Here is a 72,089-nt window from a genome sequence, read left to right on the forward strand (position 1 = left end):
GCCTGATCCTGAATCTGTTCCTGTACACGCAGGCACAGGGAACGCCACCTAGACACATAGGTCCTGCTTATTCCCTCCTCTCCCTCCTTCGCTTCGTGGACATGTATAGCCAAAAGTCGTCTACTGCTGCAATTCGCCATTCTGCGAACTCACGAACCGGCAAATGATTGCAGCTTACTAGGAACCTGCAGACCTGAATATTTAGACAAAAAGCGCAACACGCTTTCCAGAAAATCAGTTTTGAGAAAGATTGGGGAAAGTTTCGCGCTTTATTTCCAAGTTTTCCCATTTGGTACGCGGGGACGTACAATCATCACTCGCAGAAGACGGTGGTTCGTCTTCATGGCCAGGACAGGTGAAAGCACGTTCGTGATTGGCTGCCGCCGTTGAAAACAGGATCCTGATTGGCTGACTATTAGTTGTTTCGTCCAGGGTGTCGGAGCGAACCGAAAACCGAAAAAAAAAACACGCTAATTTGGTGCGAACCGGAACGGAATCGAAACCTAATACGTTTTTTTTTTTTCGCTCAGGAGGGAAACCGAAAAATTTATTTAACGGTTTTCGGTCCAAGAAGAAACTTCGCCAGTTTGGACTACGAGGAGGAGGAGGGGGGGAGGAGGAGGAGTGTCGTTGGGAGGAACCCGAGAGGTCTGCCTGCCTGATTAGGCGGCATGTTTCTCGAGAAGGGAAAGGTGGTGGAGAGGAGGAGAGGAAAGGGTGAAGTGGAAGACCGAGCGGAATCCGTTCGGGGGGAGGATAGCTGCGTCCATGGGCCGACTTCAGGGGAACTGTGCCGGCATACGCCTATTACACAACTGAGGGAAACCCAGGAAAAACCCCAGACGGCACAGCCGGCCCGCGGATTCGAACCGCGGACCTCCCAGTCTCCAAGCGCACGCGTTACCACTGCGCCACCGGAGCTGGTTTTGGACTACGAATAGACGATTGACGAGCGTTCTGAAGTCATGTCATGGATACTTTACGAGGGCTACGGCTACGATGGAATGTATGTTGGTATACTATGTCCCTTAGGCTCCCTTTTTAACGTTTTATCGTTCGCGCACATAGACTTAGAGGTACATGTTACCGGTTGTGACTCTCTACCAATGTGCCGTAGTGTTCGTTTTAATTTCATCCGCCCAAAACTCTCATCAACGAAACAGCGACCCATGGGGGCTGCGTAACTGCTTCTCTATCAGTAATGTCGCGCAACACGTCCCTTGTTTGGGAGCAGCGGAGTTGAATACATTTACGTATCCGCGAGGGCAAGCGCGTGCGAAGTGGCGCCTCTTTTGTGGACAGGACACGGAGAAAAGAAAACTGAGCCGTCGAGCGCGTTTTTGAGTGAAGGTGTTCCTCGATTTGCGTCGTACTCGTGCGGTGGTGCTTGCTGGCTAGGCAGCAGCAACAGACATTCGGATGGGACGCTATCGCACCAATCCAGCAAGAGAGTACTTTACGTATGACATCAAAACAAACAAGTCCGTCTGTATCATGCGCTTCTAGAAAGGAGAAGGCGTATTTGAACATATAGTCACCTACAGGAACCAGGAGCTACCAATTTCACAGCTGCCTATTAATATTAAATACCATGTATGCGGAATAGACGGGTTTACATTTAGCAACATAGATTTTTTTTTTTTGTGGGAATGAATATGCCCACCAGAAGCGGAACCGGTTAAAACCGGTATGAACCGTTCTTTTTTTGCTCCGGAGCGGAACCGGTACCGGACCGTTTATGATATAACCGAAAGGAAAAACGTTTCGGTTCGACACCCTGGTTACGTCACGTCAACGAGTAAGCAGGCTTTCGCTATCTAGGTAATGACGGCACAGGGGTGCCCTACAATACATTCGACCGATAGAGATAGCGTGCTGGTCGACGCCATCTTATCGTGGCCTGAAAACATGGCGGCATCCATGGTCGGCGATCAAGCCAGCTGTAAACAACGCGGTTTTTGCCTCTTCCTGTCATTTTATAATTACGTTTGCCTTTGGTGGCTTTTCGTAATTAGCTTACATCATACTGGAAGCACATCAAGTGCGGGAGGACAACCGTATGTTTCCTTACAGTTCGTAAATCATGAGACGCTCAACCAAAATAAACAGTCATTTTCTGGGGATGCTGATTTTTTCTTCGCGCGGTCACTTCTGTTGTTTACGAGAGTTGCTAATTCAAGGCATCAAAAACATGATCATTGATCAATAACACCAACAAGGACACGCTTTCCGGCTTTGAATGGTACAACGAAATTCAGACAAGGTTGACTGCTGGAATAGAGGAAAATGCACAAAACCAGTCTAAACTGCAAATAAATAAAGAAGGGTCTCTAAAAAAATGGACAAGGTGTAAACGGTAGAACGAAATGAACATAACACGGAACTGCGGTAGTGTTGTTTGCGCAGTGAGACAACTACATCTGACTAAACATAACTTCACTATTTAGACAGCATGATTGGCATACAGGGTGTCCCAGAAAACGTGTAACTGAATTATAATAAAAAAAACTACACCGCCTAGAGTCATGCGGTCAATGGCATTTGTTCTTACTGGGTTTTTGCCACCTCCTCATGTGAATGTCGTGTAACGTAAGTTTCATTATGTAAATTTATGCGAGCTTAAGTCGGACATTTGCCTAGTAACGGTCACTTTTTTACCCCACCAATGTGAAGAGCGTGTCTAATTTAGTTAAATTAATGATAATTGACAGGGATATTCAGGAGGTGTAACTAACGTGCAAGTTCAAAATCAATACCTCAATTTCGAGCATTATACAGTGAATGCTCTTTCAGTCAAACGTCACATTAGCGGAAACTTATGGTCAACTCAAACACACCATGGTGCACAGGGATATTTACTCTGTTGTAGAGTGCAGTCCACTAGTCGAATTACTGCTTTGCTCAAACAAGAAGTGCTGGATACTGGCTGTTGCAGTTACTAAATGTTTACTGTAGCACACAGTAAAGTGCACCTAAGAAACACGTATTACAATGAATAAGCAAATACTGAAAACTCTTTAGTTGTACTGTGGTACAAAGCTTTACTATTAATGCTTGGCCCCACATTCTGGCGATACCTTCTTCTGAAGGTGATGAAGCGCTTTCACCTGTTTCATGTAATTCCAGAGCAGATGACCGCAGTGCCCACAGACTGTGAAATTAGGATTTAAAAAAATGTGAAAATGAGAGAGCGCAAACAAATTTGAAAACAGTAATTGTAACAGTATTGTATTGTAATTGTAACAGTATTGTAAAGGGGCTCGTTATTTTATTCCCCCCATTCCACCAAGCACTGGGGTAGAGTATCGCCTGTTGCGATGAAACTCCCCACTCTCCAAGGCCGATAATAAAGTTGTTGTTGTTGTTGAAAACAGTCTCTACATGCATATACGTGCGGTGAAATTCCTTCAAGTCAAAATGAATTGAGCAAAACTCTGTTTTCGTTAATCACATTGTTATGAACAATGTAGCATAACTCCACCATAAAGTCCACTACATAGCTCAAGAACATCTATTGGACCACTACAGCTCTGAGCCCGAATATGTCATCTCACTGGTGAAAGTGATCATGAAGCGGTTCCTGCTGTTGAGGCTGCACGAACTGTCCCGCAAGATAACAGAGAAATCCCAGAAGGCCTATATCATGAGCAAGCTGAGAAAACAAGTGCTCTTCATGAACCAGTGAGGCGGAGGTCACGACAAGACCAATAAACGAATTCAAGCAGTCATGTTCGTTACATGTACAAATTCTCCTTTAAAGGGACTCTGACCAGAAGTTCGACAAATATTTCGTTTGCATCTATTACGAAGGTATAATATGCCTCCAAGCCACACGCGAAATATTTTGGCTGTGCGCGGAGCCAAAGTTTGCCAAACAGGGAGCTGAAAACCGGCTTCGCTTTTCCCCCTGAACTCGCGCAATCGGGGCCGAAATCTAGCCTCTTTGCAGTGGACATCCGCCAATTTCCGTGTGCGTGACGAAGTCACGAGGGCCACGTTTCATTGGGCGCCCGGACCGGAAGTTCTGTTGTTAGTGAGTCTGTGAGAGCGCCGGCATCCGTCCGGAAAGCGATCTTCAATATGGACGTCGAAGGCAGAAATGCGGAGACTTCGAGCCCGGAACTTCTTTCTGACCTTTCTGCGATCGAGACATCGAGAAGAAAATTCTGCGTGCTGAACAGCTCGGTAGGCTTTCGAAACGTCGCCGATGCCGCGAATGCGAGACGAAGTTAGAGCTCTACGAACATCAGTTACAGATGAAGCAAACAGCATGAGTCGCCTGTCTTCAGGTAAGCGATGAGCTTTTTAACGCACACTGTGATCGAACATGTAAACGTTCGCAGAAATTTCGTGTTCTGATATCTAATGCGCACTTGCTGTTCATGGTGCCGGTGTGGCTGGTGTGTCATAATGCCGAAGGAGATCGAATGCTTGTGCTGCAAGGAGCTCGAAAACACTGCCGAATGACTGCAGTATGAGTGCATTACAACCCACAAAGATTTCCAACTTCTATTCTTCAATATGACTGTCCTGAAGGTCGCATATTGAACTCCGTGGGCACGCGAACCTATGAGCGACTGTATTCACAAGTAAGTCACATGTGTCCTTGTCGAACGATGTTAAAATTTAGGCGCCCAAAACTGGTTTGGTCCTGCAATAGAGTCGTTAAAAACTCCAGTACAGTGCGCAGCACATAAAAAGGCTATACAGTACACGACTCTGAAATGGAGAAAACCAATATAGGCAATTTTGTAATTGTCAGTGTGCTGTGTCCTGAGTCACGTTTTTATGTATTGCCCTGTGCATAAGGTTTTAGCGTAGGTTTTTAGCGATATTGAGTGTTCTTGATTGTCGATTCAGTGAAAAGTAAAAGAATTTTGGGTTCTAAAAGAACACAGCATGTGTAGTAATGTACAAGGTGTGGGCAGGTAAACTGCAGTTACTCTCAGCTACATGTAGAAATGACAATGCACACACACTGTACTGTAACCGGTTACCTATTTGCCTAAACTATATTTTATGTACATCTGTGTAGACGATGCAGATACACTGCGTATCGCCAGTTTGCAAGGTGAGTATGGCACAAGCTTGGAAAAAACAAGATCATGGTCATCCCAGCCTGTGCAGTGAAGAGGGTCTGGCAAGCCTTTCCCACAGAAAATGCCACAGGCTTCAAGTACCCAAGATCCTAACTGGGGGTACCTCTTCGCACAGCTCGTCTATCACATTTAAAATAATTCAGCATCTGTATTTAGGATGATCTATAGCTCTCAGGATGATGCATGGTTCATGAGTTCAACATGTTGTGTTGAAACATAACACTAGTCCTTTTTAATGAGTCTTGCGGAATGATAGATGAGCACTCCTTTCGTGACATTGTGTACCATTGCTACAGTGAACAATTTCTTGAGCAAGACTGATGAACGAACAAAAAATAGTCTTGTCTTCCAAATATGTATGTTCCTTGTAACTTCCGTATTTGTTAAGTGACCCATGTTGATGTCCCCTCTCATGTAATGCCTGCAATGGCCTTTGAGATATATTCATAAATAAATAAATATCAAAACCGGAAAAAGATGTAACACGTATCCTCTCTTTGTGTGAATGATACATAGACATTCTCAGAAGATTTGTACATAGTCACACTTTGCCTCATTTTGCATAAAGCCTAGTTCCACCTCTTATATCATCTCCGCATCTTCAATCTTCAAAGCAGTACAAAGCTAAAGTAATCAGTTACTACATAAAAAGAAGGAGGGGAGGAAAACAAATGCTGGCACATCTAAAATTCGAAGAAACCCTGGTACTTTCACGGGGCTACTCAAGGCTCAGTGCTGGATCAGATCCCGATGGAAAACAGCTTTTCTGAGCCTCAGTGATAGATTCCCTTGATTGCACTGACTGTGAGGCACATCTCATTGGCTTGGTGGCAAGTGGGCTTGCGTCTGATAGTAAGATTTGGAAGAAAGGGAGCAAGGAACATCTCTCTACGGTCTTAAGAAGGATATCAACGTTACCTGTCAAGGTACAGCATTTCATGTTGCTTTCAGTAAGTACAACACTCCTCATAGCAGTTACCATTCGTGTTGGGAAAGCATGCTGAAGTTAGCTCAGGCAGTGCATCCAGAACTGTGAATCGGGTTCATAGAGAACACCTGGTGAGAGGGACAGCAACAGTGTCCAGTAAAGACTCTCCAGGAATTTTGTGCAGGTTTGGGAGTCACACCTTTTAATAGTGTTGATGGAAAGCAGGGTGTGTGAAACACTGACTTCTGGTAGATGAATTCTTGTTATTTATTACCAGGTACCCATGTTCTAGTAATCTAGAAAAAGCCTTGGCTCTCTTGGAGGAAATTGCTAATGAATCTGAGTGTCTTTTGTGGAAACAGGTCGTAACTGCCTTTCTATCCACCCTTCTTAGTTGCCCTAGCAAAAGCAAATATGTAATGCTGTGCACCATATCTGATGCTAGCACACTAATTGCTTTGAGTGTTCTCAGGCTTCTGAAATGGAGCTACCTCGTACATACGCTGTGCCATGTCGGCAAGAACATAAATCAGACTGCCTTTACTTTTTAAATTGGCCCTTCAGTGCTTCATGTGACTGCAAGAATGGCACCCCCAAAACAATAGGCAACAAGAATGATTTCTGCAATGTATTGAGCTTTGTAAAACAACAACTTTATTTGAAAATATATTCCAAAAGCCGGGTGACAACCTCATAATGTAGCATCCTTTACTGCAAACACCGCCCAACACAACGAATAAAAGCAGAGCGTAAACGTTTTGTCGCCATATCCGGGTGGCATCATCAGTACAACAGAGGCGAAAGATGAGCACATCAGCCTATCTAAGAGGGAATCTTACACATCCAATAGGGGGCCACGGTATGTATTACAGGCTGAAGCATCACGCCTGATAAAGCAGGATTCTAAGAACTTTCTAGGGCCCCATCGCTAGTCATGAGCAAAGGTTACTGCACCATCAAAATATATGTCCCTTAGGACAGCAGTGGTAGGCTGATTCGGTCCTGTTTAGTTAAGCTAAACATTAGTAGCCCTGGCAACTGGCTCTTTTAGTCTTGTCCCACGTCTTTTGTCTATCTCGCCAATGTAGGTTGCATCACATTCTATGCACTCAACTTGATATGCACAGTCAAAATGCCTGATGGGCACAGTGCCCTCCAAATAGCGTATGAAATACAGTGGATGAAAGGAATGCGGACCACCGATTTGACTCCTTTGATGTTGTTTTTGATTGTTCTCTGTTGGAGGGATGATGCCACCTGGATAGGCAATTAAACGTTTACTCTCTTTATTCTTAATTGTTGTGTTAAGCCAGTGTTCTGAGTAAAGCATTTTACATTATGAACTTTGTTTGAATGATGATTAGTGGCGAGCTCAATACCCTGGGCCACTACTCTAACAATTGCTTGTGGTAGTGTGGCGAAATGGAATAACGAGCCTTGTAGACAATTTACTTGGCAATATATTTATTTCTCTCTCATGGGTTGAAGAACCCAGTGTGGTGTTACATAACGGAGGGGCACGTAATCATACAAGACCGATCACCAAAAGGCCTTGCTTTTGACTAGATTAAAATGTGAAGCGATTGTAACATAACAAATGCTGCATGGTGACGATATGATAGGTTCTCCTCACGAGTTGTCGCCACGGTTACGGTTAGTTGAGAAACTGCATATCCAGGTAGCAGGATCAAATTTTAATTAGGCTACTTTGGCCAACACGCGAGCATAGAGCACAGTGTCAAAAGCCATTACAAAATAAAAAGAATACTACATCTACGTGGACCCAGAAATCAAGACAGTTTGAAATGCTGTGAACGAGAATTCCACTACGTTAGTTTTGCCTGAATACCCTTTTCTAAAGCCATGCTGGAATTTAAAAAAAGAAATCGACAGACTCAGCTTGGTTGACAACGTGGTAGTACATGATGTGCTCCATTAGTTTACAAGGAACCCTAAAAAGTGGAGCTGGTTAATAGATAGAAGGAGCATAGTTGTCACCTCTTCTGAAGACAGGAATAAGCTTGAGACCTATGTCCTCGACTCGCACACATGCTAAGAACCTTTGACACAGATTAACGTATCTTCATTCCAGCTCTTTCACTTTCAGATGTTCATCTCTGTTGAGTGGTCTGTCATTCTTGTAATACAGATTCGAATTGAAATGCAGGTGCATAAGGGATGCTCTGAAAGAAAAGTGTTTGGTTTTAGTCCTCTTAATGTTTCTGAAAACGAAAACAAACTTCACGGTGACTATTCTTCTGAAATGAGCAATTCCAGGATGACAGCAAAAAAATATATCTTGCCATATCATTATATCCACCTGGCACTTCAATTGAATACTGGCAGTTGAAGATGACGATGATTCAATTTAATGACGCATAAGCAACTCGGGCTATAGTGCGCCAAAACCATGGTAAAACTGTGACTTGTTAAATATCAGACGATTATACTAAAATAATATACTCTGTTGGTTGGTAAATTGAGATATAGACAAAAACATGATATGATAAAAATAAGCAATTGAAGAAAAGGCAATTGTTGGCTTTGTGTGACTGATGTCGAGTTTGCCACACTACGTGTTGAATAATAATGTACGCTGATACGCTGTAGCATATAAAGTACAATCATACACACGCTCAATATGTGGTGGATATGTGAAACCAATATACACATACTTACATTTCAAACTTTCTTGAAAAAGGCAGTCCAAGTCTGTCGGATTTGCCAGACTCTATACAAAGCCAGTAAGCACAGTGTGGAATGACTGATTCATCTTTCGAAGGCAGAGGTGCAGCTACCACGACGCTTCGCCATCTCAATGCTTCGGAGCGGCATAGCCTAGTAAGAAGCCATCAGAAGGATCTCATAACGATAACTTGGTCGAAAAAGTGGAGGGTTCTGTGGGATATGTAAGAAAGCATACGCGTTACACAACAGCTACGAGAATGATCGACTGCACCTGCATGGTTTTCAGTACGTAGACTTGGAACTGAAAAATAAATGTGCTAACCTTGTTGATACTACTTTTCCGTCAGGACCACACGAGAGCACATTTGGTTTTTTTAGTTGAAGGTATCATCAGGTCCCCATGCTCCTTTGAGATGCAGCAGACAGAAGTTCGCTGAGGCGAGTGACTGCCGTTGCGGTTCGTCGCTTCGCAGCAGATCAAGAACAGTACACCGCAACGATAGGTGAAACGTTCAGAATATGGTGACCAACTCCAACACCAACCCAATGACCCGAACAAAGAGGATGAACCGGGAGTCACACAAGTTCGCAGTTCGCAAGCTCGGCATACGGTATCCATTACAGCTGACCGGATACGGAAGCATATATCGAACTCCGTGTACAGATTGAAAAGAAAATCGTAGAAACTGTTGCAGGTGATAAATGTAGGGTATATTTTTCCTTTTGAGTCTCTGTAACAAAAACATATTAACGTAGAAATGCTATTTCATGAAGGAAATTGACAGATATTGCGTGACCACGTGACGCGTTTGAGCCAATTGTGGGTGTTGCGAGTGGCCCCCGTGTTTACGTCATCCTGATGGTGGGCCGGGGTGGATATTCTATATAAACGTATGTGTTCTCGGTTTGACGCTAGGCGTGCTGCACTCGGATGAAGTCGAATGTTTAAAATTCGAGTTTAGAGAAACCGTGGGGTTTTAATGCGTGAATTTTCGCATGGAGAGTCCTTGTTGGGTGCTTTATCGACTACCAGTACGAAAGAGCTCCCACAGTTTCTGGTCAGAGTCCCTTTAATATTTAGGCGCCAAGCGTCCTACGTTTACTCAAAATTTATGCTACAACTATGACAGCACGTATCACCTTTAAGGCCTCCCATTTTCCTGTGTCTGTGTGTCTGCCTAGTGAAGAACGCCGAGCTCAATGGAGGTCACATATCAACCCAGATCCCCGTTTATGCATTTTTCAATGCATCCCCGTAAGAAATTACGGAGCGTACACGTTTACGGACATTATTTGTTATGCTAGCACAACCTGCGGTTGAAACAGGTATACGAGACCTGACATAAAAGCCTAGCATGACGTTGCAGCGTACAATAATTGGAGAGGCACATTCGGGAGGCAGAAAATGGTTGAAATGATCCGGAACTGGTGGGCGATGTTTGCGATTGGCTTTCTCCGTGACACATGAATTCCTGGGGAACTCGTGAAAATTTCGACGCGTTCCATATCTTGCCATCCGACAGCCGAAAGGTGTTTGGACCTTTGGAGCTCACAGTTTTGAGTGATTTTGAATACCGTAGTTGACCCTTTGTTCGGGTTCCGGGGAGCTTCACGCGGACATGTTCTCCGATCCTGAAGTGCTGATCTCTTGCCCCTCTTTTCGCATCAGTGTACCGTTTTGCACGTTCTTGATGTTCTTCCATGCGCTGCCGCAGACGCTGAAGTCCTTTTGATGGCTCTGAGAAGAGCGCAGTCGCAGGCAATCCCACTACGTCAAGGCGGCTGCGCATGTTCCTTCCGTGTAAGTGGAAAGAGGGAGGAAATCCCGTCACACGGTGAGGAGTCGCTCTATACACTGCACGGTACTCCATTGCCCGTTTCCTTCACTGGGCGGGCCTCTAATGTTGCCATCTGTACAATGTATTTCAAGACGCGGTTAAAATGCTCTACCATCAGATTCACTTGTGGGTGATAAATGGATCACAATACGTGGCGGATGCCCCGTTCCTTGAGGAAGTCCTTAAGAGGGGATACCACCTCCGGCGGCCCCATGTATTTTCTATGGGACAAACTTTGCAGTCTCTTTCGGTAAATATTGAACCGATTTTCACGAAACTGGTCTTGTTTGATAGTATTCGGAAATGCGCTTTGTCGCTTCAGGAAAAATATTGCTTTTCTCAAGACATTTTTCTAAACGCGTTATTGAAGTACAAAAAATTACCAAAATTGGATACACAAGCTTTGACACGCTCTGATAAAAAAACTAAGAGACCTATGCGGAAATTTTCCTGGAGCGGCAAAGCAAAAATCTTTCTAGAGCATTTTAACACGGGGATCATCCACATCCGATTATCTGTTCTCTCGATATATGATAAAATGTGAAGGTTGGTAACGCGCTGCATTTTGCGCCTTCCTGTGGCGCCATATCGCGGGCTAAAGGGGTACAAAGAATCCCTCCGCCACACAGCAGCGTAAATCCAACACCCTATCCTAGATTCCCTTTCCTGAAAGGTTCCATTCCCTCTTATGAAGTCTTTGAAACAGCTCTTTATGGGAGATTAGGTAAGTGAATGACAAAAGCGTCTGCTGTTTGGGATTGTTGGAGATAGTATGTGTGTCGCAATCTCCCAGTCTGTTCCCTGCCTAGGGTTTTTCCGACCTAATCGGTATGGCAATGCAAGTTTTCCGGCAGGCAAGTCTGCAGCTATGTCGATCACCCTTGTTTGTTTTCTGTGCACAGTGGCCGCCAATTTTTCGGTGAAAGGACCATGTATCCTACTCTTATATGGTGCTGTCTTTGAAAGCATACAGGTTTTTAATTGCACTGAGTATGAAAATCGGCACTGCTTTTGTTATTAGTTGCTCCGGTGCAGGGTTTTAGGAAAAAATGCCCCCACCCCCCAAATAATCAAAATGCCACTGAAAAAATTATCAGCTGGAAGAAATGTGCACACAAAAAATGTCCCCTGAGGGACATCCAATATTGATGCGCCTGGGATTGTTCACTTTGGACGTCGGCTTTTTGCTACAGTGTGAATAAACACGGGGGGGGATATGAAGATGAATTAAAGAAAAAGGGAAAAAAGGAAAGGTCAACCGAAGCGAGTAGTCGTATATTCTGTTTGAATTCCGAATCAAACATGCAATTCAACGTTCGAATTCCTAATCGCATCGATGTTTCTTCCAAACACATTTCAATAATTGATTGATTGATTATTTAAAAGAAAACCAGGGAGAAACATTTCAATAATGTCGAAGCTGCACACGTTAGACTAGAGGGCATAAAATAATGTGAGCGCTGCTCCAGCATGGAAAGCAACGGAGGACACGAAACGTCTAGGTAAATTGTAGCAAGATAAGCTAAGTTGATAAGGAAATTTAAAGATTACGTCCGTTTCATGCTGAATAATGATTTCGCATGTGGTGGATACCATGCGTACGGGTGTAGAAAAAAATGGTCGACAAAAAATGGCCCCTCAAGCAGTCTTGTGCCCGTTACTCGACAAAAGTAATTGATTACCGGTCCCGTTACTTCTACGCAAAAGCTAATTGATTACCGTTACCAATTACTCGACTCCAAATGTGATTGAGTAACGAGTAGAAAAGTAATGCGTTACTCCGGTCGTTACTCTACATTCACGCAAATTATACCCGTCCTTGTGTGCCTCAATAAAAAAAAAAGAAAAAGAAGAAAAGAAAGAAAAGAAAAAGCTGTTGAACAGCGGAACAGCTGAAGAACATCAAAAAACGCAAACGCGTGGAAGAGGTAGATCTGTACGGCTACTGTATTTATGGCCCCGGAAGCCATTGACCCGATTGTGGGAGAACATTGCGTGGAACTTCCCCATGACTGACTAAACCCCAAAAGCTTCATGTACCACACCTCTGGTGTAGGAAGGGATTTGGGAGAGCGACCCTGAGATTCCAGAACGTTATTACAATGACCTCCGCTTGCTAGTAGAACTAGAGTCACTAAAAAAGAAGAACGGCCCAACTAAGGCTGAATGAACGTCGAATGAACGTTTCATCAAACGCAGATTCACCGAAACCGAAAATCGAAAAAGTCATTATTTTTCGTTGTACCATGGCGAAATTATCTTCGTAGCACCCGCAGATTTCGGGTAGCTTACGCGCACATATCGCTATCCCATTTCAGATCTTTCCCTACCAATGAAAAAGGAGCCCAGAAAATGTAGAGGTTGCTCCCAGCTTGGGGTCTTTTTTTTTTTTTTTTTTTTCAATATGTGTCCTACTGGTATGCGTGATTGTTCCGCACTGTTCTATTCCGCTGTGCTGTTCGTGAATGACAAAGATATGAAAATAACCAGTGGTCTCCCCTCTTCAGCTGAAAAACCAAACAAACAAACAAAAAAGAAGAAGAAAAATTTCGCATATTCGTTTCGAATACAGCTATTTACAATTCGTTTCGCATGTAGTGCCCCTGCGAATTAACTTCTATCGGAATGAAGTTCACCAGGGCGCCGACAATCGCTCATCGGACAAGAGCTCACCCAACGATATCGCTCACATATTTACCGACTGCGACTCTTTTACTGCCATGGCCTTTTCTTTTTCTTCTGTGGGTTCAAATGTCCCTGGACAAAATGTCCCCGGACAAAACGTCCCTGGACAAAACGTCCCTGGACAAAATGTCCCCGGACAAAATGTCCCCAGCTGCCGTCACTCAGCCGTCTGCCAGTCCTCAACTGCATTCTTGTTCGGCGGATTAAAAAATCAAATTATTCAGATTTTTTTCATTTAAATATGATGAATATTGATTAAATCACTGAGTTGATTTTTGTCTTCTAAGACAGAGCTTCACCTCATGGCTTCCGTGTGCCACCTCGTAGTAGCGAAATCACTTTTTGAGCACATACAAAGAAGGGCGTCTAGACTTCTAACAGTGCGGCTAACAGTTACTAGCTAATGCAAATGGAGATCTATTTGAAAACTATATATTATGAATTACACCGAATAGTAATAGGAAAAAGAAATAACTGGAAAAGTTCTACGCTCGTAGAATGACCACCCGCCATGTGTAACCAAATTGATTGCCAGTGTGCCAGAGAGCCACTGAAGGGGTCACGTGACGCTGTTTGTGCTAAAAGTCACTGAAGTATAATATATTTCAGGCTGTGGTTCATTTCCAGGCTCAGTCTCATCTTCCCCAGCGTCTCCAGTTTTATGTTACTATTCGAATTCAAACATAACATAAGGGAGGTGATTTAAATCTTGATTAATATTCATGACTTAAATCGCGATTAAAATCGGTGATTTAAATCAATCAACCCTGCACATGGTAGCATGAAAAACATTGGTCACATTTGAGGTACCAACGGCTGTGCAACCGGACGGCATCTGGGGACATTTCGTCCGGGGACCATTTCGTCCGGGGACGTTTTGTCCGGATCCCGAGACTCGTAAACATCAAGCATAGACATGAAAGAACTAAGATGTGGGTTCGAGTCCTACAGCTGGCTAACCTTTTCAGTGACTTTCTCCTTTCATCGTTAATCAAGCATAGGTTCGCTTGCGTGTGTGTTTTGCAGATTGGAGAAATTCTATATGGTAATGTAATCAATCAATCAATCAATGCACCACATTTTTTTTCTGTGAATACACAGCACTTGGCTTTACGAAAGCCTAGCTTCTATCTGCGAAATGTTTTGCAACTCCCAGCCAAAGAAACATCAGCAGGTCAATATAATTTTAAAGAAATAAGCGCGGCGAACGAAACGTAACACTTCGACTTTGCGTGCTGGTGTCGAAGAACTCAGACATGGAAAGCTTAGGAAAGCTAAGATAACATCAACCCCAGAAGTCAGGAGTTGCTGTCCACAAAGAGACAATGAAGAAGAATTCGCCTTGGTCGGACCTGTCTTTTTTCCTTTAGCTCAGTTGACCTTGGCAACCCACACAAGACGGGAGATCCCTGCACCTCAATAGTCAAGGAGGTCACACGTGTTTATGGAACTACACAATCCCGCGGAGGAGAAACTCGTAACAGGGGTATTCATTAGAGCTTTCACCTTGATGAGACCCGGATGTTTCTGTGGCGCCATCTACATGCGACAAAGTCGTGAATCGGAGATGGCTCCTCGGTGATATCCCCTCTTAAACTCTCGCGATATGAATTGCGGACTGCGGCCGGTTCCTATCTCCACTGGGTAACCTTCCCTGGCGGAGACAGTTCGTAGGAACTGTATCATGACTGCCGTGGTAGTAGCTTGCATAAATGCTATCTCGGGCCAACGGCTGTAATAGTCGATAAGTAATAGTCGATAAATGTCACCACGAAACGACATGATGACGGCCCGTTTTCAAAGGGTCCCACGATGTGCAAACATAGCTTCTTCAATGGCCCCTTTGGCAGAGGCACGGGTGTGAGCGGCGTTGCGAAGGATCTAGCAGACTTGTCCGCAGTCTAGCAGATTTCACATTTGTGCACCACCTGCTGAACTTGAGAGTCAATCTTTGGACACCAATACAATAGCCGAAGTCTTCGCTTCGTCTTGATAATTCCAAGATGGGTCTCATGTGCTAGGTCTATGATCTTCTCTGTAAGAACAGACGGAACAACAATCCGGGAACCTCGTAGCAAAAGTCCATGCACTTTCGAAATTTCATCACGTAGCCTTGAGAAAGGAAGAATGTCAGCAGATATCCCTTGTTGAGACGGCCAACCCTCTTTCAGATAGCGCATTACATTTTGCAGTATTTCATCCGAGTCTGTTGTATCCTTGAACTCTTTTTCGGTAACACAGTCTGTTATCAAACATATGACCTCCTCGTTTGGCTCATGGGTCTCCACTGCTGGCGCAGGCAATCGCGACAGCGCGTACGCGATCACATTATCTTCTCCTCGTTTGTATTGCACAGTGCAGGTATAGTTCACCAAATGAGTGCACCAACGAGAGGTGCGGAGTGGGCGATGTCGTGACCCCCGAGACGTCAACAGTGTAACCAGAGCTAGATGGTCGGTCTGTAGCACAAATCGGCGACCCCGCAGGTAGGTATGCCATTTCTCGACAGCGAAGACACATGCAAGCGCTTCACGCTCTGAAGCTGAGTATGTCCTTTCCTGCGCAGAAAGTGTCCGAGATGCGAATGCAACTGTTCTGAGGTCTTTCCCATGAAACTGATGCAGGACTGCTCCTAGCCCATACCCGGAAGCATCCGTAGTAACTACAGTTGGCAAACTGCTATCGAACATGGCAAACGCTGGGCAATCCGCAATAGGTGCTTGATATGCTCGAAACATTTTTGACCCAGAGATGTCCATTCAAACAGCTTCTCCCCTCGCAGCAGCTCTCTTAGAGGTTCTACTTCAGTGGCAAAATTGGGTATAAATTTTGCGTAGAACCCAATCATCCCAAAGAAGGAACGTAAGGTGCGACGGTCAGTGGGGGCTGGCGCTTGCAGTAGCGCAGACACGTTCGACTGAAGATGGTGGAGTCCCTCTGCCGTTATTTGGTATCCCAAGTCCACCTCGTTAGCACGGAATGTGCACTTCTCATTCAGTTTCAAACCACTTGTGGATATCTGACGGAGCACTTGATGCAAGTTGTGGTCACGCTCCTTCATGTTTCTGCCAAAGACCACGACGTCGTCGAGGTAGCAAACTACCCCTTTGCAGTCCTTTAGAACTGTAGACATTAACTTTTGGAATGCTGAAGGAGCTGATGCCAGTCCAAACGGGATACGTTTATAGCGAAACACTCCTCGCTGTGTGATAAACCCTGTCATGTTATTGCTGTCTTCATGAAGCATCACCTGGTGGTATGCGGATCTCAAATCGAGTTTGGAGAAGTAAACTGCACCGGCCATTGCGTCCACTAAGTTTGCCGTGTTTGGTAAGGGAAAACAGTCCGCGGCAATTGCAGCACTTGCATGGCGCAAGTCAACACACAGTCGGATTGAACCGCTTCTTTTCCGCGCTGCAACAACATTAGATACGCATTCGGGAGCATCAACGGGTTCAATGACATCCATGTCAAGCAGGCGTTGTACCTCAGCATCAATTTCACTCTCGACTACTTCTGGCATTGGTCTGTACTTTGCTCTGACAGGGGTTGCATCCTCACGAACTGATACTATGCACAAATTCCTTAGTCAGACCCAGCCCAGGAGAGAAAACTTCTGGGAAATCCTTCTGTATGTCCTCACAGCTTGTAGTGGTCTCTTGGGTCTGAAAACACTGTAAAGTGGATCCCTCGATGGTCAGGTGTAAAGCCATAAGAACATCTAAGCCCCAAAGTGACGTTCCTTTTGCAACAACGTAGAAAACGATTGGGGCTTCTTTACCGTTGTAATGCACATTTTTCACCGTGCAGCCCAAAAGTTATATTTTGTTTCGTGAGTAGTCAAGCAAATTGACGTATGCTGATCTCAAGGATGTTGTATGCTCACTCATCGGAAGAAAGTCCTCAAGCTTAAGAATAGAAACTGATGACCCTGTGTCGATCAAAAAGTTTAGTTTGCTGCCTTCGACATCAACATCTACTTTGATTGTAGTCTTTCGTGGGGTGTCCACTTCCAGTACACACACAGTTTCGTCCTTTGTTGCCTGTGATTCCACCACTTCTCTGGTTTGAACGGATACAGCCTGGCTGCGACACATGGCAGCAAAATGGCCCAATAAAAAGTGTGAATGTGTGAGACACCCCTTTTTACACCTTCTTTACACTGTTCAGGTGCATATAAGAGTGTTGAAAAACGTGTTGCCAAAATGTTTATTTTCAAATATATGAACATGGAACAATCATTGTTTGCAAACTGTGTGAATGATGCTGGATATATGCGTAAAACTTGGCTGGCTTGAATAAGTGCTATAGTGCAAGATAATGCAGCAGACAATGCAAAATATCTATATATGGTCCCAAAGCTGTAACGGGAGTCTGGGAATTCTTACCACAAAGAATATTTTCAGGATGAGCAATTCGGGAATGAATGATCATGAAAAGCCACATGATAGATGCATTTCAAGGCACGGGAAGTGTTCCTTAAAGGGGCACTAAAATGCAAAAGAACTTGCTCTCAAATGAAAGTCGGTGTTTCAATCAGCATAATCCAAGTAAAATTAGTTTGCACAGCTCTACTGTTTAGAAGAAACAGAGCAGTATTTGGCGGCAACGAATGGGATCCCCAGGAAGCTAAGGTTGGCGGCATCCAATGAGACAGCAGGACAAGGGCGCGCTAACCTATCGTGGCCGTGTAAATTTGGAATGGGTCTGATCGTAGTGTTCCATATATGCGCAGCATGATGCCCACTGCTTCATTTTGTCAATACAGACTCACTGAATTGTAGCCTACAACAGTTCTCGCAAATGTTCCACTGACTGCATTTATTTTCACATCTTCTGGACAGCGACGCCGGTTGGCTTCACAGCGTGCACTATGTTTTTCACCGGGACTGCTGCATGGTGTGGCATGTGAGTGCACACGCAGCATGGACTAGAAACACTGATGCAAGAGCTGAAACGATGTTCACTGCTTAGTGCTAAAGCAAGAAAGAGCCCGTATATTTTTTATTGTAGCCTCGTAATGGAATCAAAGTTCTGAATTATGATAACAGGTACGAAGTTAACATAGCGTGGAACATGATTTGAAGTCAGCTTGTTTTTGCACGTTAGTGCCCCTTTAAGTAAATTTCCATATCAGCCCTTTGCAGTAAACGAAGAGCCGTAAAAAGAACAAAGAAAAGAAAAAGTATTTTCAAACTACTGCACATTAGTCTGCTACACCAAGGCCCGACGAGGATTAATTATGCACTTGTCACCCTTTCGTGTGGGAAAGAGAGGCTCTGTTGAGAGTGTCCAAATGTTCTTCAGTACAAAGGTTCTGTCACCACGTGTAATGACATAAAAATAGTAGTGCTCGTCGAATTCAACGGTCATCAGCTCACGCATTTGAAAAACTATCTGCTTATCGATAGAAAAGATGGCACATATCTCGTTGAACTTTGGCAAGTCAATATCACTGACTTCATGCAATAGGAACATCCCTGGTCCATACTCAATACTGTCAATCCGGACAGATTTCAACACTAAAACAGCTGGTGATACTATGTTTTTTTCCTGTGATGTAGCCCTTCACCACATCAGGCACATGTTCAAAGAGCACAGGCTGACTACCCATCACAGAAACAAGACTGTCGTTCAAAGTCTGTGACAGGAAATACGCTTGAAGGTATTGATGCCTGACAGATAACATTTGTGTGACATTCTTAAAGTTCCGTAACTTCCTGACCATGTCTTTAAAGTACTGATGTTTACTTTCAAAACGCATGGCCCAGATATTTACCAGTGGTCCATATTTATATACGAAGGAGGGATAGTGTGCCAAATAATGCATTTTACATGGCACAGCTGCTTCAGGAAAGAGGGCCCGAAAGTCAAGGCAGAAAAAGTTAATGATCCTGTGGAGGTATGGCACGTAAGACGTCGGGAGTTTTCGACACATCGCAATGTTAACGATTTCTCTTAGTTGAAGATACAGCTCCCAGGCACTGTGACCACATGGGACGCAGTCACCAACATACACAGCAAAGTGCCTGAAAAAACACCATATCTGCGATGCAGTGCCTTTCAAAGCTGCTTTGCCTTGCAGGAAATCGCGCGACAGTTTCCCTGGTTTATTTCTCAGGCCACATTGTTCATACTTGTAGCTTTGGATCTGCTGGTACAGTTGATCGAGGGAGAAAAATCCGCTGGATATTAACTGTCTGATTATGTGCTTCATAGCAAATGGCACCACCCCTTCCAGGAGATCATGCATCACGTCCGGTGGAAAATTATTAGTCGCATCAAAGCCACTGAAGTTTAACACACATGGCTCCCGGACACCATAAAGGGACACAGTAGAAATACCTTTCTTCAGCATGCTGAGATGGTGATTATGGCCTTGTGGCGTTCACATCACAAGGTCTGCTTCCTGCACAGTAAATCGGTTTACACCCTTAATCGCTCAAAATAAGTGTTTTTTGACAGAAACACCACTTTTTATACTACAGGGTGTAGTAAATGGTGTCAGAACAGTGTTAATAAAGGTGTAATGGCAAAATACACCACACGCTGTGCGACGTCGACATTTAATGGTGTAAATTTGCATGTCAAAAAGGGTGTTCACGTATTATACACCTGTTTTACACCATATTCTATCTCATTACATGGTGTTAAAAATGGTATGTCACTTGAACATACTTCTATCTATAATTGAGGTTATAAACATATAAAGGTATGAGCTAGAATAGGCTTGAATGATAATACACGCTGTAATGCAACTCTGAGAGAATTTTTTAATTAATGAATGGAATAATGTTTATTTAAAGCATTCAATAACAAAATAAATAATGTGTGACTGCACACTGTTCTGAGCCAAATCAATGTGGATTACCTATTATACTATAGTTAAAATTGAGGCGTGATCAGCTTCAAGGGACACTAGAAAATGTGTGTGCAGACCGCACAAAACCTTCAACAAGGAAGCTTGCAACAAAGTGCTTAAACCTGAATTGAGATGTAAACTTTTATATATCAGTAATGTTTTGTAATTATGTGGTACTGATACTATCATGCATTGTTCATAATGTAATGAATGCAAAAAAATCACGAAGGACCGATTAATGGGTAGAGTTCTTGCGTTAAAACCATGCAACTTTTCAATGGTCTCCCCAAGTGTGGTGTCATTGCAGACCAACTTCTTCATGGCTCACTGGAACTAACTGTAGGAAATAATAAGCAAACTAAAATGTGCGACAAACAATAGAGGATGGAAACACCACTCCGTTGTGGCGGCACATAGGCCAATGTGCCCAAGACGAAAGCTGGCGTTGCCCTAAAACTTTGGGAGATGGCTCGTATTTCTACATTGCAGTTGCAAATATTGACGATCCATTCATCATTGGGTCACTCATCATTTCCATGACCCGCTGAAATCAGAATGGCGTGTATTTGTACCAAATTGCTTAAAGTGAATTAGTACGACGTGGTAGTGATGCTGACATGTGGAGTTATTACAGCTCAAAAACGATTGTTATTGATTTACATTTTAATACAGGATCATGAAAGAGACAATGCAAGCATTACAAATACTTTTCGTATAGAACCTGTAATTACTTGAGTGAAAAGTGCTGAAGTAAAAACGAAACTGAGGCTGAGATAAAACATTCAGGTTCAGAGGAATGCTTAAGAGAAAAAGGGTGATAATGCACGTGGTTAAAACTTCTATGTATAACAAGCCACAGCGCATGGTTAGTAGTCTAATACGTATTCTGGAACATTACGTATTTCTCATGCTCAAGAATTTACAACAAAGAGCCACACTCTGGATAAAGGATGAAATGTGTATGACGTTGAAAAATCTACTATCTACAGTAATGCATAGTGGGCATTGATTACGTACTGATCTCCCCTTCTTGTTAGAAACATTGGTTCTTCTTGATTTGTTGCAACGTTACTTACAATGAAACAGTTATCACTGCGTGCAATACCGTAAACGTGGTAGTGCTTGTTGAATTCCAGTGTTTCAAGCTCACGCACTTCAAAAATAATTTCCTTGTTAACTGAAAAAATGTTGCAGATTTCAATGAATGTGGGACTGCCGTCACTGATATTATGCAACAAACACATCCCTGATACATAACGCACACTCTCAATCTGTACTGAGTTCAAAATGAATATGCTGGGTGCCTCTATGTTCTTCGCTACCACGTAGGAGTTCATAGCATTTGGCAGGTGTTCAAGTAAAATAGGTCGACTTCCTGTCACATGGATTGATGCTTCGTTCACGGCTCCGGACAGGATCCATGCTTGAAGAAACTGGTGTCTCAAAGCCAATGTACCGGTTATATTCTTAAAGTTGTGCAATTTACGTGCCATATCGTTGAAGTATTGATGCTTTGATTCAAATCGCATGGCCCAAATATTCACCAGGGGACCATACTTATAAATAAAAGACGGATAATGGACCAAGTAGTGCATTTTAGGTGGGACAGACGCCCGCGGAAACAAGGCTTGAAAGTCAAGGCAGAAAAAGTGCACAAGTCGATGTAGGTAGGGCACGTACTGGAGTGGTAGCTTTCGGCTCATTAGCAGGTCAACAATTTCACGCAGAAGAAGATACAGTCCCCATGTGTTGTTTTCTGAGGGTACACAGTCACCAATGTAGAGCGAAAAGTGCCTGAAGAAGCAAAGTATCTGCGATGCGATGCCCTTCATGCTGCTTTTGCCTTGAATAAATTCCCGGGCTATTTTCTCTGGCTTGTTTTTGGTGTCGCACTGTTCATACTGGTGGGCTGTGATTCGTTCATTCAGCTGGTCGATTGAAAAAAAAGCTGAGGAAATCAAGTTCTGTATTATATGCTTCATCGAAAATGGGATTACGCCTTCCAGAATATCGTGCATCAAGTCCGGTGGAAAATGCTCAGTAGGTTGGAAACCACTAAAGTTCAAAGCACATGGCTCCCGAACACCATACAATGGAACAGTGGCGATGCCACTTTGTGACATGTTGAGATGGTGCGCGTGTCCATCAGGTGTACGAAGGATGAAGTCACTCTCAAGGTGCTTGTATCCTATTTCGTGACGCAGCGCCATACAAAATCGACATATCCTGCCACTGCTAAAGCTACACTTAAATCCGGCAATTCTGTGGCTTGATAAATTGTCCCCTGTCATTATGAAGACAGTCCCCTTGATGTTTGTCCCGTTGATTGAGAGGCCGACTTCCTCCAGACGAGCGATGTCCCTCAGAAGTGGAGCAAAAACGTTTTTCAGGCCATAACCTGTGGCGTGCTTGTCATTCACTAGGAGCACCAGATGCATATGTGATAGGCTAGATCGTAGCCTTGATGGTAGATTCAAGATTGAAAAGTAAACGCCCAACAATTTATGCTTCCCTCTTTTACTTCCAAGAGGATCACACACTTCGAACTCATCTGCATAGAGTTGGATGCAGATCCTTGCGTTGTCACCTTTGAAATATGAGTGTGCTTGAAAGGCTGTGCCATCAAACACTGTGGAAGGGTATCCTTCTTCTTTCTGTGGGTGACATAGGTTACTGTACAGACTAGGTACCTCTAGCATGTTCTTCAAAACATCACATATGGGAATGTAGTGAAATTTATTGCAGTTTCCACGTTCATCATTTCCGAGGACAACCGTAACAGGTTCCACAAATGGCAAGTATGACTTCCAGTACTGAGTTCGACCTTTGTTTGTTGTGAGGCTCTCCAGTTGCTCACTTACTAATGACAGGAGTCCTGCATGCTCTTGTACTGGGGCTCTTTTCCAGTCATCCACCAGGCCCTGGATGTAGCATATGACATCATTCGCTATTTCGTTAAGGGTAGACTCAGGCAACCGTTTCCTTTCTTTCCACTTTAGTAGTAGCATTGCAAGTTGTCTCACGTGATCAGTCTCATTGGCAGGTGAACAAGGAGTAGGTGAGTCATCATCTTCTGAACTGTCTTGCGGATTATCGGTACCTGCAGCGTCTATGCGAGATGTAGACGGCATGTTTACTTCTGCATCCTCTGGGTCCTGAGTAGTCGCACTGTCGGCGGGTAAATTGCCAGATTCTTCCTCGAGTAGCTCCTGATGTTTGCGAGAAACGTGCTTCCGGTACGAAGGATAGTTAGTGAAAGAGCGCATACACCCACTCAAGCCGCATAGCCAGTTCCTCTCATGGCCGTGGGTCCTATGCAGATGTCGAAACAAACGCCTCAAAGAGAAGGCCCTCCAAGTGCATCTGGGGCAGCAGAAGTACCGCACCCCTGGCATCTGTGAAAAAAAAGTGCAGTGTTCAACACAGCTGTCTGCCATGTAAACGTCTGTAACACATCTTATAAGAAATATAGACAACAAGGGGGCGAGTGCACAGCTGAGCTGGTATATGTTGAGTGCAGGGGTAAATCGAGGCAAGGGCCAGGAGGGAGAATGTGTCCTGTCCTGCCCATCGTTCCTTCCCTCGGGTTACCTCTGCACTCAACGAATGTGCAGGCTTACATAGTGCCCCATAGCAGTAGCATGCCAATAGCCTGATTGGTGAGGATGGTTTGCTGCGATGCCGATCATTCTTTAACGAGTTTACTATGTGGAGTCACAAATTTTGTACGTCACCTGATTCCGTTCATTCCATCCTATTTATTTCTTGCCCCACAAAATACAAGGCAATTCCGTAACACATGCAAGTGCTTTGTGTTTATGTAGAACATTTTCGAAGTGCTCACCTTTCGCGGGATGCTGTACGTTGTCTGTTACGAGCAAGCACCGTCTGTTGCAGGTCCCGCGTTCCTTTCGCGGGTAGCCCTTCAGTAGCTGCAGTGCAAGAAATGACATGAATACCATGATGGTAGCACGAACGCAATTCTGCAAGTAACCATGAAAAGCTACTCACCATAAAAGCCCATCCATCTATGCGCATGGCAAGTGTGCACAAGTCGTATTCGGGGGTACTACGTCGAGAGAATCATTATCTCCACCAGAAGACTTGCCAGCGCACAGTGAAACTACGGATCAAATGTACGTGGAATGCCGTACCTCAAAAACTGTTCTATGCTGTATAGTCGCTGTTCTCACGCACTTAGTTCGTGGTTTTCATACCGCGAAACGAAAGCATGCCTCTCTGTACTTCGGTACCACACACTCATTCCCGAGGCTATTGTTTGCTGAAGGTATACGCCGGATGAAATTGTAGAATTATACAGTCGCGCAAAAGCTTCCGTCATGCGGGATAGTAGAAACTGAGTAAATGTGTAATCAAAATATTTACACTCGCCGCTGGGGCGCCGTGAGCTGTGTTCGCCGAGGCCAAGCCGAGTGGCCGGCCGAGACCAGCCAAGACAATCAAGGCGTAATTTTTTACACCTTTCTAAAATGGTGTAATCGATACAAAACACCATTTCAAAAGGTGTAACGTGCACAAAACACCCTTTCCATAAGGTGTAAGCTGCCAAAAACACCGATTGAAAGGGGTGTTTTACAGAAGAAACACCCTTACAATGTGTTTCGGATGCAGTATTCCACGTACCTCCGCTGTTGAGCTGGTTGTTGCATAGCTTATATAAGCTGCAAATGCTGGTTACGGAAATCTTGCGAGGCCTCGGCTTGTCATCTTGTATAATCTGAGATTTTTGGCGCACCAGACGAGCAATAGAAAGCCATTACGGCAGGTCACTGGAGGACTGGTTTTCCGCAGATTGGAAAAGAAGGATAGCCCGACCAGCTCAACAGCGTGCCTGAATGTGAAGAATATACCTGGAACAATGTATGAAGGCAAAGTTATGTTTATTGGCGAAGTACAAGTGCAAGTACACATGTGAAACTAAATTCCTTACAACGTTGCCCAGAGTGGAACAATATTTACAGTATGTGGAAGGAAGGCAAAGGAGAACTCAGTCCTTGATGACATAACCAGTTGAAACAGCAGCCATGAGACAAAAATAAGATGAAAATGCATAGTAAATGTTTAAATCCACATAAGGCACCACTGCAGATCCAGTACACCAAATAAGAAGCTAGTGCAAATATAGGACGTTAACACGAAACGGTAATGAAAACAGCCAGCAAACAGCTTTTACAAAAGAAAACAGCTTTTGTGGCAAGCAAAAAAGAAAAAAGAAAACTGATAGAAGATTATCTCTTAACAAGAGCACATACTGAAGTCTAGAAATGGAGGCACAGAATACCCAAAATAATTTCCCTGACAGAGCAAATATTTATTTTCAACCTCACGTTATATCCCCAATGACAAGTTTGGTTAAGAATAAATCGTGGCTCTATCGGGGAACTTGGCTTTTGCATCCTGTATATTCCACTATTCTTGCTCTGAAGCAGACGTACATCACAGAAGAAAAGTAAATTAAATGGGACATGCTTCTGTAGAATATTGAGGTGAACATGTTCAAATGTAAATTAAAAGCAACGTAATGCGCTGTGCCAGGTATGTTGACGAATGGACGGCTACATTGCCAGAAGAATGGTAATCCCCCACTCTAATGAGAGTTCAGTGTCAAAGAACAAGAAAGAACACACCCGAGCTTCAGAAGAATTTTCAATGTCTTGACGAAATGGCTGCCTGTTTGGGTAGGGGGGGGGGGGCATGCAGAGCTCACTACAAGTCAGTTAAAGTAGCAAATGTTTTAAGTGTTCGAGGCATTAGCAAGCTCTTTTTCGTAATTGTTGAAAAACTTGATCCACAGGGTTCTTGCACGACAGCCACTCACCTTCAGGCACCGCACTTCCAGGCTTCGAAATGTACGGTACGGCTTTGAACTGTAGACAATATGAAATAACCAATAGGATGCAATAATGGTAGCCAAGCCCTCTTCAGGGTCGATGGTTCTGAGGAGGCGCTGCTTGTCGGCATAGAGGTCCATATGCTCCGCTTCTTCAATCCTGCTCCCAGTGAACATGATGCACGGTGTCACCGGGATAGGTGTATCCTACGAAAGGGGAAACAGGTTTTGGAATGTGTATGGTGTGAATAGTGTGGGCCTTGAACATTGGGTAGAATTGTAGTACAAAAATATATGACCCCGTCTTTCTTTCACTGCTCAGTGAATTTGCATTCCAATTTGAGAACTGTTATCATCTAGGACAAATGTTGTCTGAGATGTTCATACAGGTCCCATTTGCAAACGGACTGCACCTTCCAAATGGAAACACTGCCTCAACTGCATACTTGTACGACTGTTGTGTAGTTACTACAGGTTTTCCCGCTCATTTTAATCTACTGGTCACTCACTTTCATCCAGGCGCTACCCAAATTAATCCACTGGACAACCGAAATAATCCAAACACCATCCAATTTAATGTAAGCGCTACGTAATCTAATCCGAGCAACATTTGTAAAGGTATTCCGTATTATTCCATCATGGTAATTGTAATGACCGAGACTTTCATGGCTACGCCAATGTATCACACGTTTATGAATACTGATCCAACAACCCCTTGTTTTTGCATGATCATGCGGTGTTTACGACTGCATGCTTTTTGTCATTATGACTATTTTCATGATATGGTGCCATGAATTGCTTTTATGGGACTACCGCTGCTTCAAACAGTGTCATACAGTGTTTTGTGACTAACAACGGTCATTATGATATTCCATGACTATTTCACGATACGTCCCAGGCAGCACAGCGCGACGACCCAACGTCGGTGCGCCGGCGGCGACCGACCCGATCGGGTCGGCTCCCGACCATGGTCCGGCATACGGTTTGCAACACGGGGATGTTAATGGTCCGTTATCGGCAGCCTGTATCGTACCCCAACGATTTCCCGAGGTGCAGCCAATGCGCACTTGCGGGTACCTCCTACCCCCCAAACAAGAGTTAATTTGCGCGATTTTTAAAAACAAAATCAATATGTCATTGTAGAAAACTCTTTATTGCATCATAGTCACAAAATACATGGGTTCTTTAATGCATCACTTCACCAGCAATGAAAGAAAGAGAGTTACATTGAAAGTATATAACCACCAGTCCCGCATATGTACTATTTACTTCACAGATATTCACTTAACACAGGTTATATGGAACAGAGATAGAAGTTGGAACTCGTTACCAGTTAAGTTCTAACTGTTGAAAGATGGAAGCCACTGGAAAGGTTAGCCAGAACATAATTGTAGGCCGGTTCCACGTTAGCTCAGACAGGGAGGTCCCATGGACCTTCTGAATTTTCATGAGTTTTCATATATATTTAGACGCTCATCGCAGATGATGATCAACGTTGGTAGAATTAGTCATTCGAATACTTTCCGTGCAAAAAATCGAGAAATCCAGCCCTGAATTCGATTGTTGCAATTTTGCCGTGTTTGCACGTGTATACATCCTGAGTCCTACAAGATATCGTAGTGCATTTTTTTTTTGTGCTTTAGTATACCTACCTGCCAGCACTCCGAGCGCAAATTTAGGCGCACAGGTGGAGCACAGTATCGTATAAAAAGCGGCGAACATGCTCTGTCGCGCACTTTTGTTCAAACTTCGACGCTTCTTGCTCTGGCTGTCGATATCTCCGACACGTTCGTACGCAGTGGGGCCGCGTTTTAACGCGCTAATCAGTAGTATACGCCTTTGGAGAAGAAGTTTTTGCGTTAGGTGAAAGGCCTAACATCGGGCCATATCCTGGGAAAATATATACGAAATTAAGTGGGACCTTTTTCAGAAATCCACGCGCAAAATCCACGTTTATTTCGAAATATGCCTAAGCATCTGCCTATTTAAGCACATGCCGCTAGGAAGTATATGCAGGATAGATATATCAGATGAAAGAGCATTAAAAGATGAGTGAGCTGATACCAAGTATTGCGATCAGGGACATCTATAGCCAGCGATATCAGGCGTTGAAATCAGGACAAAAGTGCGCGAGAGGGCATGTTCGCCATTTTTTATAGCACACAGCGTTGCACCTGCGCGCTAAAATTTGCTCTCTGACAGCTGGCCTGTAGGCATATAAAACAGCATAAAAAATTTCACAACAGTATCTCTTAACACTCGGGAGGTATACGCGTGCAAACACGGCAAAACTGAAACATCAGAATTCAGGGCCGGATTTCCTCAATTTTTTTGCACGTAAGCTATTCGGCAAAAATGTTGATCATAATATACGATAAGCTTATAAATATCAAAAATACTGAAGACCCAGGAGGTCGATGGGACCTCCCTGCCTGAACTGACGTGAAACCGTCCGGTAACTAAATTTTAAACGCAGTTACACGTAATAAAACGTAATGCGAATTGACGTGAAGTTAAGCTACTTTAGAAATGTAACAGGTTACGTTCAAGTTATTTGCTACTCAATATATATACTTTTCAGCTCTTGACCTGTCTATATCGTTAATTCAGACCTTGCTGTCACAATGGGCGATTCAAGACGTTTCAAAATAGTCTTGATATACAAAAATGATATCAATATCTGCTACGACGAAAGAAGCCTACATTTACGGGCCTCTTTAGGAAGGGATTTGATGATTTTAATCTCGTAATAAGGCACATGAAAAAGGAGCACAAAGCAAGTTGATGCTCTACGAGTTGTCCCCAACATACATATCGTAGAACTGTGCAAAGTTTTAATCCTGCTACTCAATGCCCTCTATCATTATCAATACACTTCTAATCGTTAAGATGCGCGATACCTGAGCTTCCTAATGCTCTGCTAAAACATAATTTGTAACGTTCACCGTGTAACCGGAGTTAGTCGCGCCATGCACGTGCCATCTTTCATCTCAAGTCATGGGGGGAGGACTGAGCCTGCGATGTTTGTAGACCAGGATTGAACAAAAGGAACTTTGAACATTCTTCAAGTTACTTTGACGAACTTAACCCCCCCACCCCCCGAAACAAAAGAAAAAGGGAAAGGAACGAGCTCTTCAAGAAGTTACTGGAGCCCAAAAGCAAAGAGCTATGCAAAAAGTTACTGAAAATAGCTAAGCAGAGTAGCCTAGTTACGGTATCGAGTTACTGGTAACGAGTTACGCCCAACAACATGGAACACATGAACAACTTGAGAATCCGTACTACATGTGGCATGATCGTTCTATACCTTCTTTTAAGAAAATAGAAGAAATATTCGCGCACCTTTGCTAATACGAGGACAACATACAGACAATTTGGGAACCACAATCTAAGGAAAAAGGCGTGAGAAGGTGGTAACCTCCTTAGTTACCTCCTAAGCCAACATAGCGTCTGATAAGGGGTGTGAAAGAAATTATCATCCATCGAAATTACAACAAAAAGGTGTACGCCCCCCTCGCTCACCGAATCAGAAGCGGTAACCCTATTATTCGTGGCAGAAAGTGAGGTAGCAGGTAGAACTTTGCAACCTTTTAGGCACAACATATGCGACAGCTATTACCTCCTAAAAGGTCCACCCTTTTTTCTGAGAGTGCAGTATGGCACATGTAGTGTGACTCGTACCCTTGTCTTTAGGAGAAATATTAATGTATCAAGAAGATGCCTTTTCTTATGACTTTCTTGCTAGGAGGGCCTCTTATTATGGATACCTGAAGTTCTTTTAAAAGAAAAACAACACAGCATACCAGACTGTATTCCTTTCAAGCGATCATCACCAGCGATAGGTCATAGTGTGGGGTGGATTCTGAAAGTGGAAGATAGCTCGAGGTCAGGGTTACACTGAGAAAAGTACACCACACCACATGATGCACACGTCATTGAATACAGACCAAATAGCCAAACTTACAGTTTTCAGCATGACATGACAAGATCCGCTAGAAAAATCTTGACCATCATCACTGGCTCTGAGGCAGAGAGCTGGTGGTGGGCACTTCGGTGATACCTTCATCAAGGCATTGATTCCTTTAAGCACGCTCTGGTAGTGGTCCAGCATGACATTCTGAATGAAAGATCAGGATAGCTTTCATCCACTCACAGTTTCAAAGAAATTGACATATCATGCGTCTATCACATTGCGCAAACTGATTAAAGCGGAATAATTTATTCGCTTCGGAGGTTCCATTTTCTTTTCTTTTTATTTAGACTGACTCCAAAAACCAACCTTGAGCTGAAGTCCTCCAGCATTCCAGTGTTGTACGCACGCAGGAGATGAAAAGCACAGCTGCAGCACGCGCAGTCATCCTGAGAAATGGGTACATTTCGTTTGATGTCAAATACACAATACATACGATTCCACACTTTACTGAACCATATTTTCACCAAAACGGAGTCCATTATCCTAAAAGCAACGCATAAACCACAATGGATCACTGAAATCGAAACTATGCGATGCTAAGTTTCGAGAGAAGCCTTCTAGAACGGTGTCACTCATGTTGAAAAGCATCCATGAGTAACATTTATCAATGCGAGGAATACCACAAAAAGATATAGCACTTACCACTCAATGAATCGCTTAAAAATGTTGGAATTCCTCAAAAGTTTCGGGAGCACGGCCGGATACATTCGTTTCTCGCAGCGAGAGCGACGGGGACTCCGACAGTGCAAACACGGCTGGATGATCGAGGAACATCATTGGCCAGATTCGAAACTGTCGGTTACGTGATTGCATCACTCGGCGCCTGACTGTCTGGGAAGAGAAATCCGTTGCTGCACCCCGGTCATGTGACTGATTATCGTGAAGTGATCAGATCAGCATCGGGGAGCGATCCTATATTTTGGTCACATGACCAAGGTCAATGTAGACCGGGAAATGATCAGAGCAGCATCGGGGAGCGATCCTATATTACTGTTTACATGACCAAAAGGAGACCAGAGCGGGAAATGATCAGGGCACGGTCGGGGGACTACCTTATCTTCTCTTATGTTCTACCTCCTCAGTTCCCACACCGCTGGGAACCAGTCGGGCACTATCGCCCGTTCAGGAGCCGGAGCTCCCATTGCGTTCCCATTCTTTTCCCGAGGGTTTGTGCTGCCTGGGGTGCCATGAATCAATTTTAGGGACTACTGCAGGTTCAAACAATGCCATGCAGTGTTTTGTGACCACAGACGGTCATTATAACATTCCATGGGTACTTTCGCGATATGTACCATGAATCAATGTTATGGGACTACCACGGCTTCAAACGCTGCCATATAGTGTTTTACGATTACGGATGTCCATTATGACATTCTATGACTATTTTCATAATACGGGTCATGACTTTATGCAGCTACCGCTCCTTCACACAGTGTCATGCACTGTTTTATGACTTCCGATGGTCACTCAGATGTTAGTAGATGGTCATAAAACACTGCATGACATGATCTGAAGAAGCTGAGTTGCGTTGAGTCAAGCCATAGTGATATTATGAAAATATCATGGAATGTCATAATTACTTTTGGTAGTCATAAAACGCTATATGACACTGTGTGAAGCAGCAATAGTCCCATAACGTCGGTTCATGACACAGAACCATGAAAATGGTCACTGAATATCGTAACAGCCATCTGATGTCATAAGACACTTACGGCATGAAAGACGGTGTTTGGACAAAGCCTAGTCATGACCCAAGTCATGAAAATAGTCATGGAGTGTCATAAAGACCATTGATAATCAGAAAATACCTATGACACTGAAGCAGCAGTAGTCCCATAAAATGGGTTAGTGACACATATGAAAATAGTCAGGAATGCCATAATGACCGTCAGTAGTCACAAAATACATATATGACACTGTTTGGTGCTGCGGTAGTCCCATAAAATTGATTTGAATATCGATTTATTATCGATATAAATATCGACAAAAATAGTGATAGATATCCCCTTACACATCCCAGTAATTCCATTACTACGAGATGGACTGGTACCACTGCGTACTCTCTGAATTGGCCAAATTGTGGGACTGTGATCATGATTATGAGTGGCATACTTCCATAATGCACAGACATGTCCTTTATTGCTTCGGAATCCCTCACACAAGAACCCAGTATTCGCAGGGTGTGGACGGCAAGGAGGTCTGGAAAAGCCCGAATAGGGAACACACACTTACTGTTTTTAGTCACTTTACTTGTAAATATACTCCCAATTTGAATTTTTACGGTTTTCAGTGAGAAAACACCAACTGCACACAGCAGAGCAGATATGTACCCAATGCACACTGATTTTCCAACGGAAAACAATAGCTTTTGCTTGATAGGCAACACTTCAGTGCTTGACGTCTTCCCCTTGAGTTCTACCGTTCACCATGAACTACCAGCATGAATTACCAGAAGAGAGCCTGACATTCCTTTTCTGCACAATGTCGAACAATGCCGTAGCGAGAGACAGGGAATATGACATAGGCGCCGACAACGAAGCGCAATTTTAAGTTTCCAAACAAGCTATTTCAACACATGGTAGCGGGCTGCGAGGGACGCAAGGGTTAGTGCAAAGAACTCAGCAACACTACTATTATATTATATGATCACAATATAGCTTAAATTGCACAGATAGGATAACAGTTGACTCATACGTACTGAATCCTTCGAGCGTTCCCGGCGGTGAGGTTGCAAGACGCGTACTGTCGCCGTATGCATTATCTCATCGCCTTCCATTCAACAGACTCATTAAAGCCGCTATCCCGAACCTAGAGGATAGCATGTTGTTACTAAGTCATCACAGCGTTCTGCAGGTGTAGTTCTAGGTTCTACTTCAAGCGTATGGCACAATAACCAACATACCTTAATCCTGTCAGTGGCGTTCACGTATGACGCCACAATGCTCGAAGCTGAGATAGCACTTCTCAAAGCAGTTGGAGTGTCCTGTTTAAGAAGGCAGTTTTCTCTAATGTCCGCATGAAGCACCACAGCTAGGGACGCTACGTCTGTCATTTTTGCTGAAAAACAAGCTCGATCTCACTAACGGACGCGGCCACACCATGCCAGACGAACCAAGACGAACAAACGAACGCCGCGCCGACGGTCTCGAATCGACTTTGCTTGGCTTGCCGCCCGCAACCGACTCTGACGTTCGTCGGTCCTCTGGCGGGATTTTCCGCTTTCCTGTTTAGCTCCTGGAAAGAGAAAAATAACGAAACGGAGCTAATTGCACACCTCTGACTTTGTCCTGCCATAGACACTATATCTCGTTAGTGTGTGCTTCCTTCGTGCTTTCTAAAACAAAGTGGTGGTAGTATATCCTTTCCGAAACTATTGTCATCGATCTCTCTTAACACCATTTTAACAACCTCAACTCGCGCAAATCGTGTAACAGGGGTATTTTTGTGTTTACACCCCTTTTCACACTTTAGTAACGCCACCTGATTTGCCTGTAGGTGGAAAACTCCGTGTAATTTTCAGAACACCTTTTCTTGCTCTGTTCTTACGCCTTTTATTACACCCCAGGGAGTAAAAAAGGGTGCTTCTGTAGAAAAACACGGATGTGGTGCAAAACGGCGTGTAAAAAAAATTACTGTGTACGATCTTGCATCATCTGGCATAAACGCCTTCAAACGATGAGTAATCACTAGATCTTGCAAGGTCTTAACCTTGCGGCTCGTGATGTAGCGATCGAGCAGGCATTATAGCCGCGTCGTGAACTGTCTCCACGATTCTGAATCTGTCTTACGTGACTGAAAAAACAGACGTTTGTGGACCCCTGGCGTCAAGCGCACCCCTTTCAGGACTTTCTGTTTTAAGTCCTCATACTCAAGGATCTGACCATTGCCATGCCTCGCAATTACAGCTCTCCTTTTCTCATTGAGATACGTGAGCAAAACAGGACCCTGGACGTCTTCGGGTACCTCAAAACTAGCGAGAATTGTTTCCGCTGATGTAAACCATGCAGGTACGTGTGCTTCAGCCTCCTGCGTAGGTGTTAGCACACCCTTGATGTCAGTAACATATACTCTCCCACTTTTGCTCTACTAGTACTCTGTTGCTACTCGTGCTCGCCCTGTTACTCTCCAGTTGCATCAACTGTACTTTAGCCTTATACATAGGCTTCTAACTCTAGACATAGCTTTTCTACTACACTTTCATTCCCTGATTCGGAAACGGATCCTGGGTCACGTGCCCTGGCAACAGGCGCTGCCGCTTAATCATTTTCTCTGTCCTGAATCTCCTCGGCACCCCGTTCTTCATATTCCTAGTCTGCACTGACATGGTGAGCCCTCAGACCAGACGTACAAAATAGACTCACCTACTAATTAGACACTTGAATTGGCCTTGTGCTGTCGTTGATCCACTTAAGGTAACAACCTCTCACAAGCACGTAACACTTGGTGTGAGACTTCTCCACAAAGTCCTTGTCTACCAGGTTGAGCAGAACACCGCTGCTTTGGGATGTCCGTGTCCGAACCATCCAAGTCCCCGACTTGTCACACAGACGTTGTCGGTCTTCTTCCCATCTGGCTTTCCACGAAGCGATCCTCTGCCCTCCACATAGGTAACGCAGATGATGTTCTTCCCGATCCGGTGTATCAGGCTTCTCACTTGGATATGGTCTGTGGTCTGCCGTGCCGGCAGAGATATCGAGCTAACACTACACTACAGAAAAATGTAGGTAGAACGAGGAATGGTTTGGGGGAAGCGCATCTACTGACGAAATTACGTGTCACGGTTTGCTGTAAAAGAAACATCAAATAAAACACATGCCCGCAGTACCGCCTCGGAACAAGGCTTCTACGCGTCGTACGTCCCTTATGAAAATGGTTGTGGAGCTTTTGTTTCCAGTCAACAGGCCAAAGTCAACAGAAACAACAGATGCTCTTATGACTTCTTGTTAACTTTGTGCTGACATCATATCTTTACTTCCTGTTGACTTATGGCTATTTACTTTCTGTAGACCACTCCCAACACAAACGCAATACATTTTTCTATTGGTTTTACACAGGCTCTTTGCGTAATACACTGAACAGAGACAACTGATTTTCTTCAGACTATTCGTTAGTTTTGTATTGACATCATACGCTTACTTTCTATCGACTATGGCCTTTAAGTTTCTGTAGACCACTCACAACAGAAAGGCAATGCTTTTTGTATTGAATTTACGCATACTTTTTGCACAAGTCAAGCGGGTCCAGTGTACAGATTTTCTGAGGCCCTTCTGTTGAATTACTACCCACTTTGCAGGGATTCTTCGTGGACACTGCTATGCTAGCTGCTTGAAGCATTACGCGGAATTTGGAAACAAATAAGAGCAGCAGTATGGAAGAAAATAAAAAAATTCAGGAACAAATCCTTGACATTCTGGCATTCATTAACACTCGTATGGGGTTGACGTTTACGTCTGTGTGGCCAGACAAAACGCAAGCGTTCTAGATATAGAAACGCAGTTGGCAGGTATGCATTGTCCACCATGATATTCTTGGGGGTCGGGCGCAAAATCGTCATTACCACCAGGTGGAAACGCGTTTTCCGGGAGATTTGCTTCTCGATCGTACAATCGTACAAAACGGTCTGAATCCGGGAATCTCCCGGATGAATCGGGAGACTTGGCAGGTAGTACTCTGCCGCCGCCCCTGCCTTCGACATGTGCAGTTCTCCGTGAATAATTTGCCACACACTGTCGTAACTAAGACCAGTTTCATTCATGATCATTTCGATGATTGCTCGTCGGTCGGCCAGGGCAAGATCCTCCAGTTTCTTCACTGTGGCCGCGTCGTCGGCCGTGAGTCCTCACTCACCCACTCTTTGGATAGCCGGTGCCAGTTTCGGCCAGATGGCCAGTTTCGAAATTACTTTTCCACCTCACAAAAGTGTCATTTACGGGCAATCATTACAACAAACAGCCATCATTTCATCGTGCATTTGCCGGGCAGTGTAACCCTTCAAATGCACGAATTTAATCACACATGCGAGCCTCAATTTTCTCCATATTGCAGGTTAATCATATCGAGCGCAAACTTTAAACAAAATACGTGTCGCAATTAGGTCAGTTTTGCACCATGATGCACAGAAGGCACAGTCATTACGCTGACAAAATCTCACTCACATAGCTCTTCTGGGTGATAATTAAAACTTAAACTTTAAAAATTGGACTTTACGATGCACCGTCGTACTTGGTTCCCTGATTCGGATTCTCTCAACTTCAGAGGTGTAGAAGTGATAAGGTGAATGAGATGCAAGTCACTGAAGCGAAAATAATAGAGAAGCTAGTTGTTGAGGGATTGTCATTGATGCAAGTACTGGAAGAAGCTGACGAACATCCGCACATCTCGAGTTCCCAAATTACCCCTATCACCGGCCCTTGGTACAACAACACTGAAATCAATTATCACGAATGGTAACTAAAAAGATATCTCCTTCGCCTGGTGGCACACCTCAGTAACAGTGGCATATATTACCTAAGGCAAAATAACCGCTTACAATGGCTCGAAAATTGACCATACGTTGCTCACTACAAAGCATTACCTGAGGTGGACACACACCCAGTGATACAATGTTATGGGCAATGAATCAATCCAGCTGACCTCAGACAACTAACCAATATAATTAGTGCGATGCAGTATGATCCCCATATACCTTTGCACCAGAAAATCCCAAATCAAACTAAAAAGACATCTCGTTTCGTACACACTGAGAATGCTATGTAACACCGCAAGTGTGAGCAGGTTATAGAGCTGCAGTTTTGTGCTGAAAAGTAGTTCGCAACAGTAGCAGCTGCATGTGTATAAATGCAATGAATGTAAGGTATAGCTGTTACGGTAAAAAGATAGAAAACGGCTTTACAAAATGAAGTGACGGAAGAAATGCGTTCTAACAGCCTCCAACATGAAATTAAAGCATACATGGTCGTCATTAGACAATGAAGTAAGCGACAGGGGGACAAAGACAAGACACACCGAAGTCACAATTTCAACCTTTAGTTACTGAGTGATGCACATACAATGAACGACTAATTCAGTCTGGTTCCGAATCTTCCGTATCTTTTACCTACTACCCGAACCGCGAGCCATTTTTTATCAGGTTGACCTGGGCATCTGTTGAAGAAGCTGTTGGGGTCTCTTACCCGAGTTGGCTTCCCCTGTTTGTAGAATTCCTATCTCCATTGTATAGACTCTGTGTAGTGTCTATCCACTGCCTACTTTCTATCTACTTAATTTAAAGAACCTCTGTAGTATCCTTCATAGGATCATAGGAGAGAAAGAAGACAACAAACAACAATAACAGAGGGCGCCGTTCATTTCTCACACTTCTGATTTCAGTTACTTATTGCTCTTAGATTCCTTCAGTTCCGACATCAAAAAAAGCAGAATTTACACTGTAGATCCACGCGAATAAAAAGATGCAAAATTTTTTTTCAAGGTCTGTGAGAAAATTTCTTGGTTTTTGAGACATTGAAAATGACATTCTTAGGTTCCAGGGTATTCAAAAACCAGTGAGAACAAGTGCTTGAAGTATTATGTCTAGATACGTCTCTTGCAGCTTTTGCATGGCAAATCGTTTTCTAGGAAGGTGCATGAATGAATGTTTCTTGTTCCTGAAATTGCAATCTTACTTGGTTACACACCGAGATTACCGTCTGCTGGTTACAGAAAATGAAGGCAGCTCTACTGACTTAAGTTATTCAACAGAAAGAAAATAGTTTTTTCTTGCAAACAAACAAACAGCGTCTTCACATTCTTATGCAGCTTATTTTCAGAAAGACAGTTCAAGAGTCTGTCCAGTACCAGTTCTCTGCATTTATCAGAGTGTAGGCTCCCAAAGAAAACCGCACGCAGCAAAGTACACAGGCAGGTTCGGATTTAACGATTATACGGTTCTGAGGCTGGAACACACACAGACGGACAAACACAACACATCACAAGGTACCGGTATCTGGCTTTTTCTTCGACCGTCATTTTTCAACTATCCGATTTCACAACCCAGGCAACCCTGTAGGAGAATGGCGATGTCCGCGACAATGTTCACAATATGGCAGGTGTCCACCATAGCTGGAACCAACTCCGGGAACCCATTTGGTGACTTACGACACGAATTCAGAGTTGAACATACTCAAATTTGACACGCGAGCCGCAGAACAAAGCACTAACTGGAATGTCGACAGAATCCTGATAGCCAGCGAAAAATACAGCAAACGATTCGTCCAGACTCGGTACTCTCGTTCCCAGTCCACCGCAAAGAGCCACACCCTGCGGGGAACTATTGACCTCGAGGCCCGCCACTGGGGACTCCGGCGCTACCGTCGCTCTTGCGTGAAATGAAGGATCACGTGACCTCTCCCACCAGTGGCAGCTGAAAGTGGGAAAGTTCGCTCCCAGTTTTGTTGACTTTTTCACAGTTTTTATTTTTCGTTCTGGAGGTTGTACGGGTTCATCTAACGACACTTTTAACATGGTCCCGTACTGCTCGGTGCCAAAATGCCGCACGTACACGACGGATCCTGGAGTGAGCTTCCACCTGTACCCCAAAGCGAGGAAGCTGCGAAACGCTTGGTTGGTGAACTTACGTATGGGCAAAGAGCCCAGTATTTACACCCGGGCATGCCGTAAACACTTTACAGAAGATGATTTTGTCTACACAGTCGGATCAAGAATGTTTGGTAAGCAGTTACAAACGCCGATAAGCAGCGATTTACTTCTCACGATGAATGCTGAACCAGCGTGTTCCGTACAGGGTGAAAAAACCGCTGCGTGTTACCCGAAGCAGTCCCTTCAGAGAATTTGCCAGTACGGCCTCTGGATCGCGAACGTCGTGTTGGACGTCGCCACAACAGGAACCAGAAACATTTGACCGGTAAGTGATCTTTCTTGCTTGTGGTGCTGGCTCGCCTGCGCAGCATCAGTTACGGATTGAGTCCAGTTGATAGTTCGTGATAGTAACTAAGTTTCTCATCGGTGTGTTGCTTTGCCATCTCCGCGTAGGCGTCGAGCCTTTGGCAGCAATCTTCACGAAGGAGGCATCCTGCATGTCACCCGCTATGGACCAAGAAAGCAGCAGCAGCTCTGACACGATACGCCAGGAAGGGCAAGGCTCTCCACAGGAAGATCTATGCTCAATTTATTATCAAAGTAAAAAAATGCGATGACCTTTGAGGCAAAGGTCATCGCAGCAAAGGCTCTGACGTTCACAAGCGATAAAGGTGTCCAGGCAAACAGGTTGTGGTCCACACGGGATCAGCCACTCAGTATATGCAACGTGAAGAAGGAAACAACAACTTTATTTCGGGATAATGGGTGGGGAGTTTCATCGCCGGGGGCGATACTCTACCCCATTGCTAAAGGTGAAGCGGGGAATGAAAGAATGGGTCCCGTTACAATGAGGATCGAAGTCCTGTAGCGTCCAAAAAGGCGAAGAGAGCCTTGAAGACAGAGCGTTGGTGTGCTGGATGCGGCCAGGGGTCAAGCAATTTGGTGAGGGAGAGGGGACGGGAGTCTAGCTCGTTGAGGGAGGCGGAGAGTACGGAGCGGGAAGGGTGGTAGTGTGGGAAGAAGGAAAAGGACCTGAATGTACTGACTGGACTTCTGTGTTTTAAATTGTTTTATAAATTTGCGACATATACACCGACAGTTGTATGCTCATGTAGACAAAAGGCTTTTGCATTTCAAACGAAGACGCAGTGCTGCTGACAGTAGTGAAGCTGTATCATGACTTGTCATTTTCTATGCCAGGAGTACTTTTTGGGGTTCACCGAACCACCGCTTCTGACATTTTCAAGTCCACCTTGTTAGTTCTTGCTGAAATTCTGAAAACTGCTGTGGGCAAGCAAAGAAGTTGTTGAAGATAACTTGACTGTGCACTTCAAGAAGTACTCTCATGTAAGAGCTGTTTTAGACTGTATCGAGATCCCAATTCAGCGACCAAGGGACTTAGAATCCCAGCTATTGACGTATAGTTGGTACAAAGGACAGTACACTGCTAAAGTGCTTGTATGCGAAACACCTGGCGGTCACATTAGCTACATAAGCAAGGCATATGGTGGAAGGGCATCGGACTCTCTCTTAACAAAGGAAAGCAATATGCTGGTTCTTGACACTGTGATGGTTGACAAAGGCTTTTTAATTGATGAACTGTGCCTGAATCGCAACATAGCAATGGTTCGTCCTCCATTCTTGCGCAACAAAAAGCAACTTCCAAAATACGATGCCGAAAGAAACCAGAGCATTGCGGCTGCTCGTGCCCATGTTGAGCGGGCGATTCAGCGCATGAAACTGTACAAGATTCTCACATGCCGCTTGGGAACTGAAGTGTTCCCATACATTGACGACATTTTGCGAGTTGTAGGTGGGATTGTAAACTTTTCCAAGCCAATCTTCAGTGGTGACAAGGTTTTGGAGCAGAGAAGCTTTGAACAAAATGGATAGAAGTGTACAGTGCTTAATGTGGAACATGCAATGTAAGGCACAAAGAGAATTTTTCATCATGTGTGAGTAGGAAGGCTGTTTTATTCATTGCACATTGTGGTAACCTCTATGTACTGGAACTTTACTAACATGAAAACAATAAATATCATTTATGACTAGAGTAAGTGTACTTCTCACTCACTGGTAAGTTGCAAAACGTAGGCTTCGAACTTAAGTAACATGAGCACAATAAATATGCATTGTGACGTAAGTACTTTTTACTCAATGCTGTATTGCAAGATACTATAGGCCCTGGGACTTGACTAACGAGGGTACAATAAGTATGATTTGTGACTAGAGTAAGTACTTCTTCGTCAATGGTATATTGCAAAACGTAGTTCTTGAAGAAGAACACTGCTCTTTCTACAACAGTGTTAAAAATTGTCAGTCAAAATGTACAGAAAATAACAGAAAATTTTCACTGTTCTGAAAGACAACAACATCTGCAGTTGCAGCTTATGAAAGTCCCATCTGGACCTGCACTTGGCAGAAGTACTTACTGGTCCTTTTTAGGCCAATGTTTTCAGTGTCACCCACGGTTTCTGTTGCTTTAACCCGTTCTAGGCTGATGGGACACTTTATTTCTAGCACGCGGCGAGAACAACAGTCACGTGTCGCAATACCGTCAGGGCTGGCCCCAATGCATGGGTGCTGCCTTAAAATAAGAAGGCCGGAGCTTTGGACTTGACTGTATTGGACTGGATTTGATGACCCGTTAGATGCATACGCCTCTCTTGCTGCCGCTTCAAGTGATATCCCTCTTTTCAGTGCAAATATTTGTACAGTGCTTTCTCTCATAAAACTTTTGAGCAGAGGCCTTACATCATGTGGAGCTACTCTTGTTTTGATTGTGTGGACTCTAGTATACACACTGTAACCAATCGCTGCAGTAACAAGTCCCTTTCTGTAGGACATCCAGAGCGGTGACTCTGCGTTATGCCCTGCGATTCTTGCTATTGTTTCGATGTTCATATCTGTGAATGTCTCCTGAAGGTACGTGTAGATACCTTCTGTAGTACAGGCTCCAGTGGAAACAGCTTGTCTGGCGGCCTCAGTAAGAGTGAGTGGCCTGACCAGGCCGAAGCTGTGCTCCTCCGCAATGGTTCTATCATGCTGCTGAGTTCCACTTGTGCGATTTTCTTGAAGAGGTAGCCTTGGTACCCAACGGTGGTCTTGTGCATCCACAGTCTCACTGTTGACAGTCTGGTCCACAACGGAGGCATAGCTCGGACCTGTTGCATTGCCTTCATTGGTTCCCAGAACGCAAGACGTGCAGTGGGTAACATTGGAGGGGACATGGAATGACATGATCAAATTAATGGACACAAGTGTATGGGCTCGATATTTCTTAGCATTACAGAAATGATAAGCGTAGAGGATAGCCCTATTAAAAAAGTGTACAGAAAATCCGTCATAATATCTCTTAAGCACAGCTCTAAAAGAATGTCAACAGGATTACGGAACATATTTTTCAGCAAATTTCTTGGACAGTTCTCATGAGAAATCACTCGAGGTATCTCATCATTTCTCATTAGTAAAAATCACACAGATTCCTTCAGACTCGCATTGTTGCTTCATCGGCTGCGGCTGAATGTGGCACGAACTCCTCTCCTCCTATTTAAGATGAATCAGCACCCATCACCTCTTTGCCCAACGTGCAACGTAGAACAGGGTGTCGGAGCGAACCGAAAACCGAGAAAAAAACGCTATTTTGATGCGAACCGGAACGGCATCGAAACCGTATACCTTTTTTTCGCTCAGGAGGGAAACCGAAAAATTGATTTGACGGTTTTCGGTCCAAGAAAAAACTTCGCCTGTTTGGACTACGAATAGGCGAATGAAACTGACGTCGCGTGTTCTGAAGTCATGTCATGGATACTTTACGAAGGTTACGGTGGAATGTATGTCGGTATACTATGACCCTTAGGCTCCTTTGTTACGTTTTATCGTTCGCGCACATAGACTTAGAGGTACATGTGACCGGTTGTGACTCTCTACCAATGTATCGTACGGTTCATTTTAATTTCATCCGCACAAACTCGTCTCTCTTCTTCTCTCTGGTTACGTTCCCCTTAAGAGGAAACACAATCAAATAAACAGCTACCCAAGGAGGCTGTGTAATGGCTTCTCTCTGTAATGTCGCGCAACGCGTCCCTTGTCTGAGAGCAGCGAAGTTGAATACATTTACGTATCCGCGAGAGCAAGCGCGTGCGAAATGACGCCTCTGTTGTTGACAGGACACGACGAAAAGAACACGGAGCCGTCGAGCGCGTTTGAGAGTAAAGGTGTTCCTCGATTTGCGTCGTACTCGTGCGCTTGTGCTTGCTGGCTAGGAAGCGGATGGGACGCAATCGCACCAATCCAGCAAGAAAGTACTTTACGTATGACATTACGACAAACAAGTCCGTCTGTATCATGCGCTTCAACAAGGGAGAAAGTCTATTTGAACAGATAGCTTCCTACAGGAACCAGGAGCTGCCAATTCCTCAGCTGCCTATTAATATTGAATACCATGTATGCGGAATAAACGGGTTTACATTTTGCAACATTGATTTTTTTTTCTGGGAATGAATATGCACACCAGAAGCGGAACCGGTTAAAACCGGTATGAACCGTTATTTTTTTGCTCCGGAGCAGAACCGGTACCGGACAGTTTGTGATAGAACCGGAACGAAAACCGAAACGTTTTTCGTTACGGTTCTATCACACCGGTTCTATCGACAGCCTGACGTAGAAGCCGATGTGCCGCACATCCTCATTATTATTATAAAGAAAATTTATTACATTAACCTGATGATATGTACAGTGCAAGTAGTAAATAACAGTGGTATATACAGTGAAGCCAGTTAATAACATGCAACGGATGACAGTGGTATATACAGAGAAACCAGTTGATAACATAGAACGAATAACAGCAGTATATACAGAGTAACCAGTTAATAACATACAATGAATAAACAGTGGTAGAAAAAAAGAGACAGCGAAGAACAGCGCATACAATGAACCAGTGAAGAACATTACATTACATTACATTACATACATTATATACATTGCATTACATTACATGCAATGAACCACTGAAACTATGAGGAAGAAATCCTATACAGTGCTAAATTAGTGAAGAGAGAGGACTAAGAAGGAAAGATACGACCAGCTTTCATTTGATGTTTTAACACTGTATGAAGGAGAGTTTTAAGACAACTCAACAGTGCGTGAAAAATATTAAGGAATTTTTCACGGTGAAAACGTTCGTGGCTAGCCACGTCAATGAGAAAGCAGTGAGGTCCAAGTGGTGCAACTCACGGGTCAGGAAGTTTCGTACCTCACCACGAAGGGATGCTACAGCTGCCAGGACTGGAAGGAACCTCGCACGTCTCACCACCGCCCTGTTACGGGCCCTCCAGAGAACATGAAACCCTAAAAAAGTAACCAAGCGGCATAGCCGATGCGTTACCGATCGCGGTGCAACACGGAGGGCACCCCACTCTAACGGGCACCGCAACGAGAAACAACGCGCAGTTCGCGACCAGAAACACCCTCATCCTCACATCCTCACATCCTCATTGCCTGCCAGCGGTACGAAGATCACCGATCGAGTCTCCGGCGCCGCCTTGCTCATCTAGGCTACCGAGAGCTTTCCCTCGCGGTGCTACTTGACCCTACTCAGCACGCTGAAGTCACGTCTGCGCTGACACGATTCCTTCGGGAAAACTCCTGGGCATTCTCTGATACGTCCTATGCGCAACGATTAGTGAAGGAGCTGTTTCTTCTGTATTTTTTCATGATTTTCTGTATCCGAGCTGTTTGTATCTTCTTTCGTTTGCTTCAAAGCTTTAGGGAATAGCAAGCCCAATATCTAACCTTTTCCTTCTCTTTTTTTTACTTTGCATTAAACATATCCTCCCCCCCCCTCGCACTTGTGTCTCACCTATTTTCCCATTGCTTTTCTGTTGGGGCAAAGTTTCCTTCAAGAGTGCTTCAGAAAACCTTTATTGAAAACTATTTCTCGTTGGCAGCAGTTCCATTCATACATGTTTTCCACATGTCTCCCATGCCCAAGGCCAGAATAGAATTTCTCATGGAATTTTTTGTCTGGAGCGCATACAAAGCAAACATGTACGCTGATGTGTCATAAGAAAAGGGATGATCAGAAAACTTTTGGGCTAATTACATAGAGAAGATATTGATATGAAACATGCATAACAATGTAATGCAAATGCTATTTCAGACCCTCAAAACACCCCTGGAAGCATTCTTTCGCCCAAACGTGTTGCCAAACTCACTGCTGTCCTTGTGGCGGAGTGCATTTGATGCATGTTCTTCACGGTTCTGCACGGTTCATTCTTCATGTTCTGCACGGAGACATCTTCAGCAAATTGCTTGATGGCTTATCAAGCAATTTGCTGAAGATGTCTCCGTCAGGAAGTTTTTACCACGTGTCTTTTGACCTGCACCACAATGTGATGTCATTAGCCTCCACTGGTTTTTGGCACCCAAGCAGACCCCTTAAAGGGACAGTCTGGAGACCCCGGCTCAAAACTCAACTGATCTCGTCACATGATTCCTGATCATTTCTTTGACCACACAGCAAAATATCGCACCTGTATTCACTTCCTAAATTTATGACAGCATATGAAGGATTGGGGCCTTGCTCCGAATGTAAGCTAAACTGGGAATATTGCGCTGTTACTTTTCCGCCGTTTGCTCATTTTGCCGGTTTTAATGACCAAATCAAAACCGGGTATGATTCAAATTGGATTTAATTAGGTTTATCCTTTAAGTTTTCAGGACTACCTTTACATGCACAGTAAGTACGAATGGAGCAGAACCTAATTCACACTATATCTAATATCTGCAAAAGTCTAGGCTGTCACGTTAGGGTACATATTAAACTAAGATACGTGCTAACCTTTCTGGTACAGGACATGTCCACCATAAACCTTGGAGTGTACTCTGCTTTCTGGGCTTTTCCCTATTCATGAGGCAGGTCAGTTGATGACAACACATGAAGCGTCTGTGCAGAATGGATATGCAGGAGTAGAGCCACCACATGCTTGCATTTGTGCAGGCTAAGAGATGCATTTAGTATAGTTAGTGACAAAGTTTTACTTTCCTTTCATCCGACAAGGTTCTAGCACTTGCAGCTCTCACAAATGTACTACCTTGGAACAGCATCTGTTTAAATCTGTTATGCTCTTTGGAGTGCTTTCATGAACACTGACAAGCTCCAAGTCTGAGTAACATTAACAGGATAGCATGCAGAGCTAGACAGATAAAAACTATTTGTGTGCTCCACCAAGTATGCAAGAAGATAACCTTTCCCATACCCTGCATTGCACGAGCAGAGGGCTCCAGAAACTTCTCTGCCTCTTATTGCAACTTCCAAGTCGTGTGAGTCCTTGCTGAGGGCAGACGTCTGCAGCACGATACCAGCAAGGGTAACTTGACCAGCATCGCTTGACTGCTTTGCGCTGCATCTTGAAAACAAGGTAAGAACGATTGTCAGCATATGATTTTTCTGTTATGTTGTCTTCCGCGAAAAAGAAAATACCATGAGGCCCCGTTAGCGTTTGTAAAACGCGAAGTGGGCGGAAAGAACCGCGATAAACCTACGGCAAGTGTGAAACACGTGTTTGCCAAAGTCATTCCCGGTGTCATTGGTGTTTGCAAGAATGGTTCGCTGCCTACTATATCACAGTTGTGGTACAGTGGTTCTATCGTGGTAACAACGAGTATTTAAACGGAGCTTCATCAGAAACATAAAAAGTTGACAAGGATATGGAATGTTGAACGTGGTGCTGGCAACGCTGGTACAATGGAGGTTAAGATCGTCAGGAAGAGAGCTTTGGATAGGCCTGCAACATGTAGAAGTAATAAGATATAATCCAATTAAAACACTCCTCTGGACCTGTTGGTACAAAGTCATCACCAGAGAGCGGATTTTTAGGCACTAAAAAGACGCGTTTTAGGCGCCTAGAAAGGCACTATGGCACGCCTGAAAAGGCATACATTTCCTCAAAAAAGGCATCATGGATATTGTAATATCAGTATCGTAAATGAAGTCACCACCTCTCACCGATGATTCGCAAGTTTTCAACTACGTAGATTCGTGTCAGAGTAGAACTATGTAATCTGAACGTCTGGGACAGCAGCTAATCGACGTTATGTTTGGTCGAGTGATTTCGTGGAAATTCCACAAAACCTGCCGAACCATACTACAGAACGTTTATTTGCACTGTAATGTATACACCACAACCAGTATACATACTTCTTATTAAATGAATAAAAGCAGTACGAAATAAGCATCATCTCAATGTGCTCAGAGGTGAAATTTTGTCGGCGGCCAGTTAAAATTGTCTTATATATGCCGAGAACGACCTCTCCACGTCGACCGAAGTGACTGGCGTGCTTGTACACTGTTAGAAAAGGAGGTATAATAATGGGCTATTGTACCTTTTTTATACCTTCTGTTGCAGATATATACCTTTGGAGGGTATAGACAAGGTACAAAGTGCCGATTTATACCTCCAACCATGCACAATGGTATAAAAGAGGTATGAAGCAGGGATAACGTAACGTATTTATACCTCATTATCACGTGTTTATACATCGTGCATAACATACAACCGAGACTGTACCTCCTAAGGTATAACTGCAGGCTGTTTAGTAGTGATAGATATTGCATTTGGTAACAATGGGCCGCTCAGGTTACATGCGACACGCACACGCACGATAAGATATATCAGAAAACAATGGAAATCATGTATCGATAGTGTGAACAATGGGTTCCCAGGTTTCAATAACATGCGCCGCCAGGATAAGGTAACGGTTAACTCAGGTAAACAATGGGAACTCACGTGTCGATAGTGTTTGATGGGCACCTGGATGCACGTTTAATGACATTTAATAACACGCAATGACATGTAATAACACGCAAATGACATGTAATAACACGCAAGTGACATGTAATAACACACAAATGACATTTAATAACAGGCAATAACATCTGATGACATTTAATAGTATTTTTCCGATCGGGTTGACGTCAGTCCGTCACCTAGTTTGGTTGCCGCGTCAGAGCGCCAGGTAGTTTCGGTTCCCACCAAGCGCCCTCTAGTTTTCAAGCTTTGGCCGTCTGTAGTTTCGGTTTCGGTTTTAAATGAATGGACGCCAAGCTTGGTTGCTCCACGTGTAGTTCTGGTTTCAGTTTCGAATTCCTACGTGTTGCCAGATGCCCTCTGGTTTCAAGCTATTGACCGACTGTAATTTCGGTTTCAAACCGCAGCACGCTAGTTTCGCTGTGACAACGTCAACGCAGGTTTTTGAATGGTTACCAGATGTCCCTCTAGTTTCAAGCTTTTGACCGTCTGTACTTACGGTTTCATTTGACAAAAAACTAAATGCCGCGTCACAGCATGATTTTTCCCCCCATTTGATAAGTACACTCAAATAATGATGTATATCAGAGACCAGACAACACTGTATATATTCCTTTTTTATTTCAGCACATTATTGTACTACTCTTTTATTCAACTAACGAAAGATATGTTACAAATTACTAGAGTCTTGCTTGACTTCATCCTTGTACAGAAGCAATCTGCAAAAACAAAGGGAAAACGAAACATCCTGTGAATGCTCTTCTCAATCAGGACAAAGTCTAGGATGACTCAAATCTCGATCAGGTGTCACGCAACAACAACAAGCAGCATTCTCAAAGAATCGGTTAACGTTTTCCACTTTCCGATATGTCTCTGTTACTGTGTCATGCATTTGCATAGGAGTACGACGTTTGGAAGTAAATAACCCAGTGACAACAATCACAATAAAATAGAGGTGTTCTATACACACACATTTCCAAACTTGTGTTGCGCATTGCGACAACAGCATACAACGAATCGAGAAGCATTGCATGACTACGTATTGCGGTTACCGGCTGTGATGGTCTCGAAATAAAAATAACAAAAAAAAAAGGCATAAAGACAAGAGGTATACTCACATCCTTTCAAAGTTGCGTCGTCGATGAAGGTCTGATCGGTCTCAGTCGTCGACAGCTAGCTTATAAGACCCTTCATTTTTGTTTTATTTCAAGGGAAGGAAGGATCACGTGAATGCATCGTGGACAGCTTCTCCTTTCGCAGGAGCAGCATGTGAAATGCGATACCTCTTGCCGACGCGCTCTTTTTTCTTCTTCTTTTGGTATGATAACACAACCGCGAAACACCCGTCTGGCTTTTTCCAAACGCTCTTTGGGAACACCAACCACACACACACAAAAAAGAAACCGTTATCGCCCTCGCAAGATGAATTTTCGACTGGTGGTATACGCTGTCTGCCACGTACGAGCTTCCAGCAGTGAGTGTGCCACGTAAGAGCCAAGTGATGTGAGTATTTCAAACCATTTCTTGTGTTACAGTGTATCTTATAGCTAAATGAAATGCGGGCATGTATTTGTTTTAAATTCTTTTTATTGTTTCGCTCAGATGAGACAGCAGAGACATGGTAGCCGATTTCGAAAGAGTGATACCGTAACCGCTGTGCTTTCCATTCCCAATGAGTCTTGCAATATTGTACACATTGCCGGGACATCGTTCTATTACTTGCCTGGGTTCGAAGCTTATTTCACATAGCTTCGAGCACTCGAAGTTATAATAATTGTGCGCGACATTTGCTTCTTTCAAGCAATGCCATAGTTGACGTGTATCATTTTGCGACAGATTTACTCCGTATCTCGTCGGATGACCATTGCTGAGCCAAAGGCGTACGGCAGTTACTGCAGCTGGACATCGGTGGACGTAGATGTTATGGTCAATCTGAGTCACGGTAGTGCATTTTCCCTGTTTCAGTGTTGGTTTTGTAAATTCTGTTGTAGCTACGAAAACGAACAGGGAAACAGCACTCAGAAAGGACAAGGTGTAGCAGAACATCTCCGGACATCTATTTACCATGACGACCTACAGTAAAATGAGACAACTCGTCATGGATTTCAATATTTATTGGTAAGCGTCTTTGGGTGACAACCTATTTTGCAACAGGTCAATTGTCATGTCGTTTATGTACACAGCCAGGTAATGGTAGCCAGTCTTCATTGCGTAGTACATGATACATAGACTTTCGGCCACCAGTTGCATTACGTCGACGTCACGATCACCGTAATAGCTGAATATTGAGCTCATCTGTTTTCCCCATTCGGAGACCAGGTCGAACGGGTGGTCGGATAGGTGCTCACACTTCCTGTGCACCCTGGCATACATTGTTTTTGAAGACTCCCACACAGTCTTTTTCGCGGGAAGGTTCAGAGGCAGGGACTGGAACAGGAAAATGTCTCTGGTTATCTTAAATGCTGCGACGAGCACTGTGTCGTCCGTTGACTTCGATGAACCGCATTCTAACACGTCATTCCAACAGGTATGAGGATGGCGACATTTTCCTTGGAGTTGATGATCCTGGGTAACGTCCCGCATGCCGCACACATCATCACCCGATTGGGACCAGGAATCGCCAGCGTTGGCTGGCTGTTCGACATCGGACCAGTGATCGCCAGTCATTTCGTCGTCGGTGGTGGCAGGTAGTTCTCCGGAACCCAAGTCCTTCTACGACTTCCAGAAGGTTGCAACAGGTACTGCACCTTTCCATTCCGAACGCGTCTTTTTATAATGCGGTGGCCCTTTCCAGGCTGCACACGTGTTAATTCGCTTGCATAAAATTGACCTTCAATAGGTTCTTCCTGCTGGTCACGTAAGAGATAGGTATTCGGGTAACCAATCTTGACTGCTCTCACCACAAAAATTTCACGCGTAAACGAACCAAGATAACTTTTGACTAACTGGTGTCTAGACTTTGCTATTCTGACAAGCTGGCCAACGCGAAAACGTGGCTTCTCTGGGGGTTTGCTCGGAGTAGGATAGAGCTTTTGTCTAAATAAATGTTCATTTTCTTTGTTGACATCCACAGGTCGTGCCGACAGAGTTCTATGAACACGATGATTATATGCTTTGACCAGAGGCTGTAAAATTTTCAAGTACGATTTATGTCCCTGATATTCAAAAGCACGATAAAGTGGCGTCATAAGACTTCGAATAGATCGTTCTGCAATACTTGCTTTCGTATTTGAATTAGTGTGGAAGAGAGATATCCCTTTTGATTTTAAAAATGCTCCGACTGACTTATTGGTGAACTCTGTACCTCTGTCTGAATGAATCAGTCTCGGAGTCCCAATACGTCTAAAAGCGAGTCTCAGTCCACGTATAATTTCCGCTGCTCGTTTATTCTGCACAGGCACTACAGCAAGCATACGAGAAAATGCGTCGATACAAAACAAAAGATAGCGAAAACCCTTGTTGTATCTCGACAGTTTCTGAAGGTCTTTCAAATCTATTTGGAATATATCCTTCGCACCCAAAACGATGGTCTTCCGGAACTGACGTGGTCGCTTAAGTTCTCTGAAGAGAGAGTACACATCACTGGTTTCCAGGAACTTGGCAACCTTCGCCGGCTTTTCACCGATCGCTCGTGCGAGTCGTTGAACACCACCTAGAGCACCAGGATGGTATACGTCCACGTAAGCAGCCATTAGCACAATTTTCTTCCACGAACACGAAGTCCGTCGAATGACAAGTAGGCATTTATAACGGCTGCCACGTCACCTTTGTACCAAGAGGGCGATCGATTGTGCAGTTCGTATTTTATAAGCTCGATGACGGAACTACTTGGAACAACGCGAGAATGACAGATAATCCTTCCCTCTTCATCTATCGCAAATACGGTCTTTAGCATCTGCAGAATGGCGAGGGCCTTCTTCCTGTGTCGTGCGGGAAAATGCGCCAGAATGTTTTCGTCCCGAAGGTAACCACAGTGTTCCTGTTGCGTTTCCAACGTGCTCAATACCGGTTCCATTCTCGAAGTCTCTTAGCCGCTCTTGTGATAACCGGAGAAATGCGTCGACGAGGTGTCTCAGGTGTAAACGTAGGACTACCGGCTGATGGCTCTGCAGTCTCCTTTTCAAGTCGAGATGGATGTACGATAAGTGTCGGTATATTTAGCTTGACCAATAGTGGTAGGATCCTCTCGAGATACGCGGGTCGCCACACATTTCGCGCTCTTGTGACCAAATAATAAACAAGGTCTACAACGTTGGTATTTGGTATTTGTTCACCATTGACAATGAGCTCAAACGTTTTACTATTCCAGCCGAGCACGGGTTTTAGTAAACGCAGTAATTGGCTTGCTCTCATCTTGTAGCCGCTGCTCATAAAATTAACGATGGCATCTTCCTCCTCGTCCGCTTGAATCTGTGTCTGCTCTCTTGTCGATGCCACATGATTTGTCTCCTCACCTGCTGCACTAGGCTGTCTTAATGTGTTCGCGGGAGGATGCAATAGCTTGTGCAAGTACTGGATGATCTCCTTGGCCTTGATATCATCAGGCTCCTGTTTATTCAATATCGACGGAATAGTGCTTTCCCGATAGGGAACAAGCTCGTATTTCTGCATTATTTAAATGCCGATTGCTTTTGCGATGCTTTTGCCCGCTAAACTTGAAACGAGACCTAACAAGGGGGGCAACAAAAATTGCAAAAACCCGCCGGACTGATGAAGAATCCGTTTAATTTTCTTCACATCTGCACGGTCTTGCCTGGAAGCCAGTGTCCTAATGGGTGTTGCAAAAGGCTGCAATTGCTTTTTAACTTTCGCCGGTACGTCGATGTTTCCTTTGCAGAGGTTCATACAAATCTCCCTGATTGTTCGTAGCTGTTCCCTGCTGGCATGTTGAATCAGGTTGTAACGATCTTCCCCTGTCTTTGCTTCAGCGATCATACGAAGGAAACGAATGTGTTTGTTAAGCCTTTTCATGACCTGTATACGATCTGTCTGTGATCATCCGGGAAAATGTTGGTCCACACCTTATAGTGATCGTTGCTCTGTTGAGACAAGTCGATAACTAAGTATGAGTATGGTTTCTGACAGGCATCTTTATATATCGTGGGCAACAAATCATTTCGCCCGAAAATCTGCCTGGACAGCATACGCAGCTGGTCTGTAGTGCGTGGTGAACGAAATAAAACGAGAGCCGTGCTATTGAATTGTATTGTGCGATACAAAGGGTCGTTGACGAACAGGTATTGCGAGATGAACACAGCCGTGATTGACAGGTGGTGACACCCAGCGATATAAAATTTGCAGATTTCTTTGAGTCTTTGTCGGTCGGCTAAACAGTCGTCAAATATAAATAATGAGTGGCTATAATTCTCCGGATCTGCAGGGATGTCTTGACTGAAATTTACTTCAGGAAGAGTATCGAATACCGGCTGCTTATAAAGATAGATATACCATATTTGCTTGAACGGTTTGTCAAAGAGGACAGCTCTGTGTTTAATTAGTCGTGCCACGAAGGTGGATTTCCCACTTTGACTAGCCCCTGAAATTGACACCGAGGCAGGCGTCACGAACCTAAAAGGTGCTATCACTGTCATTTCGTGCAAGGGAATGAAGTCTGGTCAAGATACGTTTCGTTAGATAAACAAGTCCGTGCTTGCAAACTGCAGGGAAAAAAAGCAAACTGCAAAGGTAGGTTCGACTGCAGAGTTGACGATGTAAAAAAAAAAGAAGACTCCTCAAGGTTGCCATGCTGGCAACTTCTTATATAAGAACTGTCTGACGCTCAGCTCCTTCACTCTCGAACCTCCTTCTGAGGAGGTATGGTGTTCAGAATGATGAAATATTTTGCAGTGTTCTAACATGTGCTCCTTTTGTTTTCAGTCGGTCCAACGTGTCCGAAGGATCATCGTCGTCATCATTGCATCAGTGTACAAGTAAGCATCATGTCTTCGTCGATCTTGCATAAACTTGACAAGTTAAAGAAATGTGGAGAGTTTCAAAAAATGGCGACAATTCCTAAAAACATCAAGTATGATGTGGTTGATGTTAACAAAATTGAAACGAGGTATGGCGAGGCGGTCTACGTAGAAATTATGAAGGATCACGAGCACGTAAAGGTGTTCCTTCCAGCTCGGTTTCATAAACTAAGCACTCAAGACATCGAAGACATGAGGAACACGAGCGGGCTCTGGATGGAGAAGAAAGAGCGAGTTGGAAAAGAGGGGAAACGTCTTCTTTCGCCAGACATCGTGTTCGGTCAATCCGAGTAAAAAAATAAAAAGAAATGGTGACATGCCACCTTTGTCCTCCGGCCGATCGGCAGCACTACACAACAGCGCTGGGACTTCAAGTTCATCTGGCTAACGTTCATAACCTTGCAACACCCTGTATCCCATTTTGTGAGACACTCTGTACGCTCCGCAACTATACCAACCGCTATGAGCTTCATCTACATGACAGAGACGACGACGGGCAGGATGTCAGCACATTCTTTCATGAAAACGGACGCTACCTTGCCGGTGTACTTCGACATTTCGGATTTCCGTTACGCTTTTATGTTTTGCTGAAGGCGGAACTCGGTCGACATACGCCTGAGGATGAGATCATATTTGTCACTCAATTTATTCCTTCGAGTGTGCATACGCTGTGGTCGGAACGAGACGTAGAACGTGCTGTCATTGAAGTAGGCACTGAAGTCACCAACAATTTAGAAAAGCTTGAAATGCAAGGGTCGGGATTTTTCTTATTTCGAATTCACGCCTGCATTCTTCATGTCGGTCGTCTCGCACCACAGCTCATTGGTTGTACCGACTTTGAATTGCCAAACGAATTGAAAAAAAAGTGTCGGTGTCTTCTGAATGTCGACCTTCACGAGGATAGTGAACAGAACATGTGTTTCGCATTTTGCGTACTTGCCGGTCTACATCCTGCAAAGGGTTCTTACAGACGCAGAGCTTCATCCTACAGGTCATACCTGTCTCAATATGTATTTCCAGAGACGTTTCCTGTAGTGTTCCCGAAAGATGTAGAAATGTTTGAGAAGCAGAACGATGTGAGCATTAACGTGTACGGTTATGACAAAGATGAAAAATATGTTTACCCGATTAAGGTTGTTGACGACCAGTGCAAGAAGCATGTCGACCTACTGCTGATTGACTTCCATTTTGTACTCATTACTAATTTCAATGCTTTGTTCACACCACCTGGTTATTTTCACTGCAAACGGTGTACGATGGGTTTCACCACCCCGGGTGTACTCGCCGATCATCTACTAATGTGTAAACAACAAAAAGTGTCCAAGACTATTTTTCCAAAGAAGGGTGAGACACTGTCGTTTGCCGGAGAGCATTTGATGTCGGAAGTTCCCTTCTACTGTGTATACGACTTTGAGAGTGTACTATCACCGTGTTCGGGAGGCGGGAATGTCTACGAGGAACACATCCCTTCATCCTTCTGTCTCCTCGTCATACGCTCGTGCGATTCGTATGTCTTGAAGAAACATATTTACCGTGGTGCAGACTGCGTTTCCGTTTTCATGGAACTATTGCGTAATTTGCATGATGAGCTGTATGCGATGTTGCACGAGACAGTGCCCTTGCAAATGACCCCAGGAGACGAACTCGAACATTCTGAAGCCACTCACTGTAACATCTGTAAAGAACCATTCACTAAGAAGCAGAAAGTGCGAGACCATGATCACGTAAGTGGAGAATTTCGCCAATCATTGTGTCAGGGATGTAATCTGAAACTGCGGATACCACGGAAAGTGCCCATCATTGCACATAATGCCAATTATGACCTCGGATTCATAGTAGCTCATCTGCACCTGCTTCGGAAGACAGACATCAGAGTGATAGCCTCCAGTTGTCAAAAGTTTAAGGCTATAGACATTGGTGTGTTCCGCTTCATAGACTCGTTAAGCTTCCTCAATGCTAGTCTCGACACACTGACGAAAAATCTATGTGACAAAGGTGAATCTAACTTCAGGTGTCTGCGTCAGTTTTTCGCAGAGGAGGACTACTTCAGGTTGGTTGTACGTAAAGGGGTTTTCTGTTATAACTACGTTACCTCTTTTGAACGTTACGACGAGCCCTGTTTGCCATCACGTGACCAGTTCTTTAACCAACTGAACGGATCAGAAGTGAGCGAGGAAGATTACCGCCATGCGCAAAATGTGTTTGAAAAATTTCAACTGAAGAGCCTGGGCGAGTACTCGGATTTGTACCTTCTGACGGACGCATTGCTTCTGGCAGACGTGTTTCAAAACTTCCGAATATGGGCGTTGGAGACGCACAAAATTGAACCACTTCATTTCGTGTCACTCCCGGGACTAAGCATGTCTTGCGCACTAAAAATGAGCCGGATTAATCTGGATTTAATCCACGATCCCGATGCCTATCTGTTAATTGAACGGGGCCTGCGTGGTGGTATGACCCAGTGTTCAACGCGAATGGCCACTGCAAATGTCCCAGGGACAGATCAGTACGATCCCGAAAAACCAAAGACCATAATTCATTACATGGACATAAATGGACTCTATGGCACAGTGATGCGTGAACCACTCCCATTCGGAGACTTTGAATGGCTGTCACCCGAAGAGGTTGCAGGTTTAGATGTAACCCTTGTTGCAGATTATGCAGACGTTGGTTATTTTTTAGAGGTAGACCTGGCCTACGTACAAGAGCTCCACGAACGACATAAAGATTTACCGCTCGCGCCCGAAAAAATGAGCGTCCCGTATGAGTTGCTTTCGGATTATCAGAAAGACCTGATGAAAAAATTTAACCTCCCACAGCATGATATAGAACCGAAATTACTCCTTACACTGCTTGACAAGAAGAAGTATTTTCTTCATTATCGCAGTCTAAAGTTGTACCTACAGTTGGGTCTTCGGCTCGAGAAAATTCACCGGGTGCTCAGGTTCAAACAAAAACCATTCCTGCGATCCTATGTTGACTTCCATCATGAACTACGCAAGCAGGCAACCAATACCTTCGAACGTAACCTGTACAAGAGTTTAATTAACTCCGTATATGGGAAAACATGTATGAATGTACGAAAGTTCGTCGACTGTCGCTTAGCAACTTCCGAGGAGCAAGTGTTGAGATTCTTGCGTAAACCGAACCTCAAACAATTCAGGGCTCTAAGCTCTAACGTAGTCTTGTTTCAGTTCGCTCAATCGATAGTCCGTATGCGACAGCCTCTGTACCTGGGGTTCACTATTCTCGAGCTGTCTAAAGTCATGATGTATGACTTTTATTATAACAACTTGCTTCGGGTAGCCCCGGACACAAGGCTCTTGTATATGGACACAGATTCTTATATCGTGATGCTGAGCGATGAGAAGGCCCTTGCAGAGCTCGCCGATACCCACCTTGATACATCTGGTCATTCTTGTGATGACTCGATGTATTCTACGAAAAACAAGATGGTGCTAGGAAAATTTAAGAACGAAATGCCCCACGACCACATCCTAGGGTTCTGTTGCCTGAAACCAAAGCTCTATGCACTAGACCTCCATAGTAAAAGACGATACAATCGTGCTAAGGGGGTGAAACAATGTGAAGCCCAGAAGTTGCATTATTCAATGTACATAGACTCTCTTAAGCTTGGTGAAGTGTACAAAGTTTGTCAGAACCTCATTGTGCGCAAGGAAAATATAAATAAAAGTGTATGTGTTACGAAAGTAGCTTTAAATCCCCTAGACACAAAGCGTTTCATTTGTGAGGATGGTATCCACACGTTACCCTTTGGGTACGCATCCAATGGAAAGATGTAGACAGTTTTTATGCATATGTTGCCCTACCTGGCTGTTGTTGTTGTAATGCTGTTTTTTATATATATATATATATAAGATTGTGCCTGTAACGACATGGAAATAAATACAATTTTATTGTGTCAAAGTACACTGCAACATGACATGTTGTCTGTCTTTCTTGGGAATTGCTTCCGTACAAGGACGGGTACCAGCTTGTCGTTCAGCGTGAAGTTCGTTGACGAAAATCTCTGAGTGCACTCTCGGAGCGAGAATCCACAAGCGAGCATGCTGCCTACATACAGGCAGTAGAGGCCACATGTAGCTGATCCATAGCCCTGAAGTCTTTTCTTGTTATAGTAAAATGACCTGGTAGGATGAATGAATTGGTAGAATTCTTTGTAGACGGGCTGAATGCCGTAACTATCAAAATACGTAACTACATTGTCACCGGAAACATAAGTCATGGTCCAGTGTTCACCGTTACTGCTCCTTGGAGCTGTGTTAATCACATAAATCCCGGGTATGGCTTCCTGTCTTGCGATTTCATTGCATGCAAAGGTTCCCCGAAACAGTTCTCTGGTGCAGTAGTGTCTACTGAATGCTGCATAGAACTGCCACTCCTCCATGTTTATTTTTCAGACAAATTTCACTCGTCTGTCTTTGTTGATTTCTAGCACACGTGGTGTTTCGGATACAAACAACACCGTAACTGCTTCTGTTAGATTGGCAGCAAACGTTAGGGTCAGACGAACGTTGGCTTGAACAACAGGACAAAGAGCATTCACTTCTGCATCTGGAGTCAGATGGTAATAAAGCATAAATGTCTCTTTTGCATACGCAGCTGGAGCTATTGGTATATCCTTGCGTTTTAGTTTGTGAAGCAGGTGTATATAGGCTTTGGAATAGATGTCTCGTTGGAAGTCGAACTCATCCGTGTACTGTTGTCCACCAACGTCCAGTAGTGCTCGTTTTAGTTTGAAGTTCTCAAGCTTGAATGGGTTTCGTGGTCTGCTACCTTGGTAGGCATCGCTCCTGACCATCAATACTGTTAACTTGGAGGGAACTCGCTCGCTGTACAAGTCGTCAAATATCACCTGAGATTGGTTAGGGGCGATGGTTCTGTACTTAATTTCCAGTCCTCGGAGAAGGTATACTGCAGGTGTTGTTTGAAGTCTTCGTTCTATACCAACAAGTATACTCGGCGATAACTGAACACGTCGGAGATAGAGCACGATACGTGAAAATTCCACAGTGTGCTTTTCTGTTGCACCATCAGCTTGCAAGAGACGAAAATCATCCGACGCTTGACGTAGCACAACTCGAATATCGGTTCCGTTAAGAATGAGCTTCTGTTGTTGACATATGTCGCTGAAGATTGGGCTGTACATGTCACACAGTGCCGATCCTTTGGTTCGCTTGTAACGAGCGAAAACTCCTTTTGAATCAGATGTGGGAGCATATACCTCACTCGTGCCTAAAGGGTCTGGCTCGTATAACATTGCTGAAAGGGTGTGTGTCTGAGTTACATTGTTGGCATTCGTAATGATGTCCAAGTAGGAACGGTAGCCATAATGTTCGAAACTCGAAACCAAGGTTGAATTCAGGTAGATATGTACGTGTTGAAACAATGATGAACCAAACGCTTGGACAGGTATGACTGCATCAGGTGTTGTTGAAGTGCTTGTTGTAGTTACCGCTGGATCTCCATTCTTTCGAATGATCTTGCACTGAATATGCAAAAAGCTGGATTGAAGATCAAAGAAGCCCCCACCGAGTCCCGGAACATTGTACTCGATCACTCCGCTTGATGTCGGAGCAGATACTGGGAAAAACTCGACGTATTCAGACTTCTCCAAAGCAAAATTTGTAGGTGGAAGAGAGAAGAGTTCCAGCTGGTTTGTAGTACACAGACAAGAATCTTTATGCACTACTGCAATAGACATTTTTTTTTTCTGTCAAGTAAAGAAGTCAGATTTCCTCCGCTTCTCCGCAGGTCGAGCTTTTTTAATGGCCTTGCGTTTTCTTCCTTTCCCTGTGAGTCTCTGAAGTAACTCGTCACGAGTTTTATGCACTGTGCGGTCTACTCCTTTCTTGACGGCTTCTCGAAATGATGCTCCTTGCTGGACTTCCTCGGCTATATGTCTTCCAGTATCAAGGAGCTTTCTTCCAACGTATGGCGCTACCTTCTTGGTCAGTATGGGCAAGAAACCCCTCAATACGTCACCAAATATGCCTCCTCCAATCTGATAAAGCTCGGGAGCAGTATAGTGTGGTAGATGCTCTCGCTTTCCTGCACCAAAATGTGCTATGCAACATGGTGGGTTTGTTATATACATTTACGTAGGTGGATCGTCAACCCGACACGTCCAGAGCCAGAAATGAATGGAATGAAATCACCTATCTCGTTTGCCAACTCGATTTGAATGGTTGTCAATTCCTTCGCAGATACATATTTATAGTACAGGTTTGTGAATAAATAAGACATCACATCATTCCTACCCTGGACTCTGAATGGTATCGATCGAAGAAGTGGTGCTGTCACGTCACCCACAAATTCGTTCTCGATGACATCGCAGTATATGAAAATATAGTTTTGAGCAGGGAATAGACAAACGTCTCGTTCGGCGACTGCATAACTTGAGAAAGTTGTCCTCTTTCCGAAGCCCAACATCAAAGCCAAATAAGGATGAAAGGTCACATAGCCATCGTTCATGCGTTCCAGGTGACAAATTCCGTTGTATGGGTTACATACGAGGAGACGAGCATCTTGCGACAAATGAAGTTTTGTTCGATAGGCATGGTTAATGGAATTAACGAGGTCCTTCCCCGATTCGTAGTAGCCTTCTGGAACTTCATACTTTACCGTTCGTGAACGATAGGTAACTATGTTAATCGTTTCTTCCGTATCCACCTGGTATTTGAGTAGCTTCACGGGTGACCCTCTGTCCAACTCTCCACAGCCGATTATCTTTTCAGCCATGCCAAGCTTAGCGGCAAGAGTTGCGCTAATTTCCAAACCATAGTTCAGAGGAAGTTGTATCTCATAATGACCGCTACCACGTATAATTCTTGTCTTATGCTGCAAATGTTTTGCTAAAAATTGTCTCAAAGACAAGAGAATGTTTTCATTAGCGTTGAACTTGACCTTTTCTGTTGCTTCAATCGTAGAACCAAGGAATGTCGTTTCCGATATACTATTGACTGTGTCAGTTACATTTTTAATCGCAAAAGGGATGTTGATTTCTGTTAAAGCGGCCTCCCACCTACCCTCCAACGTCTGTGGATGGGCTAGCTTTACTCGGAACTTGCTCATTGTGTTGTCGGGAAACACATCCAAAGATGCATTTGAGAGCAGGTTCACATAGAACTGGTCAACCATGTTTTTTTTTCTTTTTCTGATGAAATTTCTACGCGTACGCTTAATTTATATCGCCAGAAAATGCGTTGACGTTGTCACAGCGAAACTAGCGTGCTGCGGTTTGAAACCGAAATTACAGTCGGTCAATAGCTTGAAACCAGAGGGCATCTGGCAACACGTAGGAATTCGAAACTGAAACCAGAACTACACGTGGAGCAACCAAGCTTGGCGTCCATTCATTTAAAACCGAAACCGAAACTACAGACGGCCAAAGCTTGAAAACTAGAGGGCGCTTGGTGGGAACCGAAACTACCTGGCGCTCTGACGCGGCAACCAAACCAGGTGACGGACTGACATCAACCCGATCGGAAAAATACTATTAAATGTCATCAGATGTTATTGCCTGTTATTAAATGTCATTTGTGTGTTATTACATGTCATTTGCGTGTTATTACATGTCATTGCGCGTTATTACATGTCATTGCGTGTTATTAAATGTCATTAAACGTGCATCCAGGTGCCCATCAAACACTATCGACACGTGAGTTCCCATTGTTTACCCGAGTTAACCGTTACCTTATCCTGGCGGCGCATGTTATTGAAACCTGGGAACCCATTGTTCACACTATCGATACATGATTTCCATTGTTTTCTGATATATCTTATCGTGCGTGTGCGTGTCGCATGTAACCTGAGCGGCCCATTGTTACCAAATGCAATATCTATCACTACTCTGTTTATACATTCATCGTTTTTATACCTTTACTTGCACCACGTGTTGAATCACATAATTTTCTTTTGTTGAAGCGGTGTCATTTAAGATAAGCACTAATTTGTTTAAGAAACACAGACTTCGTTAGAGTTGCATCTACAATCTATAGTTGAGCTTATGACTGCGTTATATGTGTACCTGAAATAGTTAAATATTGCCGTTCTCACCCGTATGGTTGTCCGCCAGGCAAGGGGTGCTCCACCGTTTGCCAAGTCGCCAGCAGTATATCAGTATTTGTTGTCCTTTAGATGTCGATATCTGGATTTGATCGATGCAAACTGCCAAACTCGCGGAACGGGTATTCCTCTTTGAACCTTTTCTTTTTAGATATTATTTTATTTTGTATTTCTTTTTATATGAGGAATTCGTGTGGTGTACTCGAGCGTTACTCTCAAATAGTTTGCATGTGTGAGTGTGGTGAAAAAGAAAAAAAGAAAAAACGCTTTTCTTCTCATCAAATGTTATTTCAACTCCCTATCCTAAAATTTTGTCGCAAACTGGATTAGAATATACCTCTGCAGAGGTACAGCTTATGTGAAGAAAAGGTATAAATTCTATACCTCCACTGGGGTATATACTATATATACCTTTCCGGAGGGTATAAATTTATACCCTAAAAGGTACGAGTTATTGCACTGGCGATTTATACCCTAAAAGGTATCAATTTTTCTAACAGTATAGGAGAACATGAACTCGCGAGGAATATCGTCCGGCACAGAAGATACATCGCCACTGAGCACAGCCGCAAGGGTCTTGAAACCAGAATCTCTTGAAAGCCACAGTCTTGAAACCAGAATTTCTGTCCAGCACATTGTTGTACTTGTGGCGCACTCTCTGTACTCCCACTGTTTGCGGGGCACTTTCAAGTTTTAGACCAACATTTTCCATTACATTGACAGCCCCGTGGAGAGTGTTTCCTAGCCGATCGAGCTGCTTTTTGCTGTCGGATATCACAGTGAAATGTGCATTGATGAAGCAGATGTCAGTCTTAACCTCGTCGCTGGAAATAGCCCCCTGTGCAGATCGAACGGCGGCTGCTGCATCGGGATCGAAGCCCCTAACGACACAACGAACATCTTCAAAGTGCAAACCAAAGTACCGCACTACTTCTAACCAAGTTCCCCATCGACTGACGACTGGCTCCGGAGGTAGCGGAACATCTGGCAACTGTTCCTTAAATGCGTTAATCCGTGAAGGACATATGAGGGAGACATCTTTCACTGTTGAAATTAACTTGTTTACGGTCGGATAATTATTCCTAACCTCTTCGCACACACGGTGAAGTCCATGAGCAAGGCACGTGATGTGCGTTGCGTTTGGATAAAATACCTTAAGATGTGACCCGGCTGTCAACATGTAGGAAGTTGCATCAGTTGTCAAGATTAGCACTTTATCGTGTTCCACCGGTGGCTGCATCGAGAGCAACGACGCGTTCACAAAACGTGCAACCGCCTCTCCTCCCACCTTGTGAATTGTCTTGGAGCAAAGTAAATACGGTCGTGTTGGTTCTTCAGTGAGTTTTCCTATGATTTGGTTAAGCACAAACATGCCCTTGACATCAGTTGTTACGTCTACAGACACCCATATGGGGGAATCGCCGATGTCGCACCTAATTTCACGCACTGTGGCTTCGAAGAGCGGTGCAAGGTACCCGTTTCATAGTGTGGATTCATGTGGCACAGTCCGTTCACAATATTTTTCCAGGAAGGAGCGGAATATAACGTTTACTAGTTTCTTCCAAGGGATGTTTGCAGCAACCATTGCCCGTGTCAGATCTGTGACGAAGGTGCTTTGCCCGCTACTGGTTGTTCCATCAAATGCATCATGAAGAAAAGGTTGACATTGTTTAGATTCGTTGTATCTCTCCAAGTTCTTCCTGTCACAGGCTGTGTTTTCATGTTGAGTGAGATGATCTTTCTTGTCACTTGTAACCTGCGGGACGGAACGATAACATGTCACTATTAACGCATGAAATGAACGAATTTACAAGGAGAGTAAAGTGTAGAAAACTTTGTGAAAGGAGAACTCGCTTTTTTCTGACATGCCCTGCAAATTACGACGCTTCCATCAGTCGTATAATGCGCGTACCCTTCCAGCCACTTTTTGAGGAGCTCCCTTTTAGCTCTCTTTGTTTTCGGCATGGCAAACTGACGCCAAAGCTATTGAAAGGTGACTAAGACAAGGGAGATCTCACTATTGGAACGCGTGAAATGGAAACCACGTGACCACGTCGCATGACGGCTCATCATCAGGTGCCGCCATCTACTGTATGTAGACCAAAGGAGGCTGCAGCGTGTGAAGCAGATGCCTTGTATTCCGTCAACAGACGGAACCAGTGTGTGTGAGCGGACCCGCACTATTTCTGTCAAACTACCTGAATGAATGAATGAGTAAAATAAACTTGGCGCGGAGTAGGAGGAGCCGAAGACTTGAACTTGGCCGATAACAACTTTTTGTGTATACCGCGTGTCCGACGAAAATTTCCGCAGCCCATTGTACGAATAGATCGATAAACGGAAAACGGAGGCGCTGCTAGTCGTACTTGAGTTAGAAACAGGTTCTACACCACGAGTAGAACCTGACTCCTCAAGTTTCTAACTCAAGTACCACAATGATCGCCTCAGTTTTCCGTTTATCGATCTATTCGTACAATGGGCTGCGGAGATTTTCGTCGGACACGCGGTATAAGTATATCGCAAACGCCATGCAAAGCAAACGAAGCAACAAAGCGAAATACACCTTTAGGTACTTCTCGACACTTCTTTTCTAAATCGGCACGTATTGCCAGGAAAGGCAAAAAAGGCAGTAACATCAGCGTGCTAAGGCGTTCCCCTAAACCCCATTCGTGCTTAAAACATTGAAAGGCAGCATCTGCAGGTGTCTGGGCTAAAAAGCGTATGCCTGAAAATCCGCTCTCTGGTCGTCACATAAAAGCGCTAAAACCTGGGGTAAAACACTGACTAAAAAAACAAACAACACAGCACTACTGTCAACACGCATGTTTACGCATGTTTACGTGTGTTGACAATACCGCCGTGTTTGTCTTTTTAGTCAGTGTTTTACCCCATAGCGCTTTTACGTGATGACATATTCCAAGCAGTTGAACCACTGATGTTATGTGACATTCAGGAAGGAATCTAAAAAACGCACCTGTGTAGAACAAGAATTCGTCGTCTTGGACCTGGGAAATGTCAGTTGTGTCACTTGCCTTTTTCCTCAACACAAAATTTTGTTGTTCCAGCTCAGCGACTTGTAGATGGAGTGCATCATGTTCCATGCGCAGGTGTGTGCAGTTTGTTCACAGGTAGGACACTGGATCTGTCTGGACCGCTGTGTACACAAAAGAGGACATAACTGAAACGAGCATAACGATATTCATGTCACAAGGCGACTGCGAGAGAATGATGCTAATGATCTCAACGACGCATATATTGAAGGGAAAAACTAACCGATTCCGGTCTCGTCATCAGACAGAGATGTTGTCAACATGACTCACACTTTCTTCATGGGAATAACCATAATTTCCCGAAGAATCACCGTTCCTCATACATGACAGGCTGCTCGCCCTTTTCGCAGCAAGGAACGTGTAGCGCTGCCTCGAACGAGAACCAAACAGAAGCACAATGAAAACTGACGTCACCAATAAAAGATTTCCGTCTACGCTGGTCGACAGCTTGGCAAATTCATTTTGTGAGGTTTTCTGATCTATACCTTTCGTGTATATCGTCAGCTTTTCGAGCCTGTTCCTCTCGTCGTGGCTGAACTTCGATGGAATGTAGTCGACGTCTACCGGGTCGTTGGATGGACAGCCTTTACAAGACAAAGAAACGAACATGAAGTAGCTACAAAGTGTCCATTACCTTCGTGAGTATTGTACTAACCCGATACGAAGTGGACCTCGCAGATCCGCGAGTTATGGTTTGGCATCCATAACTCACTGTTGGGGTCAGCCCTCTTCACAGCGAGAGCCCACTGCTTTCGCTGTTTAGCGTTCCACGGGAATCGGAAAAGCTTAAATCCTTTCTGCGGTGAGTTCGTGCAACCATACACTGAACGCCCACCCATAATATTTTCAGCGTCACAAGGAAATCAACGCGAAATCGAGCCACAACCGCCAAACACTATGATACAGCCGCGGAGAGCTAGACACGGAAGTAGAGTGTCACATGCTCAGTGACGTCAGTTCCGCAAGAAATTACCGGAGACCTATTTTCAGACGCGGGAGCCAGAAGCCTTCGCTGCTTCGTGAGGCTGTCGTGCCTGTCCATCGATCAGAGACGATTTATTTTGAAAGCCTGATACTGAAGCGTTTGTATCACAAAAGTTAATTTTTACGGCTTTATTTTTGCACCGTAGATTTTTATTTATTTTGAGGAATTTATTCTCGAAGTTTATTTTGCGAGCTGTAAACCAGACTGACTCCGCGTCCGTTGCTGAAAACATTGCTTTAACAGAGAGCTGGGTGCCTGAAACGCACTTATGGTTCCTCAAGTTGGTGGTGCCTGTCTTGTCACTGTTGCGCGGGTACACTTTCTTACACTGCTCGCATGCAACGAAGCCTTCTACAACATCACATTTTTCGTTCACGATGTCACCAAACTTTGTCCACACGGCCGGGTTCCCGTCTCTCGCTCTGACAACGAGAGCACCCGAGTTGCACAATTTTTGAATCGGCTGCAAGTTTTGAGCCTCCGTGCTCTCACCGAAGAGCTCACAACGACAAGCAAAGGTAAACCTTTCAACAAACGCGATGTAGAGAGACTTCTGGAACGCACGGAATGCTACCTCTCTGGTGCTCGAGCCGTTCGAGACGCCAGAATGCCTCTTCTCCCGTCTTGGGCGTGAATGGTCGAAGGTGATAGTAGTTGGTGATAGTAGTGACAGGGGATAGTACGACCTAGGCAGCCAAGAATGATATCTTTTTGAACTACCTCTATGTCTCACCTACTGCGACACATAAGAAAGCTGAAGATTATGGGCCACGCATTGCCAGAGCAGGATAAATTAGGCAAAGGCAAATCAATGTATGAGCAATACTACTGGACAGTAACAGGCACAGTTATGAGAGAAATTATAAGCTACATGAAACAGAAGTTTACGGACAAGGTTAGTGCGTTGGGTTGCTCTCAGAGATTCAGCAAACCCTTCCAGCTGCTCCTGTGATTGGAATGGGGACGGTACAATTGGAGGTGCTGATGGCTGTCTGGCTCTAGGGCCACTGATTTTGGCAGCTACTGTCTCCAAGATGTCACTCTGCTCTTGCTGTCTGATCCTGAGGACTTGTAGCTGTATCGGTACTTGATGCTGAAAATCTAATGGTAGATGACAATTACTATATCGCAGATGCAAGTATCAACAGTGGACATAATGCAATTTCCAAATCTAATCCAAATGTAATCCAAATTTTTGTACTAGGTCAAAACAGGGCAAGTGAGCATGACACACAACAAAGCGGTTTCCCATCGGTTGAGAGCTAACCATAGGAACATGCTTGCTGAAGCGCAGGAAATGTACGTTCATGTCCCAAAACAAAAACAAAAAAAGTGTCCAGGATAATTACAGTTGGAAAATATTCACTTCACAAAAAGTGAAAACGCATCTTCATAGTGGTTACTACTGCAAACAAGATGCACACAAAATAACACTCACCACTTGAGCAAGAAACTGACCAGGTGGAGGGACGTGAACCTTCCCGTGATATCGCAGAACTATGTTCTTCTACAGAGAAAAGTTGGTCACCTTATTAGTGCTACACATGGCACAGTACTCAGTGCCCCAAGCGCCATATGCAATACATCATGAACACAAACAATGGTGCGGAAGTGACATGTCTAGTGGCGCTGTTGTCGTGGCGAACATGCCTTACATACACATACATACAAATTTACTGCTCAGTGAAGAAGTTTAATACATGCCAAACGAAAACTTGAGAAGCGCACAGCAACGCACACAACATGCAGAGAAGTGAGCAATTTCATAATTTTTCCATGAAACGATGAAGTCCCTTGCATGGCTAATGCACATCTTGTGCACTAGGAGCGACCAGGTCAACTCAATACATGGTATGTCACACGTACCAATCACAAATATGTTACATACAAAAACTGACGAGGATTGAAGAACTTGAGCCGAGACACTAGAATGGCATAATGCAATGCTTAAAGTGTAACTTAATAACCCAAGCGGCACGCAATATTGGGCCCATATTGGCTGGCCGTTGGCGATACGGGTCCAATATGGGGCCCGTTTCCCCAAGATTTCCCCCATATTCGCTGAAACTGAGCAATATGGGTCCCATATTGCCCAGTTTGAGTCAATATTGGGAAAATTCTGGCAATACGGGCCTCACATTGCCCGTGTACCCCCCATATTGACTGAATATACAGAAAATGGTACGTACCCGTGTTGCGCAAATGCCGAAGCAGCACGGCAAAATTGGATGTTGAAGCGTGTGAAATGCCCAATTCAATACGTCGTTACATCCAACAACTTCCCGCAGATGATACACATTGTTCGAAACAGTCAACATACGTGGCAATTCCATTGTAACATTCATTAGACCACCATAACTTAATGACTTAACTTTCCACATTCTGGCAACAGCCGCCATCTTTCTTTGCGATGCCAATGCCACTCGGTCGAACCGACTGAGAGCGAGCGTGGTCGTTTGAGCGAAATCACGCGTCCTACAACTAGTGCGCATGCGCGACAGTGGGATCGGGCGTTTTATACGGGTTAAAATGTCGCTGGTTCCTCGAATGGTAACGGAATTACGGCAGGTCAAATAAAAAACACAACGTTTGATAGAAAGGGATGGCTCTTCTGTAAAGTTAGGTGCTTTCAAGTTACTGCAAGCAGTGTGAGTTGCTCTGGCGTATGTCCGTCACCGTCACGAAAGTGTTTCATTCCTTTGTACTCTCGGAGCGGGTTGGAAATTTTGGTTTATAGACCGTTGCGATCCCAATGAAGGCTTCTGAGGGATGTGTGGCATTGGCCAGAGGAGGCACAGTAAGCCGGTTTCGCGGCCGCGCAAATAGTGTCGCCACTGGCATTTCCCGCCAAATTCCGGCTATTTACTTTCCATTGGCTCCGGTCTCCCACGTGACCCTTCTCGATCATGATTGGCTGAGGCTCATTTAACCGGTGGATTCGCCCGCGTTCGTTTCTCCGAGGCGCCGACCCGTCTGACCGTTGTGTAGCTCGCGTCTGCCTATGTGAGCAGGCGGTGATTTCGTTTCGTGGATTTCGAAGATCTTCGAGCCATGGATGAACGCCTGAATGAAAGGTAAGCAGACAAACGTATGATGCATGTCAGTGATCAGACGTTTAATACTGTCGCCTAACTGTGTGCACCTTGCCCCGTATTACATCACTTTCTGCCGGTTAACAGTCATGATCTGGTTGATGATTCTGCGTGGCGTTGCTTCTTGCGTTTTGTTCCGCTGTTTGAATGTGTCTGATGCTTAATACACTGGTGTGCATGAAAAGGAGAACAGCGTGCATCGCGTACGCAGGGCTCCTCCAATTTTGGCATTAGTCGACATTAGACGCGTAACGCTGGCATGTCTTATAGAGCGTATTCAGCCAATTAACGTTGCCTGTGCTCGGGTTTACCATATTATTAACAGGTTCCCTTGTTTTTTGTTTTTTCATTCAGACACCGACAGCTGTTCGTGGCCCTGCGATCCGCGAGCATGTGGCCCCTGTCACCAGAAAATTCGACAGTTGTGCTGGGATGAAGCGGATGGCTTCTGCGACTCATCACGTGCTATAGATATGTATAATAATATCTACTTTCTCCAAACCGAATAGGTTCCCTTAAGGATTGTATAATATGATAGTCACGCTTTCTGTTGCTCAGCGCTATTTATTCTCTGTTTATTCTGCAATATTCTGTAATAATCGTGTAGATTTACTTGCATTCAAATGTTGCTTCTTGTGTATATGTTTACCGTGTCAATAAATTTGTACATGTGAATTCCTTCGTCTTCTGCATTTTCATTTTCTGCTTCCCGATAATATTAGCAGATGACCTGGCGAAGCGCTTGGAACAGGGGGGGGAGGAGATGAGTGAGAGGGTGTGGAGAGGGCACGCAGCGCACATGCGCAGTTCGATCAGCCAGCGCGCGCTCTTTGGCGCCGTTTTCCGGCTATTTTGTCGTGATTCGTTACGGATGATCACGTGGTCAAGGGGGGCGGTGGTTTTCGTGGCGAAACTGTGGAAGCTACAGCTGCACTCCACTGGCATTGGCAGTTCCGTGGGACTGCCTGTCTAGCAATAGTGTTGATCCTGCTCTTCTTTTTTGAGGGTGAGAGCAGTACTATTTTTGAAATCTGATGTGAGCAAGCTTTCGCTTGTCCCATCCTACAGTTGGCAATACGACTGCAAGTGTCCTTGAGCAAGACGAGCCCCCGTTCTTCGTTTTTGAGCCGATGCGGTGTTGTTTTTTGTAATTCTGTGGAACGTGAATCAATGTGATCTGCAGAAATGGAAAAGCAAAAATAAGAGAGAAATAATGTCAGTGGAGGATATTAAACCGGATGCTTTATTACACGGACTCCCCGTTGGCGTTATCGCAGAAATATTGGCAATATTGGCGCTAAATCGGCTTGCCAATATGGGCAGCCCATATAGGTCCAATATGGAGCCTGGTTGCGCTTTCCATATTGGTCTAATATTGGCGGCCCATATTGGACCAATATTGGGAATCTTGGCAGCCCATATGGGTCCAACAACAACTTTATTTTCAGACGGAGAGTGGGGAGGTTCATCGCCAGAGGCGATACTCTACCCCATTGCTGGTGGGGATGTGGGTCCAATATTGGCGTGCTTCTTGGGAATACAAATAATATATATTGGGATCCACACGTGCTCTGGAGGAACCTGACATCTGCAGCAGTATTGGAGATCGACGCACACACTGAAGTGGAGATCCAGCGTTACGGTACTTTGAAGTGCGAACTGCAGGCATGAAGACTTGTTGAAGTGTAATTAATAGGCCTCTACCTGTTTGTAAACAAAAGACGTCATAATGTTCGACAGCGCCACGAATTTGGTAGAGTTGAACTACGTTCAAAGTACAATCACTATATAAGCTACGCTTACAGTATCGACACTGAGCTACGCCGGCGAACACGGCGGCCATTTTGTGGCGTGCGTCTCCTGGCAGCGAAGTAGCTCCTGTTTCGGTTTCTCTCGGTTATCATACGGTCCCCGCTCTCTCCGGCGACCGTTGCCGTGGAGCTGTGTTCTGGCTCGCGTCAAGCAGCGTGGATGCACGACGTATCATAGACGTTTGCAGGACCAACACTGCGATGTGTGTTTGAAACCGATTTCATTTCAATATAACGTCCAGCTTGAGTGAAAGCCTGTAGTGTTTGACACTGCTGTTGCTTGCGATGATTTTGGTAACTTCAACGGCAGTTATACCGACAGTTCGCTTCGTTGTATCTTTCACCTCGCGGAAACCCTGACAGAATGTCAAGCCATCCGTAATGAGGTAACAATTAGAAACCGTAGGCAGCCATACAATTATCTGCCGTGATTGTAGAGCCGTGAATATAGTGTTTCGTGCTCAGTGTCACCCTGTTTATTCTTAAAATGAATTCCATTGCAAATGTCATTCCCCCTTCGGTTACGTACTCTCTATATGCGGATGATGTTCAAATTTCATGCTCTTCTGCTAGTATATCGAGATGTGAAAGACAACTTCAAATCATCATCAATAATCTTGTAAAGTGGGCAAGTGAGAACGGCTTCAAGTTCTCAGCTGAAAAAACTGTCTGTGTCCCATTTTCGAGAATCAGAGGGAGTTTCCCCGATCCCTCGCTTACAATGAACCGTCAAGAACTTGTTGTGAAGAGGGAACACAAATTCCTTGGTGTCTTCTTTGACAAAAAACTTACGTTTGTTCCCCACATCAAGGACTTGAAAACTATATGTGTAAGGGCGTTGAACCTTCTTAAGATTATCGCCCACAGATCCTGGGGTGCAGACCGTGAAACGCTGCACCGCATCTACAACTGTGTCGTCAGGGCTAAACTCGACTATGGGTGCATGGTGTACGGGTCAGCCCGACAGTCTGCCCTTAAATGCATAGATCCTGTCCACCACCACGCTTTGCGATTAATCCTGGGAGCATTCCGAACATCGCCTGTGCAAAGTCTCTTTGTGCAATGCAATGAGTGGTCTCTCGAAAGACGACGGGCCTACCTTGGGATCCTCTATCCACTAAAAATTTCCAGCTACACAGAACACGCCGCACTCTCATGTGTTACGGAGACTCGTTTTGAGCAAATGTTCTTGAACAAGCCAAGAGTAATTCGTCCATTTAGCTTGCGAACACCGCAGAATGCTGAATTGTACAGTTTTACACTCGATTATTCCTCACTTTTAAAATGTAATGAAAGAATACCTCCTTGGCAGCTAGTTATACCGTCAAACTTTTCCTTAACAAGGTACAACAAGAGAAACACAAACACTGTAGTTTTGAAGCAGGAGTTTGAGACTTTGAGGCAAAGTTTCGGTGACCATACTGCCATCTGTACAGATGGATCAAAGAGTGAAGCTGGTGTATCGTGCGCTATGGTAACGGAGAACGTCACAAGGGCTAGCCGCTTACATCAGAAATTTTCAATTTTCAGCGCTGAAATCATTGGCCTGATGCTAGCACTGCGCTTCATCCTTGAAAATGGAATTAAATCATCCGTAGTCTACACAGATTCACTCAGTGCTATGCATGCTATTTGTGGACTGCAACGAACAAAAAACATTCTTGTCCAGCAAGCGCGATATCTTGCCAACACAGTTCTCAACAGGGGTTATTGCCTAACCCTTTGTTGGGTGCCCAGCCATGTAGGCATACAGGGGAATGAAAAAGCTGACCGGGCTGCTGCT

At 44.3% G+C, this 72,089-nt stretch overlaps 1 protein-coding gene and 2 long non-coding RNA genes across 6 annotated transcripts; 1 reads left to right on the forward strand and 2 right to left on the reverse strand.

Annotated features, from left to right (window-relative positions):
* Positions 1 to 7,655: 7,655 nt before the first annotated feature.
* On the reverse strand, positions 7,656 to 9,315 carry LOC135387069 (uncharacterized). Its single transcript, XR_010420828.1, has 3 exons — positions 9,038 to 9,315; positions 8,707 to 8,925; positions 7,656 to 8,210 (listed from the first exon to the last, which is right to left on the reverse strand). It is a non-coding gene; the product is annotated as an uncharacterized LOC135387069 (long non-coding RNA).
* Positions 9,316 to 48,404: 39,089 nt separating this feature from the next.
* On the forward strand, positions 48,405 to 57,223 carry LOC135388466 (uncharacterized). 3 transcript variants are annotated; one of them, XM_064618042.1, is made up of 4 exons: positions 48,405 to 49,426; positions 49,836 to 50,046; positions 53,186 to 53,238; positions 53,435 to 57,223. In XM_064618042.1, exon 4 carries the CDS (start codon positions 53,589 to 53,591, stop codon positions 57,081 to 57,083), a length of 3,495 nt encoding a protein of 1,164 aa, XP_064474112.1. In that variant the 5' UTR covers positions 48,405 to 49,426; positions 49,836 to 50,046; positions 53,186 to 53,238; positions 53,435 to 53,588; the 3' UTR covers positions 57,084 to 57,223. The 3 variants fall into 3 exon arrangements, with proteins under 3 accessions (XP_064474112.1, XP_064474111.1, XP_064474110.1); XM_064618041.1 differs by having other exon boundaries at positions 48,405 to 48,811; positions 49,145 to 49,426; positions 53,186 to 57,223; XM_064618040.1 differs by having other exon boundaries at positions 53,186 to 57,223.
* Positions 57,224 to 61,601: 4,378 nt separating this feature from the next.
* On the reverse strand, positions 61,602 to 67,790 carry LOC135387070 (uncharacterized). 2 transcript variants are annotated; one of them, XR_010420829.1, is made up of 7 exons: positions 67,593 to 67,790; positions 66,842 to 66,910; positions 65,074 to 66,504; positions 64,904 to 65,002; positions 64,642 to 64,784; positions 64,343 to 64,522; positions 61,602 to 63,124 (listed from the first exon to the last, which is right to left on the reverse strand). It is a non-coding gene; the product is annotated as an uncharacterized LOC135387070 (long non-coding RNA). The 2 variants fall into 2 exon arrangements; XR_010420830.1 differs by having other exon boundaries at positions 64,642 to 64,788.
* Positions 67,791 to 72,089: the final 4,299 nt, after the last annotated feature.

This window comes from Ornithodoros turicata, chromosome 3 (genome assembly GCF_037126465.1).
Source record: "Ornithodoros turicata isolate Travis chromosome 3, ASM3712646v1, whole genome shotgun sequence".
Classification (NCBI taxonomy): domain Eukaryota; kingdom Metazoa; phylum Arthropoda; class Arachnida; order Ixodida; family Argasidae; genus Ornithodoros; species Ornithodoros turicata.

Bases quoted from the DNA above. Each gene is read 5' to 3' on its own strand.
- LOC135388466 (XM_064618040.1), top strand. From the start codon at position 53,589: ATGGTGACATGCCACCTTTGTCCTCCGGCCGATCGGCAGCACTACACA.